This window comes from Amblyomma americanum, chromosome 4 (genome assembly GCF_052857255.1).
Source record: "Amblyomma americanum isolate KBUSLIRL-KWMA chromosome 4, ASM5285725v1, whole genome shotgun sequence".
In the NCBI taxonomy this organism is placed as follows: Eukaryota; Metazoa; Arthropoda; class Arachnida; order Ixodida; family Ixodidae; genus Amblyomma; species Amblyomma americanum.
The window spans coordinates 76,160,385-76,231,257 of NC_135500.1; the positions used below are offsets into that span (position 1 = coordinate 76,160,385).

Below are 70,873 nucleotides of genomic sequence, written 5' to 3' on the forward strand. Positions count from 1 at the left end.
CCACATAATTCCTTCTGGAACTGGTGCAGCGGCGCATCGCAAGTCTTTTGCACAGCTTCACGGCCCTACACCATAATGGCGCTCTTACAGGCGTCGTTCGCGGCAGCGGATTTCAAGGCAATGGGCGACTCCTAGCGCGCACTCTGCATCCCTCAGCGCTTCCGACGACTGTGGCGTGTTGTTGGTGGCAGCATGGCCGTCCACTGCGGTCATAGGCGGGAGAGATCTTCGGAAGCCCACCAGACTCTTGCTGCGAGTGCCCATGGATTAACCTACTCTACTTACATTGCCGTCCTGTCGCAGCGGTATAGTTTGTGTTGTGTTCGCGTCGCTGACCCCCCCCCCCCCCCCCCCCGGATTACTTGTGCCTTGATCACCTTGATCTCGCCTCCCACGCCGTATTGTGCCGCACGCGTGGTCTGCTGTACCATGGGTGCGGCGAGCCAGGGCTCCTACCTCAAGATGTCCCCCCTTTCCATCCGGCTCCAAGCAGTCTTATCTCCACACTTAGTCACAAGAAAATAAAGCGGAGGTGTAACGAGGATGTAACGCGTATGTTTGAGCTTTCGCTGTGCCGTGAGAAGGCGGAGGACAGAAGGCTGCGTTGAACTCATATATATAGTTGCAGCATTTTATTTCATCCCCGGGTTTTTGTTGGCAACGTCGTCAAGGTATGTGGTTTGTGCTCGTTTTTTTTTATTTTCGCCTCGTAGAATTAATTTTTTTTTTTCCTGTTTTGATAACACGCTCAAGATTACTCCGAGGCTCGTGCGAGAGGCAAAGCGAGAGGGAGGTTTTACCCTGCAGAATATCCGTAACCTGAAACCGCGTATCTGTATCGTACGCCCATATCGTCTTTTCTTTTGGCACCCAGCTTGCTCTTTACATGTGTTTGCTTTTGCGTGTGCATATATGCTTTTGTATCCTTTAGAATGTTTGCTTAAGGCGCATCAACTTTCAGCCTGTATTATGTTTTTATTGCTCCATTTTTTTTTTTCAGATTTCTCAGAGCTAGAGAATATTTTGGCCATTATTATTTGCTGGTGTCGTAGTGCTCCGTACATTGTGTGTCCAATGGTGCATAAATATGCTTCTCCTTTTTGTATTCATTTAAATGCAAAGAGCACATCTAATAAAATGAAATTACATCTGCATTGCGCTGCTATTTCCTGTTATATGGGCGGGATCGGGCGACGTTTTGAATTAATATTTCCTTTGTGTGTAAAATTCTAGCACACTTCATGTTCTTGTGTCGGGAGCAGCGCAGCACGAAACAAAGAAGAGAGAGGCGGGAATCAACGCTGATTAACAACCAGATTTTTAATCCACGTTCGATCGAATCTCGCTCGTACAATAAGGAAAGGACAGAAGCATGACAAACGCATAAGATGTTTACATGGTAAAAGATTAGGACAACGCACGCAGATAATTAATTTCGCTGTAACGAAACGCTATCGAAAGTATGCTGACGCATATACGTCGCTGTTTTGCCCGATGTTGAAGGATTCTTCAATCTCCCTGGTCCGTTGATTAAAATACGACGGGATGACCTTTGTGTTGATAAGCAACGGAGCGCATTCATGCTCTCTGCTATGTTTTGCTGATTCACTGCTCGTGGCGCGCTTTAGGGATATTTTGTGCTCTCGAAGCCGTTCATTCAAACAGTGCCCTGTTTGACCAATGTAGGTGCGTCCGCGTGACAGGGGTATTTCCTAAACCCGCTTTTCACACATTTGACATGTTTTTTCCGGTGTTTTTTCTTGCATTGATTTTTCTTTGCTCGCTTTTGACTTTGGCGCACAAGCTTCTTAATTTGTTGGGTGCTGACATGAGCAGTTTTACACCAGCTCTTGCGCCTACCTTTTTGAGACTGTGGGAAATGCCATAAATGTGAGGAATGACCGCGTACGGCTTCCTTTCTTCTGATGTGGCTGTGACATATTTTCTGCCTCTAAGTGCTTGCAGAATCCCTTCTGCGACACTGGATAGCAGTCTCGTCGGGTAAACTTCTGCTTTCAGCCACCAACTGTTCTGGGCGTCAAAACTTCCTCGAACTTCATGATGACAGGATCTCGTCAATACGGCTCTCATTGCTACTTTTGCTAAGGACAAGAAGGACGAGAAGAACTAGGACTAGAAATAACAAGCGAGCTCTCAGAAAACAACGTTATGCGATTTCTTGACTTGACGCTAGCCTTTCTAGGCGCTCACATATGCTGGCGGTATGGACCACGAAGCTTGAAGGGACTGCTCTCCTACACATCTGCGCACTCCAAGATCATCAAGCGGGGGTAGAAAAAACAGCAATGAGAGCCGCATTGACGAGATCCTGTCATCATGAGGTTCAAGGCAGTTTTGGCACCCAGAACCGTCGGCTGAAAGCAGCAGGTTGCCCGACGAGACTGCTATCCAGTGTTGCAGAAGGGATTCTGCAAGCACTTAGAGGCAGAAAATATGTCCCAACCACATCAGAATAAAGGAAGCCGTACGCGGTCATTCCTTGCACTAATGGCATTTCCCACAGTCTCAAAAGGGTAAGAGCAAGAGCTGGTGTAAAAATGTTCATGTCAGCACCCAACAAGTTAAGGAGCCTGTGCGCCAGAGTCAACAGTGAGCAAAGAAAAAAAAATCAATGCAAGAAAAACACCTGAAAAACGTGTTAAATGTGTGAAAAGCGAGTTTTATGAAATACCTCTGTCATGCGGACGCACATACATTGGTCAAACAGGGCGCTGTTTGAATAAACGGCTTCGAGAGCACAAAAGATCCCTAAAGGGCGCCATGAGCAATGAATTAGCAAAACATTGCAGAGAGCATGAATGCGCTCCGCAGCTTATCAACACAATGGTCATCCCGGCATATTTTGATCAACGGACCAGGGAGATTGAAGAAGCCTTCAACATCCGACCAATGAGCGACATATGCGTCTGCATACCTTCAATAGCGCTTCGTGACAGAGAAATTGATAATCTCCGTGCGATGTCTTAATATTTCACCTCGTGTACATCTTATGCGTTTTTCATGCTTCTTTCTTTTCCTTCTTATACGAGCGAGATGTATATATTCGACGAACGTGCATTAAAAATCTGGTTGTTATTCAGCGTCGTGTCCCGCCTCTCTCCTTGTCACGTGCTGCGCTGCTCCCGTCACAAGATCATGCACCAACCAGCGCAAATTTTCACCTTGTTTAAGCACATTTCATGTAAACAGGTAAGTCCGAATGGCCTAGCCTGCAAGAATTCAGGCGAGTTGACAGATGTATTACACCACCTGTAACGTAAGCATGTGCCTGAAATTTGGCACATATGTGCGCTTAAATGCCTGAAGTTTGCATGAAAAAGAAGAAATAATTTTATTGAGCCAGAGCCGAGAAATCTAGCATTAACCTCTGGGGCTGTCCCTGGGACGCACAACTTTTTGGACACGGCTAGTTGTGGGGACGTTTTTTGGACGTCTTCGGGAAAAATGAGAACCTCCTGGGGACATTCCAAATGTCCTGATGGGATATTTCTAAGAGATTTTGAGGAGTTTTTGTGTTTGTTGGGGAGTTCCCGGGTTAGAACCCGACCGCGGCGGCTCCGTTTTTATGGAGGAAAAACGCTAAGGCGCCCGTGTGCTGTGCGATGTCAGTGCACGTTAAAGATCCCCAGGTGGTCGAAATTATTCCGGAGCCCTCCACTACAGAACCTCTTCCTTTCTTCTTTCGCTCCCTCCTTTATCCCTTCCCTTACGGCGCGGTTCAGGTGTCCGCCGATATATGAGACAGATACTGCGCCATTTCGTTTCCCCAAAAACCAATTATTATTATTACGTTGCGTATTTTAACAGATATATATATATGCAAAAGCAGCTCACTGAATATTCGCACAAGTAGCGAATATTTGTCAATTTATTCGAGTCTGTTTTCAGCTAAACTATTCGTAATCGATTCGGTTGGGAAACATACTATTCGCAAACCCGTATAATGCTCATATCTTTAAGCGCACAACCAGGATCGGTAGGTTCCTAAGCGAATAGGTTGACAGACAAGCTGGCGTCTTTTCGCACCGTTAAATCCGGTTTCATCAACCTATAGAATGCTTAAACTGGCCCACCAGCCAATAGCGTCGACCGATTGGGCTTGAATTAAAGCAGTAAAAAAAGAAGTAAACGTCAATAACGTTGTTTTATATTGCAGGCTACAGTTCTAGTTTCACGTCTGCAACCGAAATTTTGGTTTGGCTTATGGGGTTTAACGTGCCAAAGTGGCTCAGGCTATGAGGGACGCCGCAATGGAGGGCTGCGGATAATTTCGACCACCTGGGTTTCTATAACGTGTTCTGACATCTCAGCATACGGGCCTGCAGCATTTCGCCGCCATCGAAATGCGACCGCCGTAGCCAGGATCGAACCCGCACCTTTCGGATTAGCGGCCGAGCAAAGGTCTCTCCCTTATCTCTCCAATTTTCCCTCTCCTGCGCCAGCTGCGACCGCACTAGCCTGCAAACTTCTTAATCTGATCCGCCCTAAAGATTTTCTGCCGCCCCTGCTACGCTTCCCTTCCCTTGCAATTCAGTGCATTACTCTTGATGACCATCAGTTACCTTGCCTTCGCATTACATATGCTCTGCCCAAGCCCATTTCTTCCTCTTGATTTCGACTAGATGGTCATTAACTCGTCTTTGATCCCTGACCCGCTCTGTTGTTATCCGTATCTTAACGTTACACCTATCATTTTCCTTTCCATAGCTCACTACTCTGCCCTTAACTTAAGCTGAACCTTTTTCCTTTGCCTCCACGTTTTTGCCCCATAGGTGAGTACCGGTAAGATACAGATGCTGTAAACTTTTCTCTTGAGGGACATTGGTAAACTGCCAGTAATGATCTGAGTCATGAGTTTGCACATACTAAACGTGTACAGTCGCCCCAGGGACTCATGTCGTCAGATAGCCACGCTATTTAAGAATTTTATCAAGAGGGCAGGTAAGGACCGCCTCGTCATAGTTGGCGATTTCAATGCGTCCCATCAAGCAAAGGTAGGAGGATCCTTGAGATCACTAACAGAGAAGGGCTCACAATCTTAACGGATCCCCTGCAACCCACCAAAGCGGGCAATAGCGTCAGCAGAGACACCTGTCCAGGTTTCACGCTTGTGAAAAACTGCCTGCAGGTCACCTGGTCTAACATTGGCGAGTCCCTGGGCAGCGATCACTTCACCGTCTCCTGCACTGTTCAGAGGGTTAAATGTTGGAAACCATTTGGCAAGGCTAAGATTGTGAAATGGGACAAGTGGAGAGAGGAAATCGCACGTCTCCCGGGTGAAGATATCAAAGATATTGAGGCATGGAGAGCGCTACAGATGTAAACCGTCGCCAGACACTCTGCGATAGCGAACACCACGGAGGAAACTCCGGCGGTTGACCCGCACCTGTTACATCTTTGGGAGCCAGGAGGTCTATGAGAAGAAGGTGGAAAAGCCAAAAGTTAAATCGCAAACTGAAAATCAAAATTGCAGAACTCACCAAAGAAGCGGATGACTACGCACATAACCTCGCTAACCAAAAGTGGCTCAAGCTGTGTGATGAGCTCAACGGTAGAATGGGAACGGCTAAAGCGTGGGGACTCCTCAGATCCCTTATCGAGCCGAACTTAAACCGGAAAGAGCAAACAGACACGCTCTGTAAGGCCTTGCACAGCTATAAAGGGGACAACGAAGCCTTCATTGCAGAGCTTGCACGGAAATTCCTCGATGTGGGATCCTCGTACTCTCTCCTTGCGTACCCAATGAATTGATGGACCAAGACGTAACGGTTGAGGAACTGAGGGTGGAGATTGAAGTCATGCGTCAGAACACCGCTCCTGGACCGGACCAGGTAAACAACAAGATGCTCTTTAACGTGGACGACACCTCCTTGAGAAAATTAGCGGAATACTTCAACGCGCAGTGCTGGAACAGGGGCCGGATCCCCGACTCCTGGAAAGTGGCTTTAGTACGGTTTATTTCCAAGCCCAAAAAGCCATGCGATATTGATCATTTACGACCGATCTCCCTGACGTCGTGTCTGGGTAAACTGTGCAAGAGGGTCGTGAACTCTCGACTGAAAAGACTGCTGAGGAATAATGATATTCTCCCGGACACGCTGTACGGGTTTACAGAAAAGCTGTCTACACAGGATATTCTCTTTTGTATCAGAGAGGATATTCTGGACAACCCCGGCATATGTTATGTCAAGGCCATCCTTGCGCCCGATTTAAAAGGGGCATGCATTTGACAATGTCAGCCACCAGGGAATACTGGAGGAGCTTAACAGAATTAACTGTGGCGACCGCGCATATCATTATATGAGAGACTTTCTCTCCAATAGGAACGGACCTCCTCTCCGTTCAATCTAGGTTCTAAGTGCACTCCGCAGGGAGCGGTGGTCTTGTCTCCGCGTCTCTTCAACCTGGCCATGCGTGGGCTACCAGAGAAGCTAGACCGCATCCAAGGCATTGAGCACGCTATATACGCCGACGAGATTACGATCTGGTGTTGCAGCGGTAATGAAGGGGAAATTCAAGACCGGCTTCAGGAAGCAGCGAATGTCGTGTTCCAGCATGCGGCGAGGCATGGTTTAACGTGCTCTCCCGAGAAATCGGTTACTCCTGATCGACCGTGGCTAGAAGCAGAATAACACACTTTTGCCGTCCACTCCCTCTGCTGCTATTACGCTCCAGGGTATGAGCATTCCGATCAAGAAAGAGATCAAGATCCTGGGAGCCATCATACCCAGCGGCAACACTAACACCACTACAATCAGACAGCTCCAAGCTTACTCCGAGCAAGTCTCTAGAATGCTACGCCAGGTAATCAAGAAAATAAATAGGCTAAGAGAGAAGGAGGCCCTAAGATTAATTCAGGCTTTCATTTTCTCTAAGATAACATACGCCATCCCGTATTTACGGGTTAGCAAAAAGGAGAAAGACCAACTAGATGTTATTATTCGAAAGGCAGTTAAGACGGCGCTGGGACTCCCTTTATGCACATCCACTTAGCGCTTACTACAGCTGGGGATCCGTAACACCATCGACGAACTAATAGAGGCCCACCGTGTAAATCAAATTGTCAGGCTCTCTACATCTAAGGCTGGCAAGAAAGTATTACAGAAGCTGAGAATCAGTCTACCCCGGGAAGTCGCCGACAAGATCTATATATTCATGCAGATGAGATCACACATCACGACTCACCCCGTACCAAAGCGCATGGATGAGGAATCCAACAGAGGACGGAGACTAGCCAGAGCTAGACACCTCTCTAAGCGCTGGGATGGAAGCAAGGACACGATTTACGTCGATGCGGCTGGGGCCGTTAACGGGGTCGCGGCAACTGCAGCAGTTCCACCCCGGGGGGATATAATTGCAAGCAGCCTTACCCAAGTGGTGGATACCATGAAGACGCAGCTCTCGCACTAGTGATATCAAAGAACAGTGAGGCAACGGTTATGTCCGACTCACAAGCAGTGGTACGCAATTACCTCTTTTTAAAACTTTAAAGCAATTACCTCAAAGGTCGCGTTGGCGCTCCATGTTGGGAAATTTGGGAAACGTCTAATCCTTCCAACGTCCAGATCTTCTGGACGCCAGGGCACCTCTCAACGACGGGCAATGAAGCGGCCAACACAGCTGCTCGAGCTCTCCTCCTCCGAGCATCTGGAACGCAGCCTCTCTCTGACACAGTTAACCCCTCACCCTTAATAAGCTACGCAGGAATTACAGATTACTATAAGATCATAAGAAGGAAATATCCTCTTCCTCACAAAACCCTTAGCAAATTTGAAGAGCACATAATCAGGCGACTGCTTACTAATACTCTGCCCAATCCCTACTTGATGAATAAATGGTATCCAGACACCTACGATTCGTCCTGCCCCTTTTGTGGAGCAGTTGACACACTCTCTCACACAGTTTGGGAATTTCAAGAAAACCCAGACTTGGACAGCAATCCCGATCCGACATATGAGCGCTGGGAGGCAACCCTTCATAGCCAGAGTCCCCTCGACCAGAAATCGCTGGTTGAGAGGGGCCGGACTATGACGGCGACCAATGGGTTCTCCTACTGATTCTACCCAGTATTTATGCTCTTAATAAATGTTTTCCTCCTCCTCTGAGAGAATCTGCCATACGCTCTCCACCCCATTCTTATCCTTCTAGTTATTTCCCTCTCGTGATCAGGATCAGCGGTGACTACCTACCCTAAGTAGACTTATTCCCTTACCACTTCCAACACTTCGCTACCAATTCTGAACTGCTGTTCTTTTCTGAGACTGTAATCTCTGCATATTAATTTCAGGACCCACCGTTATGCTCTGTCTGTCTAAATAACTGCTCATGTCATTAGCGAACCGCAAATTACTAAGGTATTCTCCATTAACTCTTCTCACCTACTTTTAACAATCCAGGTCTCATGAGTACCGACCGCCTCCTTCAATTAAACAGGCAGTAAACAGAACTGGCGAGATCGTGTCTCCCTGTCTGACACTCTTCCTTTTTGGAATTTTCTTGCCGAGTCTATGAAGGACCATAATAGCAGTGCAGCCGTTATGTTCCAGTATTTTCACATAAGGCTCTTCTCCACTCTGATTCCGCAGTGCCTGCGTGACTGCTGAGGTTTCCACTGAGTCAAATGCTTTCTCGAAATCTGTAAAGGTTATATATAGGGTTGGTTATAAAGGGGTTAAGCATTTTTCGTCTGGTCAAGCAATGGCATGATCTTCGTGAAGCAGGTCGATGATATACCGGCTGTGCAGATATCTACTGAGTTTGATATCCACAAATTTTTGCAGACCCAGGCAGAAATTGGAGGCTCCTCTAGCCAGGGACAGATTTATGAGGAGGGAGGGAGGGGACCACCCCTCTCCCAAGCGATAAATTTTACATACGAAAACCATGCTGACCACCATTCTCATTTTTTGGAGGAAATAAATCCAGTAATACATATGGCTCAAATCGGACTTCCCCCCTCTGACCGCCCCATCCAAGAGTGAACCATAAATCTGCCCCTGCCTCTAGCAACAATGAGTAAAGAGAGTGCACGCTCAGCAATTTGCACCGAAAAAAAAAACAATAAAATTGACCGTTGGAATTGGTCTTACCGTCCAAAGTCCGATTTCAGGACTAATTGTTTGAGAGAATCCTACACATTGGTGCTCATTCGGTTAGTAGTAAAGAGATTGGTATCGACCTGCTCTTGATAGTTTTCCTTTAAGTTTGATGCAATGATGATGTCTGAAACATGGCCTTCAAGCGGTTGGACAATATTGGATATAGATGGTTAGGAGAATTTCTTCGTTAATCGTTCAAAATAGACCAGAGGCAGTGTTCCAGTTGTTGCAACTCAGAAGAAATATGAATTTCTGCAAGAATTCAGCATTGTCGGGCAGGCTACGAAATTTTGAGACTGGAAAATAAAAACAAAGTAATTTTTGTTGTTTGTCGCCCCCCCCCCCACACACACACAGGAATGTTATGCGATTCATTGATTTCTATGAAACTTTTTTATAGTCCATTTAAACAATGATTTTTTAGAAGATAGTACTCCTGCACGTGAGTTTAATAGGCAACTGCTTTCGCTTGGGCTTTCAGATGTAATTGTGACGCCAGCCAGTACTACCTGTTGCACAGATCTTCATATAATAACCAACACTGATATAACTATTCACAATTCCGGCCCAAACTACTTCCAGCATCAGTGGTCATTGTCCGGTTTTTCTGACGCACTGCAGAACAGCAAACAAAGAGCAAAAGAAACATTCGTTACTAAGATGTTATTACAGATGTTGTTCAAACGAAAAATGTTATCCCAAAATTATTCTTCATGAACTCAAAAAGTAATATGTATAAGGTCTGTGCGCTTATTTGCGCTATGCATTTTTAATTAAAAACAGTTCAGCATTCTAAAAAGGGAATGAAGCCCTTGTTAATCAAATAGCGTCTAAAAATGATGAAAATAAAAAACTGGCTTGATCACTAATTTTCTTACGTACATGATCAGAAACAACAATGCGACAGCTTAAGAAGCTTCGTAGACTAAATGCCGGGTTCAGGCCCGCGAAATGGTTACATATTACGAACGAATATTTCCTAACGTTACTCATCAGAGCCCCGTCGTGCCAATAAATGTATTAAACAGTACCAAGTATTAACGGTAAACGGCCGTGAGCTGGGAGAAAAAGAACTTGCTCACTACTAAATCATTTCTTTGTAAATGTTGCTGTCCCAGTTTCTAGGAATGCCTCATCGAACAAAACATTACGCTTGTAATGGGACCGACCGGCAGGAGTTGAAGCAGCGCAGCGAAGAGGTAGACGAGGTCGACGAAGTGCAGCTGGGATTTCGAGTGACGCCTGTTCCTGTCTTCTGCCAACGCCAACCGATCTGCGCTTCCAATAAACACCTTTACACACTGAAGTAGCATTATCGATCGAGAGCATGCAAAATGTTTCTGCGCGCGCCTAGCAGCGCGAATATCGTCGTTAACAAAACGTTTTTCACGCTCGCCTTTGAAGTCGGCGGAGTATTGAGCGAAGCTTCCAATATTTGGCATCGGCAAAGGAGTGCGTTTTTGGAAAAACAGCAACTTGTGTTGTCGACGTTTTAGTACGAGTTAGTGGATGTATTAAGTTTTCATTAGAAAGATTTAGTGTATTTAGCACAGCGGAGACTTACTAGAAGAGACGCATAGCGGATTAACGGCGCCTCCTGCGCACGTGGCAGGGGCGTGCGCGTGCGCAGTGGGCATCCGGACAGAGCCTATAGATGGCGCCCGATTTAAAGGGTCCATCCATCCATCCATCCATCCATCCATCCATCCATCCATCCATCCATCCATCCATCCATCCATCCATCCATCCATCCATCCATCCAGCCAGCCAGCCAGCCAGCCAGCCAGCCAGCCAGCCAGCCAGCCAGCCAGCCAGCTAGGGAGCCGAAACACACCCTCTCTTTCTATATACTCAGCGGAATATATTCCAGGCATGCACCTACTAGTTTTCTCTTAAAACATGGTTTATTGTCAGTATTCGTTCATCATCATCAGCCTGACTTCTCCCACTGCATGGCAAGGGCCTCTCCCATATCTCCATATCTCTCAAATTAATCCTGTCCTGTGCCAGCTGCGGCCGTCCCATCCCCTTCATAATCCCATCCGCCCACCCAACTTTCTGCCTCCCCCTGCTACGCTTGCATTCTCTTGGAATCCAGTCCATTACCCTTAAGGACTAGCGGTTACTTGCCTTCGCATTATATATAGGCCCTGCCAAAGCCCATTTATTCCTTTTTATTTCGACGTTACATCTATCATTTTCCTTTCCATAGCCCACTGCGTTGTCTTTAACTTAAGCTGAACCTTCGGTTGGACCTGCTAATGTCTGCCCTACCTTGCAGACATTCCAACCCTCATCCCTTCCTTCCTTTGTCGAGGACACACCGCACTTTCTTCGAATGATCAAGTCGCTTAATGACGCAACCATTATCCTAGCGGATAGCATACTGGGTGCTTGACGTTGCCGCTTTGTACACAAGTATTCCCACAGATGAAGGTATGGACGCGTTCTCAAACACCCTAACTCAAAATCCACGCCTGCATGAAACTGAAGTGCATGTCTCGCTACCTCAGTTGGTACTCATCCTCAGCTGTTTTTGAGTTCACGTTCGCTATCTGTCCACACTCCACACCCCCGGATTCCTTTCTGCCGAGCTGGCCTAAATCTTTTCACAGTTTTGCAGGTCAACCGGTTAATCCCCTTTATCAGCCATCATCCCTGGACAAGATTCACGCTCCCCATCCTAACAGCCTTCCCATTTCACACCCTCCTCCCCCTCACCGGGCCTTCCTCCTCGGGGTGAAGGCCCTTGTTAAATCCCGCCAATGATGAACGCTTTGCCCAGATAAGTCTTCTTGTCCAAGCGTTGGCAAGCGCCCGATGCTTTGCCCTCCATTGTTCACTTTCTGTGTATAGGAAAACGTCTGCCTGCAACCTCTACCATAGACTGCAGTGGATACCGCTCTCCACCATTTCAGTCAATACTTGCCAGATCGTACGCGAACTAAACGCCGTTGCGAACAAGCCACAGCGCCACCGATTTCCACGTGTACATGCAGATAGGTGTTCGCTACCATGTCCGTGTCAGTGTCCAGGTAGACGAAGATTGTTGTTCCGGCTCCGCGAATCGTGGATACATCAAGGGTCCTGGACCTTGAATCCTGGTAAAGGATTGCCTGCCCGTTGTTCACAAAGGGTATTCGGAATGGAATGGTTAAGAGAAAAGGAGGAGGATCTCTGGCGCAATACTTCAAGGAAATATCGGCTTGAAAACTATAAAAAGGGAAAAAAAAGATAGTCTGGTATTGTTTGCCACGGCATTCTTTCTGCCCCCACATTTAATAGGACCGCCTCTTGATGCTCTTCCGTACGCGTAATCGTCTACCTTTTCTTTCTCTTTTTTTTGCCACGAGAATTTCCGGCTGATGAACCATTGTACGCCTCCCGATTCATGGCCGGTCCCCCAGTGCGTGTATGTGCTTTTTGTTGCTTCGACAACAACCGCAACAACATTTCCACTGGAGCTAGCACGCTTTCTCACACCAGCAAGAAGTGAAGACGAAGATTCTTGTTCCGGCTCCGCGAATCGTCCCCGCTAGCCTCTAGCCTGACGCAGCTCTCAAGTGTGCACCGTAAACGTCAACTTTGCGATGAACGGCGCGTGACGCCACGTATCGCACGGGGCGTATCTACGTCGTTCAGAAGAGTTCAGTGCCTCTCACCGTCATCATTAGCTGCCTCTTTGTCGCCTGCACTAGCCCGCTCACTGATCGCGTTGATTTCGCCCTCCTGCGGGAAACTGCGCCGGCACCGATGCGACCATGCCCGGGGGCTCGCCAACAAGAGCAGAGAGCACGCGGTCCACGATCAGCGGCCAAGGGGTCAGGGAGGCGCCGTCTACCACCACTGCCAGGCAGGAAGCACCACCTCGCGCCTCAGATGAAGTAGACTCGAGCACACTTCTCACACGGCCGAAGCACAAGACCTATCCGGTTCTGAACGCAAGAGGAAATGTAAGCAGTGATGCGCCCAAGAAAAGAAACCAAGCGGTGGAGCCGCCGGTGGTACATCTGCAGGTTGGACCTTCAGCCGCGATATCACCGATGGCCGCCACGGACCAGCCCACAGAGCGGCCGCACGCAAAGGGAATACTTCTGCGCCAGGAACATGCGATGTCCACTTCGAGCACACCAAGCAAGAATGATCTCTGCCCAGAGACCTCGGCGTCCCAAACATCGAGTCCTGATGTACTTCTAGGAGAGCGCGCGCTGCACGAAGTGTCCCTTACCTTGGCACCATTGCACATTTTCAACTTGTTCCCGGTGGTCGCAGACGACCAGCCGAGCGGCCGACGGAGCCGCGAAATTCCTCCCGGTGCCGCCAAAGACGAGCTGGAGGCGCCTTTATCGCAGCTCTCGAGGAGGCAAGGAGAACTGAAGGCAAGGTAAGCTTCAGAGGGCGCACTCCGGTAGGCGCAGCACAGTGCTCCAATTTGACAGCGGCTCACATTTGGGAAATTGTTCGTATTCAACCTTGGGATGCTGTTTCTTCCCGTTGCAAGAGGCCGCTATAAATTTCTATCAAAATCCTGTCTGCAAACACTTCGAATGGAAAAAAAATTCTTTCAGAATTCAAGCAACCCTATAGTTCTTGACTGAGCAACGTTGTTATACGGCCGTCATGATGGAGTACAGCCGCGCAGCAGGCAGTATACGATTGCGCGTTTCCATAGGTCAGATTTGCCAGGTTTCGAAGGTGACTTAAGTTGCGCCGTTTCCCGTACACCCTTCTTGCTCTTCAGGGCCCCTTGCGAGCTGTGCTGCTTCTCTGGTTCCGAATGCACGTCGCTCGTTGGTTATTCGACGGCGGTATCTGGCGACATGCTTAATAAGGAACAACGTGATGACATATACATGGCTGCGATAAGAGAGATTTGAGGCCAGGGAAGGCCTGCTCTTGAAACAAAGTTTTCACCATGCTGGATGTCACCGCGCTCCTGAGGATGCCGAGCATCCAATAATTCGACCGAAACAAAATTCAGATTTACCAACAGTTACCGTGCCAAGGTAAACGAACAGGACGAATCCCGTCTTGTTAGCAGGCTGCGTACATCGTACCTGTCCGTAGATATGGTGCTCGTTTCAAAACGACGAGTCAGTTTGGCCGGCATTCTGGAAAAACGCTGTACACAGGTTAGAACTGCAATTGCTTCCAGTTCAGCATATACATACAACCAACCATGCTGCCACAGGGACAACTCGAAGGATATGAATCCCCTACTATAGCTTCATGACATGTGCTCTCATATCTGTGCGTATATTTATTTATTTACTGCCTGCATCGCCTACATGGCATTAGAGCGCGGGAGGGGGGGGGGGGCAAACGCTAAAACACTTGAGTGAACAATGAATATGGCACACCCAAATAACATCCGTACAGACATTGCTAAATTGAGTGCAACGCTGACGAATTGTTCGAACAAAAAACGAATGACTGAAAGCATCACTCCTGAATGAACCCTCTTTGGCCATGAAGACGTGGTCCTTTCTCTGTGATACATATGTGGGCGGTTTGATTTACACATCTTGATCTATGCCAGTTTGGCAATGGAAAATACTGTGAGAAAACTTGAGGCGAAGATGCAATCGACGATCCTCTATATTAGGCCACCCGAGCGATCGTTTTGTACTAATCATACATAAGCACCTGCCATAATTGCCTGCTCCAAGCCGAACTGCCTTATTTTGAATTTTTTCTATGATACTAACATGTTATTTTGTGTATGGGCCCGTTCCCAGCAACCGCAGGCATCTTCAAGCACTGATGGTATGTATGTGAAGTACAACTTATTTTACAGGTCACATGGGAACTGTTTGAAATCGCGCCTTAGGAATCCGAGAGTAGATGCTGCTTTATTCGCAATGTATGTTTCCGGTCCATCATAGGTCTGCTGTCAGGAATTATGCACCCAAGTAATTAATCACTGTGGCTTTATGTAGGACAACGTTGGACAACATTGTTTACTGTGTATTCAGTAGGCTTATGGGTCTTCTCTGGAGCAAAAGCCGCATGCAAGATCTCTTAGCGTACAGCGCCATTCCCCGACGAGTGGACCAAGCTGCTACAGTGTTTAAATTGGTTTGCAAGAATATAAAATATCTATTATCATTGATAACCCTGTGCGCATTGCAATTATGCGCGAACATGCGAAACAGTGAATGATACCAGATGTGATGTCATTGATATACAACAAAAAAAGATGTGTACCCAACACGGACTCTGTGGCACGCCAGAAGTGAGTTGAACGTATCTCGATGAAGCACCGTTCAGCACAACGCACGAAACAAGCCGGAAAGCACAGCCCACCGGTGCGAGTCTCCAGTGTGCGGGAATGCGGCGTCTCTCCTCTGTGAATTTGGTGTGGTGGATGTGAAGTCGGACTTCAAGGCGGCGGCCCGAGTCTGTCTTTGTGAGACGAGTGCATCGGTTGTTGAGGTGGGCCTCCCGGAGCTCCCTGAAGGATTTCACTTTCACCCCCCCCCCCCCAATGCTGTGAGGTGGCTGGTAGAGGTAGAGACCGGGAGGTCCAGTGATCTTTTCATGATTTTACGTAGGATGACCTCAAGGGCATCCTCCTCCTGTTTCCGCAGGTGGAGTTAGGGAGTAGAATACAAGATTCGACTGGTCACGAATGCGTTCGCCAACCGCAAGACGTCCTTGCATCGTAACCCACTGCGCTTGTTGGAAACCCGGCGGACTATGCGGCCCACCTGGTCCCCCACCTATCGGAGCTTGGCGAGTGTTGTGTCGCAGCGTCGCTGGTTGTTTATGAAGAGTCCGAGGACTCTGATTTCCTTTGATTCGTGAAAGGGACCGCTTTGCAAGGAGAGATGGATTTAGGTCGAGCATGTGCGCGAGGGGCGCAGATGCACGAATTCAGATTTCTGCGGGGAGCATTGCAGACCACAGCCGCGGACTGTGAAATCCTGCACCATATCACATACCTCCGAAATGAAAAAATCGTCCTCTCGTTCGACCTCAAAGGGGCGTTCTACAACGTAACTAACGAAGTCATACTCACACACTTAAATCAAACCCACTGCGGCATCAATGCCTTCAATTACACCAAACATTTCCTCACGGACAGACTGTCCTACATCCGAATACAGGACCAAGAGCACGGACCTTTCCTGCCCGGCAAAGGGGGGGGGGGACTCAACAAGGGGCGGTGCTGTCCCTTGTGCTATTCAACATTGCCATGGTGCGCTTGCTTGCCCTCCTGGTGCGGTACGCCGACGACATCACCCCCTGGGGGACATCCCGCCTGCGGGACATGGAGACCAGCCTGCAAACGGCCGCCAGCATAGTGGACCACTATATATTCCCGCGGCAGCGGCCTCCGTTTCCCTCGCTACTTTCGCTGTTTGGCGCGCCATAGCGCTCATCCGCTGTCATGCACCAGCTAGTCTTATCGGCATGTTCGGCCGCCTTCTCACCATTGTGTGCGGTTACAGAAAGCTCACTGGCGACTCAGGCGAGCCTTTCTGTCTCTTGATTCATCTGGCCCCATTCCACAGCCACGATAGCAGTGCGCCGAGCATTTGTAAGCGCAGAACGAATGGATGATAGTGAACGGAGACAATTTAGAACATGTAGCGCGAGGGGCTGCGCCAACATCTGAGTTGTCAGAGGCATCGGGAGTGGAAGCTGCTACATTAGCACCGGCGCTGTTTCTAATCCATCCCGAGGTCCTGATATGGCTTATTTCTCCCAAACGCCATTCGGACGGAAAATTTCTAAATATTCCTGGAAGGTTCGTCTTTGTGTTCGGCCCCAAGTTCGCCGCGTCTTAAGAACGATGCCCGCTTGAGTTTGCTAAGCAGGGGAGCTGTAAAAGAATTTCATGCTTAAAAGAGGCTGTGCATCAAAATGTACTCGCAAGAGTGGAAACGGCCAGCATGAGTCGGCGGCTTCAACGAGTGTGCGGTTCTCCCGCGCTCACGAGTCAAATGCATGGCAAGTCCAGAACTGAACCGTTCTTGCCAAAGTACTCAGTTCCATTGTCCTCAAATAGCAACGCTTTGTGGTTGCGACCGAAGGATCAGAGAGTGTCGATATCTTACCCATGCTTTCGGCATATATTATCACGAGCAACCAAGTCGCTCATTGGTACGGACACCCAGGCTTACCGCTGTTTCAATACAGCAAGCGGTAAAGGAAACGAGGGACCTGCGACACATGGGCAGCACGCATTTGTTGCGCGTGCTACTTATCTGCCCTCTTGCGCCGTGCGAATGAAGTTGTGCTGAAAACCTCTTTCGTTTTCTTCCCAGCGCTGACAGTGAAATAAAATTTGTCGAGCTAAGCGAGCGGCTTAGTGAATTTATGCACAAGATCTCTTTAATGCGCTTAAGAATGCGATTGAGAAGAACCGCGGCAGCGAGTACAGGCTTCTTTCTTCTGCTGCGAATCGACCATAGTACTATAACAGAAATTCAGTTGCGTGCTGTGGCATCATGCAATGCGCGCAGCGCAATGTGCGGCCGACATTGGCTCCACTATTTGCTTTTCCTGGGCGATTGGCGATGACGTCATGCGAGCTGTGCCCCGGGGCCTCGGCTCGTCATGGGCTGCGCTTGGAACCACATTGGAGGGGCTGCGTAGAACAGCTCTAGCTGTAAAAAAAATAATAGAAAGTCCTAAAAATACTTCGTTATTATAACCTGAAGGTCCTTCGTAGAGGAAAAGTATTGGTTTATAGTTTAGTTTATGGAGTTCAACGTCCCAAAGCGACTACTCGGCTATGGGGGACGCCGTAGTGAAATGCTCCGGATAGTATCGACCACCTCAGGTTCCTAAACGTGCACTGATATCGCACAGCACACGGGCGTATAGCATTCGCCTCGATCGAAATGCGACAGCCGCGGCTGGGACCGAACCTGCGTACTTCGGGTCAGCAGCTAGCATGCATAAGCTCTAAGCCAACGCGGCGGCTCGAAAGGTGTAGAAGACGTCGAGAAATTCGCAGGGATACCTAATCACATTGCGTGCTGGCAATGCGACAGCAGTGAAAGCTGTCTATGCCTTTACCAGAAGTCATGTCACTTCCGGTCTCGTTACGTCACTTCCCTTATGCCAAGGGGCGAATTTTATGATCGATGACGTACTTTGGCTCTATGAGGCTTCTCATGCTATAGCATTAATAATTACGGACTATATTCGTGCATTTTAGTGCACCGCCCCCGCCACATTGTGAGCGAGCTGAAAAACTCCGTTTACCGGCGTACACGATGTTTCGTTTCGCATGGCCAACGAAAAACTCATCCCTGATAATTCTGCCAGTGAGCATTATTTGTCAATGAGACGAGACAGCTCGAGAAAGAACACACATTCGCATACAATGCGAACGATTCACTCAACATTTTGTCATCTCGAAGAAGAGCTGTCACGTGATGCTTCATATCTAGTATGACACCGGAAGCAGCCGCACCAGTATGGTGGAACTCGCACCGAGAACCATCGCGGTGGTTTAGTGGCATTCGCCTGCTAAGGCCAATTTAAGTCGTGAGGCGGAATCACGACCTCGAAAGTCTGATTTCGATGGGTGCGAAATCTGAAGTGGATCTGTGCTGTGGAATGCAAGCAGACGTGAGAACCGAAATTGTCGAAATTAATCAATAGTCATCTCATGCTGCCTTCTTCATCATACCCCATGTCGACCTCCGGTACACCGCAGTACAACCCCACCATGCAACAAGTCCAGGAAATCTGGACCAGCACTTCTAGTATGTGCGGCGGGCACTGGACATCAAAATTACCGCGGGCAATTATGAATGTTTGGTATCCCCCATTGATTTCCAATGTCTGTAAAAACTTGTCGCTGAGAGCGCTGGAAGCATTTTATAAGTTTGATTCTGCTTCGCGTGGGAAGAGTGTCAGTCATCAGTGCCAACATCTTCGAGCACCATTTCAAGGGAGGCTTTAGTTTTTCCTCAATTACATATGAAAATATTATCGTTCAGTTACGTGGTGTTCGCTACTGGTGGACTACAGATGGCGCCAGTTGGTCATGTTCAGGAAAGCTGGGCATGGATAGGTTTCAACTACAGCTGTTCTTGCAGGCCTTCGCTTGACGAAGCTGGGACGCGACAGGAGGGCTGCATTGCAGGCATTCCAGAGCCTGGCAGAAAGATCTCCACAATGGCTGATGAACAGGGCTCGATCTCGTTGCCTCCAAGCGTCGGTACGGACACGAAGACGCAGCATGGGTGGCAAATGCTGCTTAACCTGAAAGAACCTTTCCCGCTATGCCCGCTGGAGCCGGACGAGCAGTCGTCAGCTGCAGGAGCCCTGAACCGCACCCACACAGACAACGTACACAGCGCCAGTGCCACGGTGAGCTCGCGGCGAGCACTGCGGCCGGATATGCTCTGTTGGAGTATCAGCTTTGGTGTTTGAATTTTGACCGCAGTGATAGTGCGGAAGATGAATGCTATTAGTAGGTCGAGCTGCTGATAGCTCTGAATACAAGAAGCATATTTACTCCTGCCTTGTTTGTCGTTATTCAATGTTCGCATTAATACAATGGGTGCAGTTGGACATACCAATTGGATGCAATTGCTAAGATCATTTGGACTCACCAGTTAAAAAGAAACTCAGTTCGTCCAATTAGGAGACCATTCGGATTATACAGTTGGAAAACCATTCGAATTGGAACCAACTGGAAACTCAACTTGCCCAATTGAAACCAGATGGAAGTCCGATTGTTTCCAATTTTTTTTACTCGACAATATTCGCTATGACTGGTACAAATACACGACTTCACTTATATTGTTGTAGTGCAATGATGGAAAGCGACTTGGCACAGTTGCTTTTACATCGAAATCAGTCAAAGCGACGCTATTTTCAACAGCGAAATTTGTTTTAGCATTCAGCATGCAATTTTCTTTTCCGGTTCACGCAGCTTCTAATAGCAATAGTCTTTGTCCTGCGTGCAAGTACGTCTCCGTTTCAATCTACTTCTCTCTTCCGAAAGTGTGAAGTTGTACCAGTTCGCACAACTTTATATTTTAACTTAGCAATACGCGAGGTTGCTAACCCTATAACCACAAAAATACGAACCTGCCAGAAATGTCTCTACTGAGTCTAAACGTTACGTTCATGGACATAATTTTTAGTCGTCCAGCTTACAAACCTTTCTTGAGAAAAAAGCTACGAACTTACTCGTAACGTTGCATCTATCTCGGTCTTAGAATACGCATATATTATAATTCATTGACATCCAAGGAAAGTGAGGCTTCCCGCATCCTATTCATTTTTCCTTAATCATGTTTCCAGGACACCTATGTTAATCCTGGAGAATTACTTTCAAATTAAACCGATTCGACCCCGATGACCAATGCCTACACTTTTTTAATACGCTTGCAACGTTCGGGACAAAAACAATTGTTGGGAGCAGCATATTCAAACGACATTTGTTAATTACAGTTTGTTGATGAACAAAGCTGGGGTGTATTCAACTGGGCCCAGATTAAGCATATTTCGTAGCACTACCAGCTTGGTGTCTACGATTCATGCAGCATAAACGCACTAGTTAAGTTAGAGCCTAGCTCGTGGCAGGAGTTCGAACCGGCGGCCTATGTACATACCGCCACCATTTGTCGCAGAGTGTTCGGGGGGGGTGGGGGGGGGGTGGCATACGATTTCGCGTTTCGTGCAGCACAGACTTCCTAGTTAAGTTAGAGTCTAGCTCGCGACAGAGATTCGAACCGGCGACCTACGTTAGGTGTGTTAAAGCTCGATATTCGATCGCTGCCTTAGCGTCGGCTCATTTTTTTTTTGGGGGGGGGGGGGGGGCGGGGATCACGCAGATTCAATCACATTTATTTCACGCCATACGTGTCTATAGGCCGCTGCGGCTGCTCGTATCTCCTCTTCGCTGGAAATTCATAAAACACTTCGCATATATCTAGCGCGAATATCTACAGTACAGTATTGTGCATTTTTACCGACTTCTCAAATGTTCCCCGCCTCAACCAGTTACTAGTTTGCTGTGAAACTGCGCACAGAGCTTTTGTGTTGTGATAACTTTTGTCCCAAGTCTGACAACGGTACTTGGTGCAGCCGCACATGATGCAAACTTGTGATCGTCTGTGCCGAGATCGAGAAACCGATAGCCGCCAATGCCGGATTTCCGTTGAATGGCAGCTGTGACGCCATCTTTTGTCTACAGGGGAAAGTGCCGCAAAGCGAAAGGTGCCGAGGCGAGCGTTGCTTGATGCGCAGATCCTTTGGTGGCGCCATTGCCGCCCTTTGCGGAAACCCGGCATTGGCGGCTTTTGATTCCAGACTTGCTACGAGACAAAAGTTACTGCTATACCCAAGCTCTGTGCGCAGTTTCACCGCAAGTAAGCCGGCGGGAAAACCTTTATGTCTTCACTATAAAGAAGCACAATACTGCATGTAATTTACCTCGGAATGGACGCTAATTTTAGTGTAGTAGCTACTCAGATTCTTCGTAAACGAGACTTTAGATATCTGCTGGAGATGTCTAATATCAAGTGCAAATATCTCATGGACGTCCATATTTTTAATGGTCCATATGCGTAGTGCTGATAAGTGTGTATAGCCCCTTCGAAATAAGCTTCCACCACATCAATCCTCACGAATGCAAGCTAGTTCACTCCTATTTATGACATATGAACCTCTGACCTAGGATAATGGAATGCGGTTCCTTCCAGGCCCCGACCCACGGGAACCGACGAAGGCGGCGAGCCATGCTTACAGCCGGAATCATGATCATCGTCGCCTTGCTCTCCGTTGCCATGCTTGCTGTTCTGGTCCTTCGCGCCCGAAGGTCATTGCTCATCGGAGAGCTTTGCTACTCCAACGACTGCCGGCGTCATGCTAGCCTACTCATGCAAGCAATCAACTCGAGCATTGACCCGTGCGAAGATTTTCATGGCTACGTGTGCTCGGGATGGTCACTGGACTTCAGTTCCCGGCGTTACGCAGAGTCCACCATGGACCAGCTCAGGTTGTCGTGGTATCAGAAGTTCAACACGAGCCTCTACGAAGGAACGCATCTGCTGCCTGTAGGAAAGAAAGCCCGCGCAATGTACGACTCCTGCATGGGAAGCGAATCGCAGTTCGGAAACACCGTGGAAGGTTTTCTCGACTTCCTCCAAGAGCACGGGTTGAGCTGGCCCGGGTCGCCACTCCAGAACGTCACATCTCTCGGGGCGCTCATCGGACTCGCCGTCAACTGGCAGGCCCCGGTCTGGTTCGCCCTCAGAGTGCGCAGGCTGCGGACTAAATGGCGAATTATTATTTCGCCCGGTCCCTTTCTCACTGCGCTCGTAAGGCAGCACCTCGCCATTAGGGAGGCAGGCAAGTACGAACATTATTGGCGGGCATTTTATACTGCTTTATTTGGCGACACGCAACCCACCACCGGCCAATCTGAAATTGATAAATTTGCCACTTTGGAGGCTGCCATACTGACGGAGCTCTATAGCGCCCTTAAGATGGAGCCGAAGTCTGCTGCCACGTTTCCCCTGGGGACCATAGAGAACTACACCGTACCGTTGTCCTCGAAGGAGTGGATTGACGAGCTGAACGCGAAGATCGAGCTTGATTTGGCGTTCACGAGCAAAGATGAAGTAATCGCAAGTGACGTCAACTACTTGACAGCTATTGGCGGCATCTTTGCTAAGTACAGCGACCAGGAGCTGCTCAAGCATCTGGCTTGACATGTCGTCCAGCAGCACTCCACGGTTGCCGGCTATAACATGCTCCGAGCGTGGTTTGGCAGCAATGCGCGGCTGGAGAGACGCCGACCCGAGTACTGCGCCAACAGCGTCGCTGTTTCCTACAAAGCGCTAGTGCTAGCACTGCATATCACGTCCCAGCTGCAGCCCGCCGGACGCGATCTCGTCAACAGCATTTTCAGTAACCTAAAAGAGACCCTCTTCGAGAATCTGAATAGCTCCGCTTGGCTCGACGAAAGCAGCAAGATACTGTTCGGCACCAAGCTAGCGCTCATGGGGATCCGATTGTGGCCTCCGCCGGATTATCTGAGAAACGACACGCTCCGAACCATCTACGCCGACTTTCCAGAGAACGAGACAGCGTTCGGCTACTACTGGATGAAATCGCGGCGACTTCTGCGCTGGATGAATGCACTGCCCGACTACGACTACATACTCGCACTGCCCGATAACAGCTCACCGGCTTATCTGAGCTACGACTACGCTTTGAACAGCGTGGGCATCGCAATAGGTGCACTGTCAGATCCCCTCTTTTACGCGGGCGGTACCAAGGCTATGTTGTACGGCGGGCTCGGATTTTCCATGGCGCTTCAGATTGTCAAGGCTGTAGACAAAGAAGGCCTCAAGTGGCTGCCGCACTTCAGCCAGACAACACCTTCCATTCCGCAGTCGGTGGTGGACGCTTTCGAAGCAAAGGACGGCTGCGTGAAAGACCGCGGCTTCGTGAGCGCGTTCCCCGAGATACCGGCTCTGGAGGTGGCCTACTCAGCCTACTTAAAATCTCTCCGAGCCGACTCTCCGATCATGATAGCCAGTAACCTGCCCGAAGACAAGGTTTTCTTCCTCACACTGTGCTACATGTCCTGTTCTCTGCCCAGTTCCGAACACCAAGCCTCCTCGGCCGACTGCAACAAAGCCGTCCGTGGTTTTCACGCCTTCGCCGCGGCCTTCTCGTGTGCGGAGGGGTCGGGCATGTACCCGAAGGATACCTGCAGTGTCCTATTGTGATTGCAAATTCTGTGAGCCCGAGGGATGAGCTCCCATTGTTCATATGCATACATCAGTTTGATCCTTCTTATGTCATCCTTTTTTTTAATACGGGTGCATGTATTACGTGCTACGTTGTTTTTCTGACCCAATCGACGGACAAAGTTTCTCGCGGTAGTTGTCGTTTTTTTTCGTTAATTATTTGGCGTTCTTTTTACGCCGTGGTAACGCCCACTTCTCATGATCGGTCATTAAAAATAACGATAGTTTTAGGTTTCTTCTTTGTTATAAGACTTACTTGGAGATATGTATTTCCTTGGCAAGAAGGATTGGACTGCCTTGCACACTCCGGCTGCGTATGAACCAACCAAATGTATGCGTTCGTACCATGAAGCTATGTGTCAATAAACTAAAATGAACCTCGCATTAGTAGTGTGCAGCGGCTCAGCCAGAAAATTGATTCAGAAAGGGAAGAGGAGGGCGGAGGAGTCTGGACCAATGACTGAAGAAGGTATCACTGCGCGGAAGACGAAAACCCAGACAAATAATGTAATGTCTGCGCAGCCGTCGAAGCTGCCACAGGTGTAAATGGGCTATGATAGACACCCTACTGCAGGGCTCCGGGTTAATTTTGACCGCTTCGGTTTCTTAACATGTGCGATAACAACGCACAAACGAGTTCTGGATTCCGCCCCCATCAGAACGCGGCTACCGCGGCCGAGATTTGATCCCGCGTTACCTTGGACTTGGCAGCCGAATACCATATATATAACCACTGTCATCACGGCGTGTTCAGCCGGCAAGACGAGTCAGTACGGCATTCCAATGAACGACAGTCGGAAGCGAGCTGCAGCATTCAGGGCAAAGCGCTCACACTGAACAATAACTCGATTCCGGCATTATGTGTTTGTTTAAGCGCACATAACAATCCTTCGGCGCCCAGGCAAAACTTCCATACCGGTTCGCCTCATAACTCAGGAGCCTTGGGAAGGCGCAGTTTATTGTTGCCCGAGCATCGGGCAGACAGGGTATCGCGGTGACGAGCTTTGCAAAGGGACTCGCGTCCTGGCCGTGGTCCTGGTTCACCGGAATATCCGGTGAGCAAGATGGAGTTAACGCCAAATGGTATAGATCGCTTACACAGAGCAGTGTGCACAACAGGCGGAGCCTTTAGGATAGCCGTCATGGCCGTCATAAAACCCCTGAATGTATCAAAAGTATAACGACTCCATTCGAACTTCGCCGCTTTTCCGCTCCCTTGCCGTGTCCCGGGAAAGCTGATCCTCCCATTGGTCGAAGAGCCGCGGTCACGTGTTAACGTTTTTGCTCCACCATTCCCGGGTATGCTCCGTTTTGTTTTTATGCGAGGGAGTTCTGGCGGGAAGCGTTTCTACCGCGTGGACAGCGATTACGAACTGCGGTAATGCCGATCTTGTGTGCTTTTCGTTATTCCATGCGGGAAAAACAACGGGGCTGATGGACAAAAGGTTTAGCTGCACAGTATCGGCCGAGCAAGCTTCGATAATGCGCTGGATCCTAGCTTTTCTCAACTAAGTCTCTAAGTTGCCGTTCTTCACTACTCACTCGTGTTTCTTTTTTTCTTTTTGAAGATTTGGAGTGAAGCGCGAACGACTGCAGTCTTTCTTCACAGTAAATGAAGTTTGGCGTCATTGTAACTGGACCCTTTCGCTCACGGGCTATGGAAGACGCGGGTCGTGTAGTATAGCACCGCCGTTCACGCTGCTATATTTGCTGGTCAAGCGTTGACGTTGCGGGCATTGCCTGGCGCATTCGTTTGGTTGTAGCTGGACTCGTTCGAGGGCTCGACTCGAAAGTTGCGCTATACGTGTTGTTTAAGCTCCGCCTTTCACGCTGCTCACTGTACAGGCCTAGTTTTGATGTGCGCCAGTTGTCCAGCCAGCTCGGCGGGGGCCTTTTGCACTGAACGAACCTTTGAGGGAAGAGCTGGAGCGCATGGAGCAAAGTGGAATCATTGAGAGGGTCCAGAAACCGACAGACTGGGCAAGCGCTTTGGTTATCGTGCGAAAAAAAAAAAAACGGGAAAATACGCGTTTGCGTGGACGCTAGAAGTATCAACGAGTGCATACAGCGAGAGCGTTATCAGATGCCAGGACGCGAGGACATAGAAGCTGAGCTGGCCGGAGCTAAGTACTTCACGCTCCTCGACGCAAGGGAGGGTTTTCATCAGGTACCTTTGGATGACGCCACAGAAACTATATGCACGTTCGGTACTCCGTTCGGGCGTTACCGGTTTTTGAAGCTCCCGTTCGGAATCGCATAAGCCCCGGAAGTATTCCAGAAAATCCTGCGCGAAATATTTGACCGCTGCCAAGGCGTGAGAGTGTAAATTGATGACATTCTAATATGGGGCTCGTCTAAGGAAGAGCACGATGCGCGCCTGCGGAAAGTGCTGCAAGTGGCAGAAAAAGCAGTTTTAATTTTCAGTGCCGAAAAGTGCAAGGTTGGAGTCACTGAAATTAAATTCCTGGGTGATGTCATTAGCCAGGATGGAATCAAGCCTAACCCAGCGTTGACGCAGTCGTTGAGGGAGACTTCATGCCCAGCGGATAAAGCCGCGATCCACCGAATGCTAGGAGTAGCAAATTATTTCAGCAAGTACTTGCCCAATCTCGCAGAACGTATAACGCTTCTTCGCAGCCTCATCAAAAAAGACTGTCTTCGAGTGGACCGAAAATCACGCTAGTGAGTGGAGGATGATCTGCGACATGCTTAGCAGTGCTCCTCTCCTAGCTATTTTTAACCCAGCCAGGGAAACTAAAATTGTGGCAGGTGCATCAAAGAACGGTTTGGGGGCTGCACTCTTACAGCGCCACGGTGAAAACTGGCGGCCAGTTGCTTACGACTCGCGTGTAATGACCAGCTCAGAAAAGAGGTACTCGCAGATTGAAAAGGAAGCGATGGGAATAACGTTCGGCTGTGAAAAATTCCACCACTTCGTATACGACCTTAGTAAGACTGTTATCGGGACTGACCACCGTCCACTAATTGGTGTTGCAGCAAAAGGAATCAGTGACATGCCACCCAGGCTTCAACGTTTTTTTCTTGAGGCTACTGGCTTATGATTTTGAACTTCAGTATGTACCACGAAAGAAATTCTTTCTCGCAGACCTGCTATCAAGGGCTCCAAGGGCAGAGACTAAGGACTACACGAACGGCACAGACGATGTTGAAGTCCACGCGGTTGCAGCCATGTCAACCTTGGTAAGCGCAAAAATACTGCTCCGTATGGCCTATGCAACAGCGTATGATCCGGACTTGCAGTCGGTGAAGCGCTACATGAATGGACAAGGTGACATTGTGGGCATAATGAAGCCATTCGCGTATGAGCTGTCATTGATTAAAGGAATTGTACTTAAAGGCAGCAAAGTTGTAGTCCCGAAGTCATTGAGAAAGGAAGTTCTTAAACGCATTCATGAGGGACACATGGGCTTGAACAAGTGCCAAGCAAGAGCCAGGGGCCTAGTGTTCTGGCCGGGGCTGAACTCTGGTGTGAAAGAACTGCTGCAGAGCTGTGCAGTTTTCCGCAAATATTCGTACAAACAACAAAGCAAGCCATTTATGATCAGGCCTACACCGGACCATTCATGGTACCGCGTAGGCGTCGACATTTTTCAACACGGAGGGAGCTCGTACCTATCAGTTTTCGATGCCCATTCAAACTTCTCGCAAGTGGAGAAGCTGACTCGTACAACATCCAGTGCCGTAATTGAGAAGTTGAACGCCATTTTTTCAAGATACGACATTCAAATGGAAGTAAACACGCACAATGGGCCTCAGTTTTCGTCTTATGAATTTGCTCTCTTTGCATCCAGGTATGACTTCAACCTAGTTACGTCGAGCCCAGAGTTCCCGCGATCGAATGAACTCGCCGAGAAGGGGGTTCATATTGTGAAGAGAATCCTAAAGAAAACGGAAGAAACAAAGGAAGACTTCTGGCTCGGGTTGCTCAGCTACAGATCCACTCCGCTCGAAGATGGCCGCTCCCCTTGTGAACTCTTGCAGGGCAGGAGGCTTCGCACTCTGCTCCCAGACTTCAGGCAGCAGCCAAGCATGCTGGTATTCAAGCGAGCCCAGGCAACCTCCCGGGGAAGAATGCTACCACCTCTCAAAACCATCGTGACAGTAAAGGAAAAGACGTGGAATCGCCGAGCTCAAGTTGCCGGAGCAGTTGCACCAAAGTCTTATCGAGTAGTTACCGAGGACAACAGTGCTACGTCGCAACAGACAGCATCTGCTTCCAAATGGTGAGCTGTTCCAGCAAGAAGCCGCCGAATCTGACGACCCCGAGAGCGAACGAGCGAGTGAAGCACTGCAACCCACGGCACCCGCTGCAACTTCGCCCGAGAGCTCCGAGAACATTCTGCAGGTGCCGCCACCCGTGACTACGACTGGACCGCCTGTGAGCTCAATGGCTCCGCAGGCTCTTCCATTGCGCCGATCTACCGGAGACAGGCCACCACCGCAGCGCCTGCGGTACGACCGCAATTTCAACCAAGTTCTTCGCATCTATTCGCCACAGGAGGGAAGATGTATCGGGAATGACGCACGTGCCATACCTAGTGCGGCCGTTCATCGTGCTTGTCTAGATTAGATAAGCGCCTTGTTTGCCACACCCCCTGCTGCTATAAAAGCACTGTACGTTCAGCAATAAATGGCTTTTGTTCGCTGGCCACCTCTACTGATACATACACCTTATTAAATAGTACCATTGTCATTTTGGGTTTCCTGTCTCAGAGGATTCTCAGAATTTTTAACTGAAAACTTCTTAATCGCTTCTTGCTTTGTTTTTCGTTTTTTTTCTGAGGTCGAGCAGCCGAACTCAACCTCACAATTGGAGGTTGAGTTAGGTCACCAATAGCCCCAGAAAAAGTGAGGTGAAGGCGTCTAAGGAGGCCTCAACCTCAACTGATGAGGTTGAGTGAGGTCGGCAAATTCTTTTTGATATTGAGGTGAGGTCCAGATTTTTTAGGTCAAATGCCCACCTCTGCTCACAGCTCGTCGATGGAAAGGGCAAAAGACATTCCCCGAACACTGTCACCTTGATGTCAACACAGTTGTCAGGTGGCTGCCCAAGTGGGTCAGAATTGTCAAGCTATTTCCCAGCAGGGGGGTGAACGATCTTTCACTTCCTCGCCTGTTGTCCGCAACGCGTGGACCCTGTCGAAGACGCAGCCGTCCTTCAGTTGTCATCCCCAGCTTGTCTGATGAAAGCTACCCTCCATCCGGCGACCCGATGGCATACTCGGCCACGTGGCGCCGCCATTGTCGCCACTGCTTCCGTGAACGCCAGCTCAGGCAACAGCTTTTCTTCAGAAGACTGATTCGCCTTGACGTTGGTTTTCTAGAAATTCCGGTGAAGGGAGTCCAAGTCTTTATCCATTTAGGCAGGAGGGCATGCCGGGCATAACAGCACCCCTGCCACCGGACAATGCGTCGGGAAGATGAGTTGCTCCTGCGCAGCTCAGCTGAATGGTCGTACAAGAATGGTGTCTCGTTCTGTAGTCTTCCAGGAGTCTCCTCCTCTATGTCCAGCTCTGGGATCTCTGCCAGGCGAACAAAACAGGACAACGCCAAACCGCACAACGAAAGCAAGTGCCGTCTGAAACCAACTCGTCCCGCCAGACCATCACCAAAACAAAACACCACCCATAGACATCAAAGGAAAACCTGAAATGAAGCCAAATTTTTCTCAACGAACACGAAATGCGTACCCGAGGCAAGGTTCAGGTGTTCGGACCTCTTCTAACCGTTGCCATCATGACACTCAAGATAGAAGGAGGTTTAGAATTTGTCTACAATCGATATGAAGGTTGAAACGACCTCGGATGTCACTGGGCAGGGAGGAATCAACCGAGAGGTCAGACAAAGGCTTTTAATTTTGCCCCAAGTTATTGTTCATTCTCAACTATACCACAGTTGTCCATGTGGTCTTCCTTTCGTTCGGCATGGCAGCAGCCACGACATATATGTGCAAAACTTGCACAACAAACAGTGCAGAAACAACAATATGCTGCGCAACATACTGCTAAAACAGTAGCATCTCTAGGAGCTGTCGCCGGCTACCAAAGCTCAGGGCCGGATTGAGAAAAATGGGGGCCCTGGGCTAATGCGCATGCAGGCCCCTTTCCCTTTACTGACCCCCCCTCTGTCGCCTGCTATGCTACTGGAAATATGCCATGTTTCATTTTAATTCCATCGAATTAAAAAGAACGAAGTGCGATCAACGGGATTTTTATTATTATTATAATTATAAGTAAAACAACAAAACTTGCTTGAAACGCGTGCTGTTAACACCCGCACATATGTTCACTTTGTGATCAATCTGCATCCAGTTTTCAGCAGAAGCTAGGCTGTAAAGAAAAGTTTAGTGCACTCAAGACGAACAAAGACGCAGAAAAGACAACACAGATAAGGTGTCGATCCTACTGAAGCTAGGCTTTGTTTGCATCACTAAGTTTAATCCCGTGAGAAGACGCATAGTTTTATCCAAAGCATTCTTTATTAAAATTCAAACATCAGACTGCAGTAATCGTTATACACGTTACTCTATAAATATGCACTAGATACATACAATACTTAATAATAATAATATTAATTGGTTTTTTGGGCGGGAAAGGAAATGGCGCAGTATCTGTCTCATATATCGTTGGACACATGAACCGCGCCGTAGGGGAAGGGATAAAGGAGGGAGTGAAAGAATAAAGGAAGAGAGAGGTGCCATAGTGGAGGGCTCCGGAAGAATTTCGACCACCTGGGGATCTTTAACGTGCACTGACATCGCACAGCACACGGGCGCCTTAGCGCTTTTCCTCCATAAAAACGCAGCCGCCGCGGTCGGGTTCGAACCCGGGAACTCCGGATCAGTAGTCGAGCGCCCTAACCACCGAGCCACCGCCGCGGGGATACAATACTTAAGGCAATACAAACACCATAAAAATGCACTAGAATACAAATGAATATTACCAACTGTAATTACAAAACGTTATTGCAAAATATTTTCGTTAAATATAAGACAATCAAGGACGACACCAAATAAACGTGGCACTATCAAAAACAACAAAAAATAAAGTTCTCTGTAAGCGCGCTAAATATCACAAGCAGAGCAAACAAGAGACGAACAACGAAGATTTCCATATATTGAATTACACTGCTCATCGTTTCATTGGCAACGTGGAGGCTGGGAGGCGACACAACGAACTTATTGGAACTATTCATGTATAGCGCAAACAGTCCTCTTTTAAAATGGCATCTTTCGCGCCTTCGCTTTGGCGAAATGAGATATAATCTGTTCGAAGGATAGATCGCGGAGGAGGTCACTTTCAATGGACATGATAGCAAGCGAGTTCATCTTGTCGTCAAGGAAGCTCGAACAAAGGCGATTATTTATCAGCGACAACTTGGAAAACGATCGTTCGGTCTCACAGTTTGCCACGAGTATGCTTAAGTACATTCGCAAACCAATAGAAAGGTTCGGAAACACATCAATAGGCTTTCCATAGTGCAGCAACTTCTTTATTCTCAGGGGACCCGTATCCTGGCACACAGAGTTGTGCAGAAAGTTCGCAAACTGAACGATTTCTGCGGGAAATGCTGTCTCTAAATCATTTTTGTAGGTTTTCAACAACTTCTCAGCCTGCTGTGCCAGAGAGGCCTCACTCCCAACTTCTGTCAGCAAATTTAAGAATCCGAACCTTTCACGGAGTTCAGTGTAGGCAGCCTTTCGCACTCGCAAAGCAGAGCCTAGACTGTTAAGTACAACATTGTAGGTCTCTACGATAAACTTTTTTCTACCTTGTAGCGCACTATCGCTTTTTTCGTCCGGGTGCTTACTCAAAACGATGCGTTTGCCCTCATCCTGGTAACATTGATCGGTACTTAGCGTGCGTGCTATCTCTTCGAAGGTATCAAAGAAAGGTCGTAAAGAATTAACAAAGCCTTCTAGAGAGCTCAGCAGGTCTACAGCAGTTGAAATGTCTAGGCCTGGTTTCTGTGCTACGCTCATTTTGTCAAAGCGCTCCAACATTTCACTCCACAAAATCGCCATGAATGCAGTCTCTAGTTTTGTCTTTCTTGAAGAGAGAGTGCGCTTCGTTTCTAGTGTCACCGTTTTCTTCCTCGTTCTTTGATATAGCTTCAAGCGCTCCAAGATTTCACTCCAGAAAAGCGCCATGAATGCAGTATCTAGTTTTGTCAATTTCTTGAAGAGAGAGTGCGCTTCGTTTCTAGTGTCACTGTTTTCTTCCTTGTTCTTTGATATAGCTTCAAGCGCTCCAAGATTTCACTCCAGAAAACCGCCATGAATGCAGTCTAGTTTTGTCATTTTCTTGAAGAGAGAGTGCGCTTCGTTCCTAGTGTCACCGTTTTCTTCCTCGTTCTTTGGTATAGCTTCAAGCGCTCCAAGATTTCACTCCAGAAAAACGCCATGAATGCGGTCTCTAGTTTTGTCATTTTCGTGAAGAGAGAGTGCGCTTCGTTCCTAGTGTCCTCGTTCTTTGATATATCTTCAAGCGCTCCAATATTTCACTCCAGAAAATCGTCAGGAATGCAGTCTCTAGTTTTGTCATTTTCTTGAAGAGAGAGTGTGCTTCGTTTCTAGTGTTACCGTTTTCTTCCTCGTTCTTTGATATAGCTTCAAGCGCTCCAAGATTTCACACCAGAAAAGCGCCATGAATGCAGTCTCTAGTTTTTTCATTATCTTGAAGAGAGAGTGCGCTTCGTTCCTAGTGTCACTGTTTTCTTCCTCCTTCTTTGATATAGCTTCAAGCGCTCCAAGATTTCACTCCAGAAAATCGACATGAATGCGGTCTGTAGTTTTGTCATTTTCGTGAAGAGAGAGTGCGCTTCGTTTCTATTGTCACCGTTTTCTTCCTCGTTCTTTGATACAGCATCAAGCGCTCCAAGATTTCACTCCAGAAAAGCGCCATGAATGCGGTCTCTAGTTTTGTCATTTTCGTGAACAGAGAGTGCGCTTCGTTTCTATTGTCAACGTTTTCTTCCTCGTTCTTTGATATAGCTTCAAGCGCTCCAAGATTTCACTCCAGAAAATCGCCATGAATGTAGTCTCTAGTTTTGTCATTTTCTTGAAGAGAGAGTGCGCTTCGTTTCTAGTGTCACCGTTTTCTTCCTCGTTCTTTGATATATCTTCAAGCGCTCCAATATTTCACTCCAGAAAATCGTCAGGAATGCAGTCTCTAGTTTTGTCATTTTCTTGAAGAGAGAGTGCGCTTCGTTTCTAGTGTCACCGTTTTCTTCCTCGTTCTTTGATATAGCTTCAAGCGCTCCAAGATTTCACTCCAGAAAATCGCCATGAATGTAGTCTCTAGTTTTGTCATTTTCTTGAAGAGAGAGTGCGCTTCGTTTCTAGTGTCACCGTTTTCTTCCTCGTTCTTTGATATATCTTCAAGCGCTCCAATATTTCACTCCAGAAAATCGTCAGGAATGCAGTCTCTAGTTTTGTCATTTTCTTGAAGAGAGAGTGCGCTTCGTTTCTAGTGTCACCGTTTTCTCCCTCGTTCTTTGATATAGCTTCAAGCGCTCCAAGATTTCACCCCAGAAAATCGCCATGAATGTAGTCTCTAGTTTTGTCATTTTCTTGAAGAGAGAGTGCGCTTCGTTTCTAGTGTCACCGTTTTCTCCCTCGTTCTTTGATATAGCTTCAAGCGCTCCAAGATTTCACCCCAGAAAATCGCCATGAATGCAGTCTCTAGTTTTGTCATTTTCTTGAAGAGAGAGTGCGCTTCGTTTCTAGTGTCACCGTTTTCTCCCTCGTTCTTTGATATAGCTTCAAGCGCTCCAAGATTTCACACCAGAAAATCGCCATGAATGTAGTCTCTAGTTTTGTCATTTTCTTGAAGAGAGAGTGCGCTTCGTTTCTAGTGTCACCGTTTTCTTCCGCGTTCTTTGATAGAACTTCAAGTGCTCCAAGATTTCACCCCAGAAAATCGCCATGAATGTAGTCTCTAGTTTTGTCATTTTCTTGAAGAGAGAGTGCGCTTCGTTTCTAGTGTCACCGTTTTCTTCCTCGTTCTTTGATATATCTTCAAGCGCTCCAATATTTCACTCCAGAAAATCGTCAGGAATGCAGTCTCTAGTTTTGTAATTATCTTGAAGAGAGAGTGCGCTTCGTTCCTAGTGTCACTGTTTTCTTCCTCGTTCTTTGATATAGCTTCAAGCGCTCCAAGATTTCACCCCAAAACATCGTCATGAATGTAGTCTCTAGTTTGGTCATTTTCTTGAAGAGAGAGTGTGTTTCGTTTCTAGTGTCACTGTTTTCTTCCTCGTTCTTTGATATAGCTTCAAGCGCTCCAAGATTTCACACCAGAAAAGCGCCATGAATGCAGTCTCTAGTTTTGTCATTATCTTGAAGAGAGAGTGCGCTTCGTTCCTAGTGTCCTCGTTCTTTGATATATCTTCAAGCGCTCCAATATTTCACTCCAGAAAATCGTCAGGAATGCAGTCTCTAGTTTTGTCATTTTCTTGAAGAGAGAGTGCGCTTCGTTTCTAGTGCCACCGTTTTCTTCCTCGTTCTTTTATATAGCTTCAAGCGCTCCAAGATTTCACTCCAGAAAATCGTCAGGAATGCAGTCTCTACTTTTGTCATTTTCTTGAAGAGAGAGTGCGCTTCGTTCCTAGTGTCCTCGTTCTTTGATATATCTTCAAGCGCTCCAATATTTCACTCCAGAAAATCGTCAGGAATGCAGTCTCTAGTTTTGTCATTTTCTTGAAGAGAGAGTGCGCTTCGTTTCTAGTGTCACCGTTTTCTTCCTCGTTCTTTTATATAGCTTCAAGCGCTCCAAGATTTCACTCCAGAAAATCGTCAGGAATGCAGTCTCTAGTTTAGTCATTATCTTGAAGAGAGAGTGCGCTTCGTTCCTAGTGTCCTCGTTCTTTGATATATCTTCAAGCGCTCCAATATTTCACTCCAGAAAATCGTCAGGAATGCAGTCTCTAGTTTTGTCATTTTCTTGAAGAGAGAGTGCGCTTCGTTTCTAGTGTCACCGTTTTCTTCCTCGTTCTTTTATATAGCTTCAAGCGCTCCAAGATTTCCCTCCAGAAAATCGTCAGGAATGCAGTCTCTAGTTTTGTCATTTTCTTGAAGAGAGAGTGCGCTTCGTTTCTAGTGCCACCGTTTTCTTCCTCGTTCTTTGATATAGCTTCAAGCGCTCCAAGATTTCACTCCAGAAAATCGCCATGAATGCAGTCTCTAGTTTTGTCATTTTCTTGGAGAAACTGCGCTTCGTTTCTAGTGTCACCGTTTTCTTCCTCGTTCTTTGATATAGCTTCAAGCGCTCCAATATTTCACTCCAGAAAATCGTCAGGAATGCAGTCTCTAGTTTTGGCATTTTCTTGAAGAGAGAGTGCGCTTCGTTTCTAGTGTCACCGTTTTCTTCCTCGTTCTTTGATATAGCTTCAAGCGCTCCAAGATTTCACTCCAGTAAAGCGCCATGAATACGGTCTATGGTTTTGTCATTTTCTTAAAGAAAGAGTGCGCTTCGTTCCTAGTGTCCTCGTTCTTTGATATATCTTCAAGCGCTCCAATATTTCACTCCAGAAAATCGTCAGGAATGCAGTCTATAGTTTTGTCATTTTCTTGAAGAGAGAGTGCGCTTCGTTTCTAGTGTTACCGTTTTCTTCCTCGTTCTTTGATATAGCTTCAAGCGCTCCAAGATTTCACACCAGAAAAGCGCCATGAATGCAGTCTCTAGTTTTTTCATTATCTTGAAGAGAGAGTGCGCATCGTTCCTAGTGTCACTGTTTTCTTCCTCCTTCTTTGATATAGCTTCAAGCGCTCCAAGATTTCACTCCAGAAAATCGACATGAATGCGGTCTCTAGTTTTGTCATTTTCGTGAAGAGAAAGTGCGCTTCGTTTCTATTGTCACCGTTTTCTTCCTCGTTCTTTGATACAGCATCAAGCGCTCCAAGATTTCACTCCAGAAAATCGCCATTAATGCAGTCTCTAGTTTTGTCATTTTCTTGAAGAGAGAGTGCGTTTCGTTTCTAGTGTCACCGTTTGCTTCCTCGTTCGTTGATATAGCTTCAAGCGCTCCAAGATTTCACTCCAGAAAAGCGCCATGAATGCGGTCTCTAGTTTTGTCATTTTCGCGAAGAGAGAGTGCGCTTCGTTTCTATTGTCAACGTTTTCTTCCTCGTTCTTTGATATAGCTTCAAGCGCTCCAAGATTTCACTCCAGAAAATCGCCATGAATGCAGTCTCTAGTTTTGTCATTTTCTTGAAGAGAGAGTGCGCTTCGTTTCTAGTGTCACCGTTTTCTTTCGCGTTCTTAGATATAACTTCAAGTGCTCCAAGATTTCACCCCAGAAAATCGCCATGAATGTAGTCTCTAGTTTTGTCATTTTCTTGAAGAGAGAGTGCGCTTCGTTTCTAGTGTCACCGTTTTCTTCCTCGTTCTTTGATATAGCTTCAAGCGCTCCAATTTTTCACTCCAGAAAATCGTCAGGAATGCAGTCTCTAGTTTTGTCATTTTCTTGAAGAGAGAGTGCGCTTCGTTTCTAGTGTCACCGTTTTCTTCCTCGTTCTTTGATATAGCTTCAAGCGCTCCAAGATTTCACTCCAGTAAAGCGCCATGAATACGGTCTATGGTTTTGTCATTTTCTTAAAGAAAGAGTGCGCTTCGTTCCTAGTGTCCTCGTTCTTTGATATATCTTCAAGCGCTCCAATATTTCACTCCAGAAAATCGTCAGGAATGCAGTCTCTAGTTTTGTCATTTTCTTGAAGAGAGAGTGCGCTTCGTTTCTAGTGTTACCGTTTTCTTCCTCGTTCTTTGATATAGCTTCAAGCGCTCCAAGATGTCACACCAGAAAAGCGCCATGAATGCAGTCTCTAGTTTTTTCATTATCTTGAAGAGAGAGTGCGCTTCGTTCCAAGTGTCACTGTTTTCTTCCTCCTTCTTTGATATAGCTTCAAGCGCTCCAAGATTTCACTCCAGAAAATCGACATGAATGCGGTCTCTAGTTTTGTCATTTTCGTGAAGAGAGAGTGCGCTTCGTTTCTATTGTCACAGTTTTCTTCCTCGTTCTTTGATACAGCATCAAGCGCTCCAAGATTTCACTCCAGAAAATCGCCATTAATGCAGTCTCTAGTTTTGTCATTTTCTTGAAGAGAGAGTGCGCTTCGTTTCTAGTGTCACCGTTTACTTCCTCGTTCTTTGATATAGCTTCAGGCGCTCCAAGATTTCACTCCAGAAAAGCGCCATGAATGCGGTCTCTAGTTTTGTCATTTTCGCGAAGAGAGAGTGCGCTTCGTTTCTATTGTCAACGTTTTCTTCCTCGTTCTTTGATATAGCTTCAAGCGCTCCAAGATTTCACTCCAGAAAATCGCCATGAATGCAGTCTCTAGTTTTGTCATTTTCTTGAAGAGAGAGTGCGCTTCGTTTCTAGTGTCACCGTTTTCTTCCTCGTTCTTTGATATAGCTTCAAGCGCTCCAAGATTTCACACCAGAAAAGCGCCATGAATGCAGTCTCTAGTTTTGTCATTTTCTTGAAGAGAGAGTGCGCTTCGTTTCTAGTGTCACTGTTTTCTTCCTCGTTCTTTGATACAGCTTCAAGCGCTCCAAGATTTCACACCAGAAAAGCGCCATGAATCCAGTCTCTAGTTTTGTCATTATCTTGAAGAGAGAGTGCGCTTCGTTCCTAGTGTCACTGTTTTCTTCCTCGTTCTTTGATATAGCTTCGAGCGCTCCAAGATTTCACCCCAGAAAATCGCCATGAAAGAAGTCTCTAGTTTTGTCATTTTCTTGAAGAGAGAGTGCGCTTCGTTTCTATTGTCACCGTTTTCTTCATCGTTCTTTGATATAGCTTCAAGCGCTCCAAGATTTCACTCCAGAAAATCGCCATGAATGCAGTCTCTAGTTTTGTCATTTTTTTGAAGAGAAAGTGCGCTTCGTTTCTAGTGTCACCGTTTTCTTCCTCGTTCTATGATATAGCTTCAAGCGCTCCAAGATTTCACTCCAGAAAATCGTCAGGAATGCAGTCTCTAGTTTTGTCATTTTCTTGAAGAAAGAGTGCGCTTCGTTTCTAATGTCACCGTTTTCTTCCTCGTTCATTGATATATCTTCAAGCGCTCTAATATTTCACTCCAGAAAATCGTCAGGAATGCAGTCTCTAGTTTTGTCATTTTCTTGAAGAGAGAGTGCGCTTCGTTTCTAGTGTCACCGTTTTCTTCCTCGTTCTTTGATATATCTTCAAGCGCTCCAATATATAACTCCAGAAAAGCGCCATGAATGCAGTCTCTAGTTTTGTCATTTTCTTGAAAAAAGAGTGCGCTTCGTTTCTAGTGTCACCGTTTTCTTCCTCGTGCTTTGATATAGCTTCAAGTGCTCCAAGATTTCACAGCAGAAAAGCGCCATGAATGCAGTCTCTAGTTTTGTCATTATCTTGGAGAGAGTGCGCTTCGTTCCTAGTGTCACTGTTTTCTTCCTCGTTCTTTGATATAGCTTCAAGCGCTCCAAGATTTCACACGAGAAAATCGCCATGAATGCTGTCTGTAGTTTTGTCATTTTCGTGAAGAGAGAGTGTGCTTCGTTTCAATTGTCACCGTTTTCTTCCTCGTTCTTTGATATAGCTTCAAGCGCTCCAAGATTTCACTCCAGAAAATCGCTATGAATGCAGTCTCTAGTTTTGACATTTTCTTGGAGAGAGAGTGCGCTTCGTTCCTAGTGTCACCGTTTTCTTCCTCGTTCTTTGATATAGCTTCTAGCGCTCCAAGATTTCACTCCAGGAAATCGCCATGAATGCAGTCTCTAGTTTTGTTATTTTCTTGAAGTGAGAGTGCGCTTCGTTCCTAGTGTCACCGTTTTCTTCCTCGTTCTTTGATATAGCTTCAAGCGCTCCAAGATTTCACTCCAGAAAATCGCCATGAATGCAGTATCTAGTTTTGTCAATTTCTTGAAGAGAGAGTGCGCTTCGTTTCTAGTGTCACTGTTTTCTTCCTTGTTCTTTGATATAGCTTCAAGCGCTCCAAGATTTCACTCCAGAAAACCGCCATGAATGCAGTCTAGTTTTGTCATTTTCTTGAAGAGAGAGTGCGCTTCGTTCCTAGTGTCACCGTTTTCTTCCTCGTTCTTTGGTATAGCTTCAAGCGCTCCAAGATTTCACTCCAGAAAAACGCCATGAATGCGGTCTCTAGTTTTGTCATTTTCGTGAAGAGAGAGTGCGCTTCGTTCCTAGTGTCCTCGTTCTTTGATATATCTTCAAGCGCTCCAATATTTCACTCCAGAAAATCGTCAGGAATGCAGTCTCTAGTTTTGTCATTTTCTTGAAGAGAGAGTGTGCTTCGTTTCTAGTGTTACCGTTTTCTTCCTCGTTCTTTGATATAGCTTCAAGCGCTCCAAGATTTCACACCAGAAAAGCGCCATGAATGCAGTCTCTAGTTTTTTCATTATCTTGAAGAGAGAGTGCGCTTCGTTCCTAGTGTCACTGTTTTCTTCCTCCTTCTTTGATATAGCTTCAAGCGCTCCAAGATTTCACTCCAGAAAATCGACATGAATGCGGTCTGTAGTTTTGTCATTTTCGTGAAGAGAGAGTGCGCTTCGTTTCTATTGTCACCGTTTTCTTCCTCGTTCTTTGATACAGCATCAAGCGCTCCAAGATTTCACTCCAGAAAAGCGCCATGAATGCGGTCTCTAGTTTTGTCATTTTCGTGAACAGAGAGTGCGCTTCGTTTCTATTGTCAACGTTTTCTTCCTCGTTCTTTGATATAGCTTCAAGCGCTCCAAGATTTCACTCCAGAAAATCGCCATGAATGCCGTCTCTAGTTTTGTCATTTTCTTGAAGAGAGAGTGCGCTTCGTTTCTAGTGTCACCGTTTTCTTCCGCGTTCTTTGATAGAACTTCAAGTGCTCCAAGATTTCACCCCAGAAAATCGCCATGAATGTAGTCTCTAGTTTTGTCATTTTCTTGAAGAGAGAGTGCGCTTCGTTTCTAGTGTCACCGTTTTCTTCCTCGTTCTTTGATATATCTTCAAGCGCTCCAATATTTCACTCCAGAAAATCGTCAGGAATGCAGTCTCTAGTTTTGTCATTTTCTTGAAGAGAGAGTGCGCTTCGTTTCTAGTGTCACCGTTTTCTCCCTCGTTCTTTGATATAGCTTCAAGCGCTCCAAGATTTCACACCAGAAAATCGCCATGAATGTAGTCTCTAGTTTTGTCATTTTCTTGAAGAGAGAGTGCGCTTCGTTTCTAGTGTCACCGTTTTCTTCCGCGTTCTTTGATAGAACTTCAAGTGCTCCAAGATTTCACCCCAGAAAATCGCCATGAATGTAGTCTCTAGTTTTGTCATTTTCTTGAAGAGAGAGTGCGCTTCGTTTCTAGTGTCACCGTTTTCTTCCTCGTTCTTTGATATATCTTCAAGCGCTCCAATATTTCACTCCAGAAAATCGTCAGGAATGCAGTCTCTAGTTTTGTAATTATCTTGAAGAGAGAGTGCGCTTCGTTCCTAGTGTCACTGTTTTCTTCCTCGTTCTTTGATATAGCTTCAAGCGCTCCAAGATTTCACCCCAAAACATCGTCATGAATGTAGTCTCTAGTTTGGTCATTTTCTTGAAGAGAGAGTGCGTTTCGTTTCTAGTGTCACTGTTTTCTTCCTCGTTCTTTGATATAGCTTCAAGCGCTCCAAGATTTCACACCAGAAAAGCGCCATGAATGCAGTCTCTAGTTTTGTCATTATCTTGAAGAGAGAGTGCGCTTCGTTCCTAGTGTCCTCGTTCTTTGATATATCTTCAAGCGCTCCAATATTTCACTCCAGAAAATCGCCATGAATGCAGTCTCTAGTTTTGTCATTTTCTTGAAGTGAGAGTGCGCTTCGTTCCTAGTGTCACCGTTTTCTTCCTCGTTCTTTGATATAGCTTCAAGCGCTCCAAGATTTCACTCCAGAAAATCGCCATGAATGCAGTATCTAGTTTTGTCAATTTCTTGAAGAGAGAGTGCGCTTCGTTTCTAGTGTCACTGTTTTCTTCCTTGTTCTTTGATATAGCTTCAAGCGCTCCAAGATTTCACTCCAGAAAACCGCCATGAATGCAGTCTAGTTTTGTCATTTTCTTGAAGAGAGAGTGCGCTTCGTTCCTAGTGTCACCGTTTTCTTCCTCGTTCTTTGGTATAGCTTCAAGCGCTCCAAGATTTCACTCCAGAAAAACGCCATGAATGCGGTCTCTAGTTTTGTCATTTTCGTGAAGAGAGAGTGCGCTTCGTTCCTAGTGTCCTCGTTCTTTGATATATCTTCAAGCGCTCCAATATTTCACTCCAGAAAATCTTCAGGAATGCAGTCTCTAGTTTTGTCATTTTCTTGAAGAGAGAGTGTGCTTCGTTTCTAGTGTTACCGTTTTCTTCCTCGTTCTTTGATATAGCTTCAAGCGCTCCAAGATTTCACACCAGAAAAGCGCCATGAATGCAGTCTCTAGTTTTTTCATTATCTTGAAGAGAGAGTGCGCTTCGTTCCTAGTGTCACTGTTTTCTTCCTCCTTCTTTGATATAGCTTCAAGCGCTCCAAGATTTCACTCCAGAAAATCGACATGAATGCGGTCTGTAGTTTTGTCATTTTCGTGAAGAGAGAGTGCGCTTCGTTTCTATTGTCACCGTTTTCTTCCTCGTTCTTTGATACAGCATCAAGCGCTCCAAGATTTCACTCCAGAAAAGCGCCATGAATGCGGTCTCTAGTTTTGTCATTTTCGTGAACAGAGAGTGCGCTTCGTTTCTATTGTCAACGTTTTCTTCCTCGTTCTTTGATATAGCTTCAAGCGCTCCAAGATTTCACTCCAGAAAATCGCCATGAATGCCGTCTCTAGTTTTGTCATTTTCTTGAAGAGAGAGTGCGCTTCGTTTCTAGTGTCACCGTTTTCTTCCGCGTTCTTTGATAGAACTTCAAGTGCTCCAAGATTTCACCCCAGAAAATCGCCATGAATGTAGTCTCTAGTTTTGTCATTTTCTTGAAGAGAGAGTGCGCTTCGTTTCTAGTGTCACCGTTTTCTTCCTCGTTCTTTGATATATCTTCAAGCGCTCCAATATTTCACTCCAGAAAATCGTCAGGAATGCAGTCTCTAGTTTTGTCATTTTCTTGAAGAGAGAGTGCGCTTCGTTTCTAGTGTCACCGTTTTCTCCCTCGTTCTTTGATATAGCTTCAAGCGCTCCAAGATTTCACACCAGAAAATCGCCATGAATGTAGTCTCTAGTTTTGTCATTTTCTTGAAGAGAGAGTGCGCTTCGTTTCTAGTGTCACCGTTTTCTTCCGCGTTCTTTGATAGAACTTCAAGTGCTCCAAGATTTCACCCCAGAAAATCGCCATGAATGTAGTCTCTAGTTTTGTCATTTTCTTGAAGAGAGAGTGCGCTTCGTTTCTAGTGTCACCGTTTTCTTCCTCGTTCTTTGATATATCTTCAAGCGCTCCAATATTTCACTCCAGAAAATCGTCAGGAATGCAGTCTCTAGTTTTGTAATTATCTTGAAGAGAGAGTGCGCTTCGTTCCTAGTGTCACTGTTTTCTTCCTCGTTCTTTGATATAGCTTCAAGCGCTCCAAGATTTCACCCCAAAACATCGTCATGAATGTAGTCTCTAGTTTGGTCATTTTCTTGAAGAGAGAGTGCGTTTCGTTTCTAGTGTCACTGTTTTCTTCCTCGTTCTTTGATATAGCTTCAAGCGCTCCAAGATTTCACACCAGAAAAGCGCCATGAATGCAGTCTCTAGTTTTGTCATTATCTTGAAGAGAGAGTGCGCTTCGTTCCTAGTGTCCTCGTTCTTTGATATATCTTCAAGCGCTCCAATATTTCACTCCAGAAAATCGTCAGGAATGCAGTCTCTAGTTTTGTCATTTTCTTGAAGAGAGAGTGCGCTTCGTTTCTAGTGCCACCGTTTTCTTCCTCGTTCTTTTATATAGCTTCAAGCGCTCCAAGATTTCACTCCAGAAAATCGTCAGGAATGCAGTCTCTACTTTTGTCATTTTCTTGAAGAGAGAGTGCGCTTCGTTCCTAGTGTCCTCGTTCTTTGATATATCTTCAAGCGCTCCAATATTTCACTCCAGAAAATCGTCAGGAATGCAGTCTCTAGTTTTGTCATTTTCTTGAAGAGAGAGTGCGCTTCGTTTCTAGTGTCACCGTTTTCTTCCTCGTTCTTTTATATAGCTTCAAGCGCTCCAAGATTTCACTCCAGAAAATCCTCAGGAATGCAGTCTCTAGTTTAGTCATTATCTTGAAGAGAGAGTGCGCTTCGTTCCTAGTGTCCTCGTTCTTTGATATATCTTCAAGCGCTCCAATATTTCACTCCAGAAAATCGTCAGGAATGCAGTCTCTAGTTTTGTCATTTTCTTGAAGAGAGAGTGCGCTTCGTTTCTAGTGTCACCGTTTTCTTCCTCGTTCTTTTATATAGCTTCAAGCGCTCCAAGATTTCCCTCCAGAAAATCGTCAGGAATGCAGTCTCTAGTTTTGTCATTTTCTTGAAGAGAGAGTGCGCTTCGTTTCTAGTGCCACCGTTTTCTTCCTCGTTCTTTGATATAGCTTCAAGCGCTCCAAGATTTCACTCCAGAAAATCGCCATGAATGCAGTCTCTAGTTTTGTCATTTTCTTGGAGAAACTGCGCTTCGTTTCTAGTGTCACCGTTTTCTTCCTCGTTCTTTGATATAGCTTCAAGCGCTCCAATATTTCACTCCAGAAAATCGTCAGGAATGCAGTCTCTAGTTTTGGCATTTTCTTGAAGAGAGAGTGCGCTTCGTTTCTAGTGTCACCGTTTTCTTCCTCGTTCTTTGATATAGCTTCAAGCGCTCCAAGATTTCACTCCAGTAAAGCGCCATGAATACGGTCTATGGTTTTGTCATTTTCTTAAAGAAAGAGTGCGCTTCGTTCCTAGTGTCCTCGTTCTTTGATATATCTTCAAGCGCTCCAATATTTCACTCCAGAAAATCGTCAGGAATGCAGTCTATAGTTTTGTCATTTTCTTGAAGAGAGAGTGCGCTTCGTTTCTAGTGTCACCGTTTTCTTCCTCGTTCTTTGATATATCTTCAAGCGCTCCAATATTTCACTCCAGAAAATCGTCAGGAATGCAGTCTCTAGTTTTGTCATTTTCTTGAAGAGAGAGTGCGCTTCGTTTCTAGTGTCACCGTTTTCTCCCTCGTTCTTTGATATAGCTTCAAGCGCTCCAAGATTTCACACCAGAAAATCGCCATGAATGTAGTCTCTAGTTTTGTCATTTTCTTGAAGAGAGAGTGCGCTTCGTTTCTAGTGTCACCGTTTTCTTCCGCGTTCTTTGATAGAACTTCAAGTGCTCCAAGATTTCACCCCAGAAAATCGCCATGAATGTAGTCTCTAGTTTTGTCATTTTCTTGAAGAGAGAGTGCGCTTCGTTTCTAGTGTCACCGTTTTCTTCCTCGTTCTTTGATATATCTTCAAGCGCTCCAATATTTCACTCCAGAAAATCGTCAGGAATGCAGTCTCTAGTTTTGTAATTATCTTGAAGAGAGAGTGCGCTTCGTTCCTAGTGTCACTGTTTTCTTCCTCGTTCTTTGATATAGCTTCAAGCGCTCCAAGATTTCACCCCAAAACATCGTCATGAATGTAGTCTCTAGTTTGGTCATTTTCTTGAAGAGAGAGTGCGTTTCGTTTCTAGTGTCACTGTTTTCTTCCTCGTTCTTTGATATAGCTTCAAGCGCTCCAAGATTTCACACCAGAAAAGCGCCATGAATGCAGTCTCTAGTTTTGTCATTATCTTGAAGAGAGAGTGCGCTTCGTTCCTAGTGTCCTCGTTCTTTGATATATCTTCAAGCGCTCCAATATTTCACTCCAGAAAATCGTCAGGAATGCAGTCTCTAGTTTTGTCATTTTCTTGAAGAGAGAGTGCGCTTCGTTTCTAGTGCCACCGTTTTCTTCCTCGTTCTTTTATATAGCTTCAAGCGCTCCAAGATTTCACTCCAGAAAATCGTCAGGAATGCAGTCTCTACTTTTGTCATTTTCTTGAAGAGAGAGTGCGCTTCGTTCCTAGTGTCCTCGTTCTTTGATATATCTTCAAGCGCTCCAATATTTCACTCCAGAAAATCGTCAGGAATGCAGTCTCTAGTTTTGTCATTTTCTTGAAGAGAGAGTGCGCTTCGTTTCTAGTGTCACCGTTTTCTTCCTCGTTCTTTTATATAGCTTCAAGCGCTCCAAGATTTCACTCCAGAAAATCGTCAGGAATGCAGTCTCTAGTTTAGTCATTATCTTGAAGAGAGAGTGCGCTTCGTTCCTAGTGTCCTCGTTCTTTGATATATCTTCAAGCGCTCCAATATTTCACTCCAGAAAATCGTCAGGAATGCAGTCTCTAGTTTTGTCATTTTCTTGAAGAGAGAGTGCGCTTCGTTTCTAGTGTCACCGTTTTCTTCCTCGTTCTTTTATATAGCTTCAAGCGCTCCAAGATTTCCCTCCAGAAAATCGTCAGGAATGCAGTCTCTAGTTTTGTCATTTTCTTGAAGAGAGAGTGCGCTTCGTTTCTAGTGCCACCGTTTTCTTCCTCGTTCTTTGATATAGCTTCAAGCGCTCCAAGATTTCACTCCAGAAAATCGCCATGAATGCAGTCTCTAGTTTTGTCATTTTCTTGGAGAAACTGCGCTTCGTTTCTAGTGTCACCGTTTTCTTCCTCGTTCTTTGATATAGCTTCAAGCGCTCCAATATTTCACTCCAGAAAATCGTCAGGAATGCAGTCTCTAGTTTTGGCATTTTCTTGAAGAGAGAGTGCGCTTCGTTTCTAGTGTCACCGTTTTCTTCCTCGTTCTTTGATATAGCTTCAAGCGCTCCAAGATTTCACTCCAGTAAAGCGCCATGAATACGGTCTATGGTTTTGTCATTTTCTTAAAGAAAGAGTGCGCTTCGTTCCTAGTGTCCTCGTTCTTTGATATATCTTCAAGCGCTCCAATATTTCACTCCAGAAAATCGTCAGGAATGCAGTCTATAGTTTTGTCATTTTCTTGAAGAGAGAGTGCGCTTCGTTTCTAGTGTTACCGTTTTCTTCCTCGTTCTTTGATATAGCTTCAAGCGCTCCAAGATTTCACACCAGAAAAGCGCCATGAATGCAGTCTCTAGTTTTTTCATTATCTTGAAGAGAGAGTGCGCATCGTTCCTAGTGTCACTGTTTTCTTCCTCCTTCTTTGATATAGCTTCAAGCGCTCCAAGATTTCACTCCAGAAAATCGACATGAATGCGGTCTCTAGTTTTGTCATTTTCGTGAAGAGAAAGTGCGCTTCGTTTCTATTGTCACCGTTTTCTTCCTCGTTCTTTGATACAGCATCAAGCGCTCCAAGATTTCACTCCAGAAAATCGCCATTAATGCAGTCTCTAGTTTTGTCATTTTCTTGAAGAGAGAGTGCGTTTCGTTTCTAGTGTCACCGTTTGCTTCCTCGTTCGTTGATATAGCTTCAAGCGCTCCAAGATTTCACTCCAGAAAAGCGCCATGAATGCGGTCTCTAGTTTTGTCATTTTCGCGAAGAGAGAGTGCGCTTCGTTTCTATTGTCAACGTTTTCTTCCTCGTTCTTTGATATAGCTTCAAGCGCTCCAAGATTTCACTCCAGAAAATCGCCATGAATGCAGTCTCTAGTTTTGTCATTTTCTTGAAGAGAGAGTGCGCTTCGTTTCTAGTGTCACCGTTTTCTTTCGCGTTCTTAGATATAACTTCAAGTGCTCCAAGATTTCACCCCAGAAAATCGCCATGAATGTAGTCTCTAGTTTTGTCATTTTCTTGAAGAGAGAGTGCGCTTCGTTTCTAGTGTCACCGTTTTCTTCCTCGTTCTTTGATATAGCTTCAAGCGCTCCAATTTTTCACTCCAGAAAATCGTCAGGAATGCAGTCTCTAGTTTTGTCATTTTCTTGAAGAGAGAGTGCGCTTCGTTTCTAGTGTCACCGTTTTCTTCCTCGTTCTTTGATATAGCTTCAAGCGCTCCAAGATTTCACTCCAGTAAAGCGCCATGAATACGGTCTATGGTTTTGTCATTTTCTTAAAGAAAGAGTGCGCTTCGTTCCTAGTGTCCTCGTTCTTTGATATATCTTCAAGCGCTCCAATATTTCACTCCAGAAAATCGTCAGGAATGCAGTCTCTAGTTTTGTCATTTTCTTGAAGAGAGAGTGCGCTTCGTTTCTAGTGTTACCGTTTTCTTCCTCGTTCTTTGATATAGCTTCAAGCGCTCCAAGATGTCACACCAGAAAAGCGCCATGAATGCAGTCTCTAGTTTTTTCATTATCTTGAAGAGAGAGTGCGCTTCGTTCCAAGTGTCACTGTTTTCTTCCTCCTTCTTTGATATAGCTTCAAGCGCTCCAAGATTTCACTCCAGAAAATCGACATGAATGCGGTCTCTAGTTTTGTCATTTTCGTGAAGAGAGAGTGCGCTTCGTTTCTATTGTCACAGTTTTCTTCCTCGTTCTTTGATACAGCATCAAGCGCTCCAAGATTTCACTCCAGAAAATCGCCATTAATGCAGTCTCTAGTTTTGTCATTTTCTTGAAGAGAGAGTGCGCTTCGTTTCTAGTGTCACCGTTTACTTCCTCGTTCTTTGATATAGCTTCAGGCGCTCCAAGATTTCACTCCAGAAAAGCGCCATGAATGCGGTCTCTAGTTTTGTCATTTTCGCGAAGAGAGAGTGCGCTTCGTTTCTATTGTCAACGTTTTCTTCCTCGTTCTTTGATATAGCTTCAAGCGCTCCAAGATTTCACTCCAGAAAATCGCCATGAATGCAGTCTCTATTTTTGTCATTTTCTTGAAGAGAGAGTGCGCTTCGTTTCTAGTGTCACCGTTTTCTTCCTCGTTCTTTGATATAGCTTCAAGCGCTCCAAGATTTCACACCAGAAAAGCGCCATGAATGCAGTCTCTAGTTTTGTCATTTTCTTGAAGAGAGAGTGCGCTTCGTTTCTAGTGTCACTGTTTTCTTCCTCGTTCTTTGATACAGCTTCAAGCGCTCCAAGATTTCACACCAGAAAAGCGCCATGAATGCAGTCTCTAGTTTTGTCATTATCTTGAAGAGAGAGTGCGCTTCGTTCCTAGTGTCACTGTTTTCTTCCTCGTTCTTTGATATAGCTTCGAGCGCTCCAAGATTTCACCCCAGAAAATCGCCATGAAAGAAGTCTCTAGTTTTGTCATTTTCTTGAAGAGAGAGTGCGCTTCGTTTCTATTGTCACCGTTTTCTTCATCGTTCTTTGATATAGCTTCAAGCGCTCCAAGATTTCACTCCAGAAAATCGCCATGAATGCAGTCTCTAGTTTTGTCATTTTTTTGAAGAGAAAGTGCGCTTCGTTTCTAGTGTCACCGTTTTCTTCCTCGTTCTATGATATAGCTTCAAGCGCTCCAAGATTTCACTCCAGAAAATCGTCAGGAATGCAGTCTCTTGTTTTGTCATTTTCTTGAAGAAAGAGTGCGCTTCGTTTCTAATGTCACCGTTTTCTTCCTCGTTCATTGATATATCTTCAAGCGCTCTAATATTTCACTCCAGAAAATCGTCAGGAATGCAGTCTCTAGTTTTGTCATTTTCTTGAAGAGAGAGTGCGCTTCGTTTCTAGTGTCACCGTTTTCTTCCTCGTTCTTTGATATATCTTCAAGCGCTCCAATATATAACTCCAGAAAAGCGCCATGAATGCAGTCTCTAGTTTTGTCATTTTCTTGAAAAAAGAGTGCGCTTCGTTTCTAGTGTCACCGTTTTCTTCCTCGTGCTTTGATATAGCTTCAAGTGCTCCAAGATTTCACAGCAGAAAAGCGCCATGAATGCAGTCTCTAGTTTTGTCATTATCTTGGAGAGAGTGCGCTTCGTTCCTAGTGTCACTGTTTTCTTCCTCGTTCTTTGATATAGCTTCAAGCGCTCCAAGATTTCACACGAGAAAATCGCCATGAATGCTGTCTGTAGTTTTGTCATTTTCGTGAAGAGAGAGTGTGCTTCGTTTCAATTGTCACCGTTTTCTTCCTCGTTCTTTGATATAGCTTCAAGCGCTCCAAGATTTCACTCCAGAAAATCGCTATGAATGCAGTCTCTAGTTATGACATTTTCTTGGAGAGAGAGTGCGCTTCGTTCCTAGTGTCACCGTTTTCTTCCTCGTTCTTTGATATAGCTTCTAGCGCTCCAAGATTTCACTCCAGGAAATCGCCATGAATGCAGTCTCTAGTTTTGTCATTTTCTTGAAGTGAGAGTGCGCTTCGTTCCTAGTGTCACCGTTTTCTTCCTCGTTCTTTGATATAGCTTCAAGCGCTCCAAGATTTCACTCCAGAAAATCGCCATGAATGCAGTCTCTAGTTTTGTCATTTTCTTGAAGAGAGAGTGCGCTTTGTTCCTAGTGTCACCGTTTTCTTCCTCGTTCTTTGGTATAGCCCCAAGCGCTCCGAGATTTCACTCCAGAAAATCGCCATGAATGCAGTGTTTAGTTTTGTCATTTTCTTGAAGAGAGAGTGCGCTTCGTTCCTAGTGTCACCGTTTTCTTCCTCGTTCTTTGGTATAGCTTTAAGCGCTCCAAGATTTCACTCCAGAAAATCGCCATGAATGCAGTCTCTAGTTTTGTCATTTTCTTGAAGAGTGAGTGCGCTTCGTTCCTAGTGTCACCGTTTTCTTCCTCGTTCTTTGGTATTGCTCCAAGCGCTCCGAGATTTCACTCCAGAAAATCGCCATGAATGCAGTCTCTAGTTTTGTCATTTTCTTGAAGAGAGAGTGCGCTTCGTTACTAGTGTCACCGTTTTCTTCCTCGTTCTTTGGTATAGCTCCAAGCGCTCCGTGATTTCACTCCAGAAAATCGCCATGAATGCATTCTCTAGTTTTGTCATTTTCTTGAAGAGAGAGTGCACTTCGTTTCTAGTGTCACCGTTTTCTTCCTCGTTCTTTGATATAGCTTCAAGCGCTCCAAGATTTCACTCCAGTAAAGCGCCATGAATACGGTCTATGGTTTTGTCATTTTCTTAAAGAAAGAGTGCGCTTCGTTCCTAGTGTCCTCGTTCTTTGATATATCTTCAAGCGCTCCAATATTTCACTCCAGAAAATCGTCAGGAATGCAGTCTATAGTTTTGTCATTTTCTTGAAGAGAGAGTGCGCTTCGTTTCTAGTGTTACCGTTTTCTTCCTCGTTCTTTGATATAGCTTCAAGCGCTCCAAGATTTCACACCAGAAAAGCGCCATGAATGCAGTCTCTAGTTTTTTCATTATCTTGAAGAGAGAGTGCGCATCGTTCCTAGTGTCACTGTTTTCTTCCTCCTTCTTTGATATAGCTTCAAGCGCTCCAAGATTTCACTCCAGAAAATCGACATGAATGCGGTCTCTAGTTTTGTCATTTTCGTGAAGAGAAAGTGCGCTTCGTTTCTATTGTCACCGTTTTCTTCCTCGTTCTTTGATACAGCATCAAGCGCTCCAAGATTTCACTCCAGAAAATCGCCATTAATGCAGTCTCTAGTTTTGTCATTTTCTTGAAGAGAGAGTGCGTTTCGTTTCTAGTGTCACCGTTTGCTTCCTCGTTCGTTGATATAGCTTCAAGCGCTCCAAGATTTCACTCCAGAAAAGCGCCATGAATGCGGTCTCTAGTTTTGTCATTTTCGCGAAGAGAGAGTGCGCTTCGTTTCTATTGTCAACGTTTTCTTCCTCGTTCTTTGATATAGCTTCAAGCGCTCCAAGATTTCACTCCAGAAAATCGCCATGAATGCAGTCTCTAGTTTTGTCATTTTCTTGAAGAGAGAGTGCGCTTCGTTTCTAGTGTCACCGTTTTCTTTCGCGTTCTTAGATATAACTTCAAGTGCTCCAAGATTTCACCCCAGAAAATCGCCATGAATGTAGTCTCTAGTTTTGTCATTTTCTTGAAGAGAGAGTGCGCTTCGTTTCTAGTGTCACCGTTTTCTTCCTCGTTCTTTGATATAGCTTCAAGCGCTCCAATTTTTCACTCCAGAAAATCGTCAGGAATGCAGTCTCTAGTTTTGTCATTTTCTTGAAGAGAGAGTGCGCTTCGTTTCTAGTGTCACCGTTTTCTTCCTCGTTCTTTGATATAGCTTCAAGCGCTCCAAGATTTCACTCCAGTAAAGCGCCATGAATACGGTCTATGGTTTTGTCATTTTCTTAAAGAAAGAGTGCGCTTCGTTCCTAGTGTCCTCGTTCTTTGATATATCTTCAAGCGCTCCAATATTTCACTCCAGAAAATCGTCAGGAATGCAGTCTCTAGTTTTGTCATTTTCTTGAAGAGAGAGTGCGCTTCGTTTCTAGTGTTACCGTTTTCTTCCTCGTTCTTTGATATAGCTTCAAGCGCTCCAAGATGTCACACCAGAAAAGCGCCATGAATGCAGTCTCTAGTTTTTTCATTATCTTGAAGAGAGAGTGCGCTTCGTTCCAAGTGTCACTGTTTTCTTCCTCCTTCTTTGATATAGCTTCAAGCGCTCCAAGATTTCACTCCAGAAAATCGACATGAATGCGGTCTCTAGTTTTGTCATTTTCGTGAAGAGAGAGTGCGCTTCGTTTCTATTGTCACAGTTTTCTTCCTCGTTCTTTGATACAGCATCAAGCGCTCCAAGATTTCACTCCAGAAAATCGCCATTAATGCAGTCTCTAGTTTTGTCATTTTCTTGAAGAGAGAGTGCGCTTCGTTTCTAGTGTCACCGTTTACTTCCTCGTTCTTTGATATAGCTTCAGGCGCTCCAAGATTTCACTCCAGAAAAGCGCCATGAATGCGGTCTCTAGTTTTGTCATTTTCGCGAAGAGAGAGTGCGCTTCGTTTCTATTGTCAACGTTTTCTTCCTCGTTCTTTGATATAGCTTCAAGCGCTCCAAGATTTCACTCCAGAAAATCGCCATGAATGCAGTCTCTATTTTTGTCATTTTCTTGAAGAGAGAGTGCGCTTCGTTTCTAGTGTCACCGTTTTCTTCCTCGTTCTTTGATATAGCTTCAAGCGCTCCAAGATTTCACACCAGAAAAGCGCCATGAATGCAGTCTCTAGTTTTGTCATTTTCTTGAAGAGAGAGTGCGCTTCGTTTCTAGTGTCACTGTTTTCTTCCTCGTTCTTTGATACAGCTTCAAGCGCTCCAAGATTTCACACCAGAAAAGCGCCATGAATGCAGTCTCTAGTTTTGTCATTATCTTGAAGAGAGAGTGCGCTTCGTTCCTAGTGTCACTGTTTTCTTCCTCGTTCTTTGATATAGCTTCGAGCGCTCCAAGATTTCACCCCAGAAAATCGCCATGAAAGAAGTCTCTAGTTTTGTCATTTTCTTGAAGAGAGAGTGCGCTTCGTTTCTATTGTCACCGTTTTCTTCATCGTTCTTTGATATAGCTTCAAGCGCTCCAAGATTTCACTCCAGAAAATCGCCATGAATGCAGTCTCTAGTTTTGTCATTTTTTTGAAGAGAAAGTGCGCTTCGTTTCTAGTGTCACCGTTTTCTTCCTCGTTCTATGATATAGCTTCAAGCGCTCCAAGATTTCACTCCAGAAAATCGTCAGGAATGCAGTCTCTTGTTTTGTCATTTTCTTGAAGAAAGAGTGCGCTTCGTTTCTAATGTCACCGTTTTCTTCCTCGTTCATTGATATATCTTCAAGCGCTCTAATATTTCACTCCAGAAAATCGTCAGGAATGCAGTCTCTAGTTTTGTCATTTTCTTGAAGAGAGAGTGCGCTTCGTTTCTAGTGTCACCGTTTTCTTCCTCGTTCTTTGATATATCTTCAAGCGCTCCAATATATAACTCCAGAAAAGCGCCATGAATGCAGTCTCTAGTTTTGTCATTTTCTTGAAAAAAGAGTGCGCTTCGTTTCTAGTGTCACCGTTTTCTTCCTCGTGCTTTGATATAGCTTCAAGTGCTCCAAGATTTCACAGCAGAAAAGCGCCATGAATGCAGTCTCTAGTTTTGTCATTATCTTGGAGAGAGTGCGCTTCGTTCCTAGTGTCACTGTTTTCTTCCTCGTTCTTTGATATAGCTTCAAGCGCTCCAAGATTTCACACGAGAAAATCGCCATGAATGCTGTCTGTAGTTTTGTCATTTTCGTGAAGAGAGAGTGTGCTTCGTTTCAATTGTCACCGTTTTCTTCCTCGTTCTTTGATATAGCTTCAAGCGCTCCAAGATTTCACTCCAGAAAATCGCTATGAATGCAGTCTCTAGTTATGACATTTTCTTGGAGAGAGAGTGCGCTTCGTTCCTAGTGTCACCGTTTTCTTCCTCGTTCTTTGATATAGCTTCTAGCGCTCCAAGATTTCACTCCAGGAAATCGCCATGAATGCAGTCTCTAGTTTTGTCATTTTCTTGAAGTGAGAGTGCGCTTCGTTCCTAGTGTCACCGTTTTCTTCCTCGTTCTTTGATATAGCTTCAAGCGCTCCAAGATTTCACTCCAGAAAATCGCCATGAATGCAGTCTCTAGTTTTGTCATTTTCTTGAAGAGAGAGTGCGCTTTGTTCCTAGTGTCACCGTTTTCTTCCTCGTTCTTTGGTATAGCCCCAAGCGCTCCGAGATTTCACTCCAGAAAATCGCCATGAATGCAGTGTTTAGTTTTGTCATTTTCTTGAAGAGAGAGTGCGCTTCGTTCCTAGTGTCACCGTTTTCTTCCTCGTTCTTTGGTATAGCTTTAAGCGCTCCAAGATTTCACTCCAGAAAATCGCCATGAATGCAGTCTCTAGTTTTGTCATTTTCTTGAAGAGTGAGTGCGCTTCGTTCCTAGTGTCACCGTTTTCTTCCTCGTTCTTTGGTATTGCTCCAAGCGCTCCGAGATTTCACTCCAGAAAATCGCCATGAATGCAGTCTCTAGTTTTGTCATTTTCTTGAAGAGAGAGTGCGCTTCGTTACTAGTGTCACCGTTTTCTTCCTCGTTCTTTGGTATAGCTCCAAGCGCTCCGTGATTTCACTCCAGAAAATCGCCATGAATGCATTCTCTAGTTTTGTCATTTTCTTGAAGAGAGAGTGCACTTCGTTTCTAGTGTCACCGTTTTCTTCCTCGTTCTTTGATATAGCTTCAAGCGCTCCAAGATTTCACTCCAGAAAAGCGCCATGAATACGGTCTCTAGTTTTGTCATTTTCTTAAAGAAAGAGTGGGCTTCGTTCCTAGTGTCCTCGTTCTTTGATATATCTTCAAGCGCTCCAATATTTCACTCCAGAAAATCGTCAGGAATGCAGTCTCTAGTTTTGTCATTTTCTTGGAGAGAGTGCGCTTCGTTTCTAGTGTTACCGTTTTCTTCCTCGTTCTTTGATATAGCTTCAAGCGCTCCAAGATTTCACACCAGAAAAGCGCCATGAATGCAGTCTCTAGTTTTTTCATTATCTTGAAGAGAGATTGCGCTTCGTTCCTAGTGTCACTGTTTTCTTCCACCTTCTTTGATATAGCTTCAAGCGCTCCAAGATTTCACTCCAGAAAATCACCATTAATGCAGTATCTAGTCTTGTCATTTTCTTGAAGACAGAGTGCGCTTCGTTTCTAGTGTCACCGTTTGCTTCCTCGTTCTTTGATATAGCTTCAAGCGCTCCAAGATTTCACTCCAGAAAAGCGCCATGAATGCGGTCTCCAGTTTTGTCATTTTCGTGAAGAGAGAGTGCGCTTCGTTTCTATTGTCAACGTTTTCTTCCTCGTTCTTTGATATAGCTTCAAGCGCTCCAAGATTTCACTCCAGAAAATCGCCATGAATGCAGCCTCTAGTTTTGTCATTTTCTTGAAGAGAGAGTGCGCTTCGTTTCTAGTGTCACCGTTTTCTTCCTCGTTCCTTGATATAACTTCAAGTGCTCCAAGATTTCACCCCAGAAAATCGCCATGAATGTAGTCTCTAGTTTTGTCATTTTCTTGAAGAGAGAGTGCGCTTCGTTTCTAGTGTCACCGTTTTCTTCCTCGTTCTTTGATATAGCTTCAAGCGCTCCAAGATTTCACTCCTGAAAAGCGCCATGAATGCAGTCTCTAGTTTTGTCATTTTCTTGAATAGAGTGCGCGCTTCGTTTCTAGTGTCACCGTTTTCTTCCTTGTTCTTTGATATAGCTTCAAGCGCTCCAAGATTTCACTCCAGAAAATCGACATGAATGCGGTCTCTAGTTTTGTCATTTTCGTGAAGAGAGAGTGCGCTTCGTTTCTATTGTCACCGTTTTCTTCCTCGTTCTTTGATATAGCTTCAAGCGCTCCAAGATTTCACTCCAGAAAATCGCAATGAATGCAGCCTCTAGTTTTGTCATTTTCTTGAAGAGAGAGTGCGCTTCGTTTCTAGTGTCACCGTTTTCTTCCTCTTTCCTTGATATAACTTCAAGCGCTCCAAGATTTCACTCCAGAAAATCGCCGTGAATGCAGTCTCTAGTTTTGTCATTTTCTTGAAGAGTGAGTGCGCTTCGTTCCTAGTGTCACCGTTTTCTTCCTCGTTCTTTGGTATTGCTCCAAGCGCTCCGAGATTTCACTCCAGAAAATCGCCATGAATGCAGTCTCTAGTTTTGTCATTTTCTTGAAGAGAGAGTGCGCTTCGTTCCTAGTGTCACCGTTTTCTTCCTCGTTCCTTGATATAGCTTCAAGCGCTCCAAGATTTCACTCCAGAAAATCGCCATGAATGCAGTCTCTAGTTTTGTCATTTTCTTGAAGAGAGAGTGCGCTTCGTTCCTAGTGTCACCGTTTTCTTCCTCGTTCTTTGGTATAGCTCCAAGCGCTCCGTGATTTCACTCCAGAAAATCGCCATGAATGCAGTCTCTAGTTTTGTCATTTTCTTGAAGAGAGAGTGCACTTCGTTTCTAATGTCACCGTTTTCTTCCTCGTTCTTTGATATAGCTTCAAGCGCTCCAAGATTTCACTCCAGAAAAGCGCCATGAATACGGTGTCTAGTTTTGTCATTTTCTTAAAGAAAGAGTGCGCTTCGTTCCTAGTGTCCTCGTTCTTTGATATATCTTCAAGCGCTCCAATATTTCACTCCAGAAAATCGTCAGGAATGCAGTCTCTAGTTTTGTCATTTTCTTGGAGAGAGTGCGCTTCGTTTCTAGTGTTACCGTTTTCTTCCTCGTTCTTTGATATAGCTTCAAGCGCTCCAAGATTTCACACCAGAAAAGCGCCATGAATGCAGTCTATAGTTTTTTCATTATCTTGAAGAGAGATTGCGCTTCGTTCCTAGTGTCACTGTTTTCTTCCTCCTTCTTTGATATAGCTTCAAGCGCTCCAAGATTTCACTCCAGAAAATCACCATTAATGCAGTCTCTAGCTTTGTCATTTTCTTGAAGACTGAGTGCGCTTCGTTTCTAGTGTCACCGTTTGCTTCCTCGTTCTTTGATATAGCTTCAAGCGCTCCAAGATTTCACTCCAGAAAAGCGCCATGAATGCGGTCTCCAGTTTTGTCATTTTCGTGAAGAGAGAGTGCGCTTCGTTTCTATTGTCAACGTTTTCTTCCTCGTTCTTTGATATAGCTTCAAGCGCTCCAAGATTTCACTCCAGAAAATCGCCATGAATGCAGCCTCTAGTTTTGTCATTTTCTTGAAGACAGAGTGCGCTTCGTTTCTAGTGTCACCGTTTTCTTCCTCGTTCCTTGATATAACTTCAAGTGCTCCAAGATTTCACCCCAGAAAATCGCCATGAATGTAGTGTCTAGTTTTGTCATTTTCTTGGAGAGAGTGCGCTTCGTTTCTATTGTCACCGTTTTCTTCCTCGTTCTTTGATATAGCTTCAAGCGCTCCAAGATTTCACTCCAGAAAATCGCCATGAACGCAGTCTCTAGTTTTGTCATTTTCTTGAAGAGAGAGTGCGCTTCGTTTCTAGTGTCACCGTTTTCTTCCTCGTTCTTTGATATAGCTTCAAGCGCTCCAAGATTTCACTCCAGAAAAGCGCCATGAATGCAGTCTCTAGTTTTTTCATTATCTTGAAGAGAGAGTGCGCTTCGTTCCTAGTGTCACTGTTTTCTTCCTCCTTCTTTGATATAGCTTCAAGCGCTCCAAGATTTCACTCCAGAAAAGCGCCATGAATACGGTCTCTAGTTTTGTCATTTTCTTAAAGAAAGAGTGCGCTTCGTTCCTAGTGTCCTCGTTCTTTGATATATCTTCAAGCGCTCCAATATTTCACTCCAGAAAATCGTCAGGAATGCAGTCTCTAGTTTTGTCATTTTCTTGGAGAGAGTGCGCTTCGTTTCTAGTGTTACCGTTTTCTTCCTCGTTCTTTGATATAGCTTCAAGCGCTCCAAGATTTCACACCAGAAAAGCGCCATGAATGCAGTCTCTAGTTTTTTCATTATCTTGAAGAGAGATAGCGCTTCGTTCCCAGTGTCACTGTTTTCTTCCTCCTTCTTTGATATAGCTTCAAGCGCTCCAAGATTTCACTCCAGAAAATCACCATTAATGTAGTCTCTAGTTTTGTCATTTTCTGGAAGACAGAGTGCCCTTCGTTTCTAGTGTCACCGTTTGCTTCCTCGTTCTGTGATATAGCTTCAAGCGCTCCAAGATTTCACTCCAGAAAAGCGCCATGAATGCGGTCTCCAGTTTTGTCATTTTCGTGAAGAGAGAGTGCGCTTCGTTTCTATTGTCAACGTTTTCTTCCTCGTTCTTTGATATAGCTTCAAGCGCTCCAAGATTTCACTCCAGAAAATCGCCATGAATGCAGCCTCTAGTTTTGTCATTTTCTTGAAGAGAGAGTGCGCTTCGTTTCTAGTGTCACCGTTTTCTTCCTCGTTCCTTGATATAACTTCAAGTGCTCCAAGATTTCACCCCAGAAAATCGCCATGAATGTAGTCTCTAGTTTTGTCATTTTCTTGGAGAGAGTGCGCTTCGTTTCTAGTGTCAAAGTTTTCTTCGTCGTTCTTTGATATAGCTTCAAGCGCTCCAAGATTTCACTCCAGAAAATCGCCATGAATGCAGTCTCTAGTTTTGTCATTTTCTTGAAGAGAGAGTGCGCTTCGTTTCTAGTGTCACCGTTTTCTTCCTCGTTCCTTGATATAACTTCAAGTGCTCCAAGATTTCACCCCAGAAAATCGCCATGAATGTAGTCAGTAGTTTTGTCATTTTCTTGAAGAGAGAGTGCGCTTCGTTTCAAGTGTCGCCGTTTTCTTCGTCGTTCTTTGATATAGCTTCAAGCGCTCCAAGATTTCACTCCAGAAAAGCGCCAAGAATGCAGTCTCTAGTTTTGTCATTATCTTGAAGAGAGAGTGCGCTTCGTTCCTAGTGTCACTGTTTTCTTCCTCGCCCTTTGATATAGCTTCAAGCGCTCCAAGATTTCACCCCAGAAAATCGCATTGAATATAGTCTCTAGTTTTGTCATTTTCTTGAAGAGAGAGTGCGCTTCGTTTCTATTGTCACCATTTTCTTCGTCGTTCTTTGATAGAGCTTCAAGCGCTCCAAGATTTCACTCCAGAAAATCGCCATGAATGCAGTCTCTAGTTTTGTTATTTTCGTGAAGAGAGAGTGCGCTTCGTTTCTATTGTCACCGTTTTCTTCCTCGTTCTTTGATATATTTTCAAGCGCTCCAAGATTTCACTCCAGAAAATCGCCATGAACGCAGTCTCTAGTTTTGTCATTTTCTTGAAGAGAGAGTGCGCTTCGTTTCTAGTGTCACCGTTTTCTTCCTCGTTCTTTGATATAGCTTCAAGCGCTCCAAGATTTCACTCCAGAAAAGCGCCATGAATGCCCTCTCTAGTTTTTTCATTATCTTGAAGAGAGAGTGCGCTTCGTTCCTAGTGTCACTGTTTTCTTCCTCCTTCTTTGATATAGCTTCAAGCGCTCCAAGAATTCACTCCAGAAAATCGACATGAATGGGGTCTCTAGTTTTGTCATTTTCGTAAAGAGAGAGTGCGCTTCGTTTCTATTGTCACCGTTTTCTTCCTCGTTCTTTGATATAGCTTCAATCGCTCCAAGATTTCACTCCAGAAAATCGCCATTAATGCAGTCTCTAGTTTTGTCATTTTCTTGAAGAGAGAGTGCGCTTCGTTTCTAGTGTCACCGTTTGCTTCCTCGTTCTTTGATATAGCTTCAAGCACTCCAAGATTTCACTCCAGAAAAGCGCCATGAATGCGGTCTCCAGTTTTGTCATTTTCGTGAAGAGAGAGTGCGCTTCGTTTCTATTGTCAACGTTTTCTTACTCGTTCTTTGATATAGCTTCAAGTGCTCCAAGATTTCACCCCAGAAAATCGCCATGAATGTAGTCTCTAGTTTTGTCATTTTCTTGAAGAGAGTGTGCGCTTCGTTTCTAGTGTCACCGTTTTCTTCCTCGTTCTTTGATATATCTTCAAGCGTTCCAATATTTCACTCCAGAATATCGTCAGGAATGCAGTCTCTAGTTCTGTCATTTTCTTGAAGAGAGAGTGCGCTTCGTTTCAAGTGTCACCGTTTTCTTCCTCGTTCTTTGATATAGCTTCAAGTGCTCCAAGATTTCACTCCAGAAAAGCGCCATGAATACGGTCTCTAGTTTTTTCATTATCTTGAAGAGAGATTGCGCTTCGTTCCTAGTGTCACTGTTTTCTTCCTCCTTCTTTGATATAGCTTCATGCGCTCCAAGATTTCACTCCAGAAAATCACCATTAATGCAGTCTCTAGTTTTGTCATTTTCTTGAAGACAGAGTGCGCTTCGTTTCTAGTGTCACCGTTTTCTTCCTCGTTCTTTGATATAGCTTCAAGCGCTCCAAGATTTCACTCCAGAAAAGCGCCATGAATGCGGTCTCCAGTTTTGTCATTTTCGTGAAGAGAGAGTGCGCTTCTTTTCTAGTGTCACCGTTTTCTTCCTCGTTCCTTGATATAACTTCAAGTGCTCCAAGATTTCACCCCAGAAAATCGCCATGAATCTAGTCTCTAGTTTTGTCATTTTCTTGAAGAGAGAGTGCGCTTCTTTTCTAGTGTCACCGTTTTCTTCCTCGTTCTTTGATATAGCTTCAAGCGCTCCAAGATTTCACTCCAGAAAAGCGCCATGAATGCAGTCTCTAGTTTTGTCATTTTCTTGAAGACAGAGTGCGCTTCGTTTCTATTGTCAACGTTTTCTTCGTCGTTCTTTGATATAGCTTCAAGCGCTCCAAGATTTCACTCCAGAAAATCGCCATGAATGTAGTCTCTAGTTTGGTCATTTTCTTGAAGAGAGAGTGCGCTTCTTTTCTAGTGTCACCGTTTTCTTCCTCGTTCCTTGATATAACTTCAAGTGCTCCAAGATTTCACCCCAGAAAATCGCCATGAATCTAGTCTCTAGTTTTGTCATTTTCTTGAAGAGAGAGTGCGCTTCTTTTCTAGGGTCACCGTTTTCTTCCTCGTTCTTTGATATAGCTTCAAGCGCTCCAAGATTTCACTCCAGAAAAGCGCCATGAATGCAGTCTCTAGTTTTGTAATTTTCTTGAAGAGAGTGTGTGCTTCGTTTCTAGTGTCACCATTTTCTTCCTCGTTCTTTGATATATCTTCAAACGCTCCAATATTTCACTCTAGAAAATCGTCAGGAATGCAGTCTCTAGTTCTGTCATTTTCTTGAAGAGAGAGTGCGCTTCGTTTCAAGTGTCACCGTTTTCTTCCTCGGTCTTTGATATAGCTTCAAGCGCTCCAAGATTTCACTCCAGAAAAGCGCCAAGAATGCAGTCTCTAGTTTTGTCATTATCTTGAAGAGAGAGTGCGCTTCGTTCCTAGTGTCACTGTTTTCTTCCTCGTCCTTTGATATAGCTTCAAGCGCTCCAAGATTTCACCCCAGAAAATCGCATTGAATGTAGTCTCTAGTTTTGTCATTTTCTTGAAGACAGAGTGCGCTTCGTTTCTATTGTCACCGTTTTCTTCGTCGTTCTTTGATAGAGCTTCAAGCGCTCCAAGATTTCACTCCAGAAAATCGCCATGAATGCAGTCTCTAGTTTTTTTATTTTCGTGATGAGAGAGTGCGCTTCGTTTCTATTGTCACCGTTTTCTTCCTCGTTCTTTGATATAGCTTCAAGCGCTCCAAGATTTCACTCCAGAAAATCGCCATGAATGCAGTCTCTAGTTTTTTTATTTTCGTGAAGAGAGAGTGCGCTTCGTTTCTATTGTCACCGTTTTCTTCCTCGTTCTTTGATATAGCTTCAAGCGCTCCAAGATTTCACTCCAGAAAATCGCCATGAACGCAGTCTCTAGTTTTGTCATTTTCTTGAAGAGAGAGTGCGCTTCGTTTCTAGTGTCACCGTTTTCTTCCTCGTTCTTTGATATAGCTTCAAGCGCTCCAAGATTTCACTCCAGAAAAGCGCCATGAATGCAGTCTCTAGTTTTTTCATTATCTTGAAGAAAGAGTGCGCTTCGTTCCTAGTGTCACTGTTTTCTTCCTCCTTCTTTGATATAGCTTCAAGCGCTCCAAGAATTCACTCCAGAAAATCGACATGAATGCGGTCTCTAGTTTTGACATTTTCGTAAAGAGAGAGTGCGCTTCGTTTCTATTGTCACCGCTTTCTTCCTCGTTCTTTGATATAGCTTCAAGCGCTCCAAGATTTCACTCCAGAAAATCGCCATTATTGCAGTCTCTAGTTTTGTCATTTTCTTGAAGAGAGAGTGCGCTTCGTTTCTAGTGTCACCGTTTTCTTCCTTGTTCTTTGATATAGCTTCAAGCGCTCCAAGATTTCACTCCAGAAAAGCGCCATGAATGCAGTCTCTAGTTTTGTCATTTTCTTGAAGAGAGTGTGCGCTTCGTTTCTAGTGTCACCGTTTTCTTCCTCGTTCTTTGATATATCTTCAAGCGCTCCAATATTTCACTCCAGAAAATCGTCAGGAATGCAGTCTCTAGTTCTGTCATTTTCTTGAAGAGAGAGTGCGCTTCGTTTCAAGTGTCACCGTTTTCTTCCTCGTTCTTTGATATAGCTTCAAGCGCTCCAAGATTTCACTCCAGAAAAGCGCCATGAATACGGTCTCTAGTTTTGTCATTTTCTTAAAGAAAGAGTGCGCTTCGTTCCTATTGTCCTCGTTCTTTGATATATCTTCAAGCGCTCCAATATTTCACTCCAGAAAATCGTCAGGAATGCAGTCTCTAGTTTTGTCATTTTCTTGGAGTGAGTGCGCTTCGTTTCTAGTGTTACCGTTTTCTTCCTCGTTCTTTGATATAGCTTCAAGCGCTCCAAGATTTCACACCAGAAAAGCGCCATGAATGCAGTCTCTAGTTTTTTCATTATCTTGATGAGAGATTGCGCTTCGTTCCTAGTGTCACTGTTTTCTTCCTCCTTCTTTGATATAGCTTCAAGCGCTCCAAGATTTCACCCCAGAAAATCACCATTAATGCAGTCTCTAGTTTTGTCATTTTCTTGAAGACAGAGTGCGCTTCGTTTCTAGTGTCACCGTTTGCTTCCTCGTTCTTTGATATAGCTTCAAGCGCTCCAAGATTTCACTCCAGAAAAGCGCCATGAATGCGGTCTCCAGTTTTGTCATTTTCGTGAAGAGAGAGAGCGCTTCGTTTCTATTGTCAACGTTTTCTTCCTCGTTCTTTGATATAGCTTCAAGCGCTCCAAGATTTCAATTCAAGAAAAGCGCCATGAATGCAGTCTCTAGTTTTTTCATTATCTTGAAGAGAGATTGCGCTTCGTTCCTAGTGTCACTGTTTTCTTCCTCCTTCTTTGATATAGCTTCAAGCGCTCCAAGATTTCACCCCAGAAAATCACCATTAATGCAGTCTCTAGTTTTGTCATTTTCTTGTAGACAGAGTGCGCTTCGTTTCTAGTGTCACCGTTTGCTTCCTCGTTCTTTGATATAGCTTCAAGCGCTCCAAGATTTCACTCCAGTAAAGCGCCATGAATGCGGTCTCCAGTTTTGTCATTTTCGTGAAGAGAGAGAGCGCTTCGTTTCTATTGTCAACGTTTTCTTCCTCGTTCTTTGATATAGCTTCAAGCGCTCCAAGATTTCACTCCAGAAAATCGCCATGAATGCAGTCTCTAGTTTTTTCATTATCTTGAAGAGAGATTGCGCTTCGTTCCTAGTGTCACTGTTTTCTTCCTCCTTCTTTGATATAGCTTCAAGCGCTCCAAGATTTCACCCCAGAAAATCACCATTAATGCAGTCTCTAGTTTTGTCATTTTCTTGAAGACAGAGTGCGCTTCGTTTCTAGTGTCACCGTTTTCTTCCTCGTTCTTTGATATAGCTTCAAGCGCTCCAAGATTTCACTCCAGAAAAGCGCCATGAATGCGGTCTCCAGTTTTGTCATTTTCGTGAAGAGAGAGAGCGCTTCGTTTCTATTGTCAACGTTTTCTTCCTCGTTCTTTGATATAGCTTCAAGCGCTCCAAGATTTCACTCCAGAAAAGCGCCATGAATGCAGTCTCTAGTTTTTTCATTATCTTGAAGAGAGATTGCGCTTCGTTCCTAGTGTCACTGTTTTCTTCCTCCTTCTTTGATATAGCTTCAAGCGCTCCAAGATTTCACCCCAGAAAATCACCATTAATGCAGTCTCTAGTTTTGTCATTTTCTTGTAGACAGAGTGCGCTTCGTTTCTAGTGTCACCGTTTGCTTCCTCGTTCTTTGATATAGCTTCAAGCGCTCCAAGATTTCACTCCAGTAAAGCGCCATGAATGCGGTCTCCAGTTTTGTCATTTTCGTGAAGAGAGAGAGCGCTTCGTTTCTATTGTCAACGTTTTCTTCCTCGTTCTTTGATATAGCTTCAAGCGCTCCAAGATTTCACTCCAGAAAATCGCCATGAATGCAGTCTCTAGTTTTTTCATTATCTTGAAGAGAGATTGCGCTTCGTTCCTAGTGTCACTGTTTTCTTCCTCCTTCTTTGATATAGCTTCAAGCGCTCCAAGATTTCACCCCAGAAAATCACCATTAATGCAGTCTCTAGTTTTGTCATTTTCTTGAAGACAGAGTGCGCTTCGTTTCTAGTGTCACCGTTTTCTTCCTCGTTCTTTGATATAGCTTCAAGCGCTCCAAGATTTCACTCCAGAAAAGCGCCATGAATGCGGTCTCCAGTTTTGTCATTTTCGTGAAGAGAGAGAGCGCTTCGTTTCTATTGTCAACGTTTTCTTCCTCGTTCTTTGATATAGCTTCAAGCGCTCCAAGATTTCACTCCAGAAAATCGCCATGAATGCAGTCTCTAGTTTTGTCATTTTCTTGAAGAGAGAGTGCGCTTCGTTTCTAGTGTCACCGTTTTCTTCCTCGTTCCTTGATATAACTTCAAGTGCTTCAAGATTTCACCCCAGAAAATCGCCATGCATGTAGTCTCTAGTTTGGTCATTTTCTTGAAGAGAGAGTGCGCTTCGTTTCTAGTGTCACCGTTTTCTTCCTCGTTTAATTATATAGCTTCAAGCGCTCCAAGATTTCACTCCAGAAAAGCGCCATGAATGCAGTCTCTAGTTTTGTCATTTTCTTGAAGGGAGTGTGCGCTTCGTTTCTAGTGTCATTGTTTTCTTCCTCGTTCTTTGATATATCTTCAAACACTCCAATATTTCACTCTAGACAATCGTCAGGAATGCAGTCTCTAGTTCTGTCATTTTCTTGAAGAGAGAGTGCGCTTCGTTTCAAGTGTCACCGTTTTCTTCCTCGTTCTTTGATATAGCTTCAAGCGCTCCAAGATTTCACTCCAGAAAAGCGCCAAGAATGCAGTCTCTAGTTTTGTCATTATCTTGAAGAGAGAGTGCGCTTCGTTCCTAGTGTCACTGTTTTTTCCGCGTCCTTTGATATAGCTTCAACCGCTCCAAGATTTCACTCCAGAAAATCGCCATGAACGCAGTCTCTAGTTTTGTCATTTTCTTGAAGAGAGAGTGCGCTTCGTTTCTAGTGTCACCGTTTTCTTCCTCGTTCTTTGATATAGCTTCAAGCGCTCCAAGATTTCACTCCAGAAAATCACATTGAATGTAGTCTCTAGTTTTGTCATTTTCTTGAAGAGAGAGTGCGCTTTGTTTCTATTGTCACCATTTTCTTCGTCGTTCTTTGATAGAGATTCAAGCGCTCCAAGATTTCACTCCAGAAAATCGCCATGAATGCAGTCTCTAGTTTTGTTATTTTCGTGAAGAGAGAGTGCGCTTCGTTTCTATTGTCACCGTTTTCTTCCTCGTTCTTTGATATAGCTTCAACCGCTCCAAGATTTCACTCCAGAAAATCGCCATGAACGCAGTCTCTAGTTTTGTCATTTTCTTGAAGAGAGAGTGCGCTTCGTTTCTAGTGTCACCGTTTTCTTCCTCGTTCTTTGATATAGCTTCAAGCGCTCCAAGATTTCACTCCAGAAAAGCGCCATGAATGCAGTCTCTAGTTTTTTCATTATCTTGAAGAGAGAGTGCGCTTCGTTCCTAGTGTCACTGTTTTCTTCCTCCTTCTTTGATATAGCTTCAACGCTCCAAGAATTCACTCCAGAAAATCGACATGAATGCGGTCTCTAATTTTGTCATTTTCGTAAAGAGAGAGTGCGCTTCGTTTCTATTGTCACCGTTTTCTTCCTCGTTCTTTGATATAGCTTCAAGCGCTCCAAGATTTCACTCCAGAAAATCGCCAATAATGCAGTCTCTAGTTTTGTCATTTTCTTGAAGAGAGAGTGCGCTTCGTTTCTAGTGTCACCGTTTGCTTCCTCGTTCTTTGATATAGCTTCAAGCACTCCAAGATTTCACTCCAGAAAATCGCCATGAATGCAGTCTCTAGCTTTGTCATTTTCTTGAAGAGAGAGTGCGCTTCGTTTCTAGTGTCACCGTTTTCTTCCTCGTTCCTTGATATAACTTCAAGTGCTCCAAGATTTCACCCCAGAAAATCGCCATGAATGTAGTCTCTAGTTTTGTCATTTTCTTGAAGAGAGTGTGCGCTTCGTTTCTAGTGTCACCGTTTTCTTCCGCGTTCTTTGATATATCTTCAAGCGCTCCAATATTTCACTCCAGAAAATCGTTAGGAATGCAGTCTCTAGTTCTGTCATTTTCTTGAAGAGAGAGTGCGCTTCGTTTCAAGTGTCACCGTTTTCTTCCTCGTTCTTTGATATAGCTTCAAGCGCTCCAAGATTTCACTCCAGAAAAGCGCCATGAATACGGTCTCTAGTTTTGTCATTTTCTTAAAGAAAGAGGTCGCTTTGTTCCTAGTGTCCTCGTTCTTTGATATATCTTCAAGCGCTCCAATATTTCACTCCAGAAAATCGTCAGGAATGCAGTCTCTAGTTTTGTCATTTTCTTAAAGAGAGAGTGCGCTTCGTTTTTAGTGTCACCGTTTTCTTCCTCGTTCTTTGATATAGCTTCAAGCGCTCCAAGATTTCACTCCAGAAAAGCGCCATGAATGCGGTCTCCAGTTTTGTCATTTTCGTGAAGAGAGAGTGCGCTTCGTTTCTCTTGTCAACGTTTTCTTCCTCGTTCTTTGATATAGCTTCAAGCGCTCCAAGATTTTACTCCAGAAAATCGCAATGAATGCAGTCTCTAGTTTTGTCATTTTCTTGAAGAGAGAGTGCGCTTCGTTTCTAGTGTCACCGTTTTCTTCCTCGTTACTTGATATAACTTCAAGTGCTCCAAGATTTCACCCCAGAAAATCGCCATGAATGTAGTCTCTAGTTTTGTCATTTTCTTGAAGAGAGAGTGCGCTTCGTTTCTAGTGTCACCGTTTTCTTCCTCGTCCTTTGATATAGCTTCAAGCGCTCCAAGATTTCACCCCAGAAAATCGCATTGAATGTAGTCTCTAGTTTTGTCATTTTCTTGAAGAGAGAGTGCGCTTCGTTTCTAGTGTCACCGTTTTCTTCCTCGTTCCTTGATATAACTTCAAGCGCTCCAAGATTTCACTCCAGAAAAGCGCCATGAATGCAGTCTCTAGTTTTGTCATTTTCTTGAAGAGAGTGTGCGCTTCGTTTCTAGTGTCACCGTTTTCTTCCTCGTTCTTTGATATATCTTCAAGCGCTCCAATATTTCACTCTAGAAAATCGTCAGGAATGCAGTCTCTAGTTCTGTCATTTTCTTGAAGAGAGAGTGCGCTTCGTTTCAAGTGTCACCGTTTTCTTCCTCGTTCTTTGATATAGCTTCAAGCGCTCCAAGATTTCACTCCAGAAAAGCGCCAAGAATGCAGTCTCAAGTTTTGTCATTATCTTGAAGAGAGAGTGCGCTTCGTTCCTAGTGTCACTGTTTTTTTCCTCGTCCTTTGATATAGCTTCAAGCGCTCCAAGATTTCACCCCAGAAAATCGCATTGAATGTAGTCTCTAGTTTTGTCATTTTCTTGAAGAGAGAGTGCGCTTCGTTTCTATTGTCACCATTTTCTTCGTCGTTCTTTGATAGAGCTTCAAGCGCTCCAAGATTTCACTCCAGAAAATCGCCATGAATGCAGTCTCTAGTTTTGTTATTTTCGTGAAGAGAGAGTGCGCTTCGTTTCTATTGTCACCGTTTTCTTCCTCGTTCTTTGATATATCTTCAAGCGCTCCAAGATTTCACTCCAGAAAATCGTCAGGAATGCAGTCTCTAGTTTTGTCATTTTCTTAAAGAGAGAGTGCGCTTCGTTTTTAGTGTCACCGTTTTCTTCCTCGTTCTTTGATATAGCTTCAAGCGCTCCAAGATTTCACTCCAGAAAAGCGCCATGAATGCGGTCTCCAGTTTTGTCATTTTCGTGAAGAGAGAGTGCGCTTCGTTTCTCTTGTCAACGTTTTCTTCCTCGTTCTTTGATATAGCTTCAAGCGCTCCAAGATTTTACTCCAGAAAATCGCAATGAATGCAGTCTCTAGTTTTGTCATTTTCTTGAAGAGAGAGTGCGCTTCGTTTCTAGTGTCACCGTTTTCTTCCTCGTTACTTGATATAACTTCAAGTGCTCCAAGATTTCACCCCAGAAAATCGCCATGAATGTAGTCTCTAGTTTTGTCATTTTCTTGAAGAGAGAGTGCGCTTCGTTTCTAGTGTCACCGTTTTCTTCCTCGTCCTTTGATATAGCTTCAAGCGCTCCAAGATTTCACCCCAGAAAATCGCATTGAATGTAGTCTCTAGTTTTGTCATTTTCTTGAAGAGAGAGTGCGCTTCGTTTCTAGTGTCACCGTTTTCTTCCTCGTTCCTTGATATAACTTCAAGCGCTCCAAGATTTCACTCCAGAAAAGCGCCATGAATGCAGTCTCTAGTTTTGTCATTTTCTTGAAGAGAGTGTGCGCTTCGTTTCTAGTGTCACCGTTTTCTTCCTCGTTCTTTGATATATCTTCAAGCGCTCCAATATTTCACTCTAGAAAATCGTCAGGAATGCAGTCTCTAGTTCTGTCATTTTCTTGAAGAGAGAGTGCGCTTCGTTTCAAGTGTCACCGTTTTCTTCCTCGTTCTTTGATATAGCTTCAAGCGCTCCAAGATTTCACTCCAGAAAAGCGCCAAGAATGCAGTCTCAAGTTTTGTCATTATCTTGAAGAGAGAGTGCGCTTCGTTCCTAGTGTCACTGTTTTTTTCCTCGTCCTTTGATATAGCTTCAAGCGCTCCAAGATTTCACCCCAGAAAATCGCATTGAATGTAGTCTCTAGTTTTGTCATTTTCTTGAAGAGAGAGTGCGCTTCGTTTCTATTGTCACCATTTTCTTCGTCGTTCTTTGATAGAGCTTCAAGCGCTCCAAGATTTCACTCCAGAAAATCGCCATGAATGCAGTCTCTAGTTTTGTTATTTTCGTGAAGAGAGAGTGCGCTTCGTTTCTATTGTCACCGTTTTCTTCCTCGTTCTTTGATATAGCTTCAAGCGCTCCAAGATTTCACTCCAGAAAATCGCCATGAACGCAGTCTCTAGTTTTGTCATTTTCTTGAAGAGAGAGTGCGCTTCGTTTCTAGTGTCACCGTTTTCTTCCTCGTTCTTTGATATAGCTTCAAGCGCTCCAAGATTTCACCCCAGAAAATCGCATTGAATGTAGTCTCTAGTTTTGTCATTTTCTTGAAGAGAGAGTGCGCTTCGTTTCTATTGTCACCATTTTCTTCGTCGTTCTTTGATAGAGATTCAAGCGCTCCAAGATTTCACTCCAGAAAATCGCCTTGAATGCAGTCTCTAGTTTTGTTATTTTCGTGAAGAGAGAGTGCGCATCGTTTCTATTGTCACCGTTTTCTTCCTCGTTCTTTGATATAGCTTCAACCGCTCCAAGATTTCACTCCAGAAAATCGCCATGAACGCAGTCTCTAGTTTTGTTATTTTCGTGAAGAGAGAGTGCGCTTCGTTTCTATTGTCACCGTTTTCTTCCTCGTTCTTTGATATAGCTTCAAGCGCTCCAAGATTTCACTCCAGAAAATCGCCATGAATGCAGTCTCTAGTTTTGTTATTTTCGTGAAGAGAGAGTGCGCTTCGTTTCTATTGTCACCGTTTTCTTCCTCGTTCTTTGATATAGCTTCAAGCGCTCCAAGATTTCACTCCAGAAAATCGCCATGAACGCAGTCTCTAGTTTTGTCATTTTCTTGAAGAGAGAGTGCGCTTCGTTTCTAGTGTCACCGTTTTCTTCCTCGTTCTTTGATATAGCTTCAAGCGCTCCAAGATTTCACCCCAGAAAATCGCATTGAATGTAGTCTCTAGTTTTGTCATTTTCTTGAAGAGAGAGTGCGCTTCGTTTCTATTGTCACCATTTTCTTCGTCGTTCTTTGATAGAGATTCAAGCGCTCCAAGATTTCACTCCAGAAAATCGCCATGAATGCAGTCTCTAGTTTTGTTATTTTCGCGAAGAGAGAGTGCGCTTCGTTTCTATTGTCACCGTTTTCTTCCTCGTTCTTTGATATAGCTTCAACCGCTCCAAGATTTCACCCCAGAAAATCGCATTGAATGTAGTCTCTAGTTTTGTCATTTTCTTGAAGAGAGAGTGCGCTTCGTTTCTATTGTCACCATTTTCTTCGTCGTTCTTTAATAGAGCTTCAAGCGCTCCAAGATTTCACTCCAGAAAATCGCCATGAATGCAGTCTCTAGTTTTGTTATTTTCGTGAAGAGAGAGTGCGCTTCGTTTCTATTGTCACCGTTTTCTTCCTCGTTCTTTGATATAGCTTCAACCGCTCCAAGATTTCACTCCAGAAAATCGCCATGAACGCAGTCTCTAGTTTTGTCATTTTCTTGAAGAGAGAGTGCGCTTCGTTTCTAGTGTCACCGTTTTCTTCCTCGTTCTTTGATATAGCTTCAAGCGCTCCAAGATTTCACTCCAGAAAAGCGCCATGAATGCAGTCTCTAGTTTTTTCATTATCTTGAAGAGAGAGTGCGCTTCGTTCCTAGTGTCACTGTTTTCTTCCTCCTTCTTTGATATAGCTTCAAGCGCTCCAAGAATTCACTCCAGAAAATCGACATGAATGCGGTCTCTAATTTTGTCATTTTCGTAAAGAGAGAGTGCGCTTCGTTTCTATTGTCACCGTTTTCTTCCTCGTTCTTTGATATAGCTTCAAGCGCTCCAAGATTTCACTCCAGAAAATCGCCATTAATGCAGTCTCTAGTTTTGTCATTTTCTTGAAGAGAGAGTGCGCTTCGTTTCTAGTGTCACCGTTTGCTTCCTCGTTCTTTGATATAGCTTCAAGCACTCCAAGATTTCACTCCAGAAAATCGCCATGAATGCAGTCTCTAGCTTTGTCATTTTCTTGAAGAGAGAGTGCGCTTCGTTTCTAGTGTCGCCGTTTTCTTCCTCGTTCCTTGATATAACTTCAAGTGCTCCAAGATTTCACCCCAGAAAATCGCCATGAATGTAGTCTCTAGTTTTGTCATTTTCTTGAAGAGAGTGTGCGCTTCGTTTCTAGTGTCACCGTTTTCTTCCTCGTTCTTTGATATATCTTCAAGCGCTCCAATATTTCACTCCAGAAAATCGTCAGGAATGCAGTCTTTAGTTCTGTCATTTTCTTGAAGAGAGAGTGCGCTTCGTTTCAAGTGTCACCGTTTTCTTCCTCGTTCTTTGATATAGCTTCAAGCGCTCCAAGATTTCACTCCAGAAAAGCGCCATGAATACGGTCTCTAGTTTTGTCATTTTCTTAAAGAAAGAGTGCGCTTTGTTCCTAGTGTCCTCGTTCTTTGATATATCTTCAAGCGCTCCAATATTTCACTCCAGAAAATCGTCAGGAATGCAGTCTCTAGTTTTGTCATTTTCTTGGAGAGAGTGCGCTTCGTTTCTAGTGTTACCGTTTTCTTCCTCGTTCTTTGATATAGCTTCAAGCGCTCCAAGATTTCACACCAGAAAAGCGCCATGAATGCAGTCTCTAGTTTTTTCATTATCTTGAAGAGAGATTGCGCTTCCTTCCTAGTGTCACCGTTTTCTTCCTCGTTCCTTGATATAACTTCAAGTGCTCCAAGATTTCACCCCAGAAAATCGCCATGAATGTAGTCTCTAGTTTTGTCA

General features: G+C 44.9%; 1 protein-coding gene across 1 annotated transcript; it reads left to right on the forward strand.

The window, feature by feature from the left end:
• Positions 1-22,849: 22,849 nt before the first annotated feature.
• Positions 22,850-23,836, forward strand: LOC144129582 (endothelin-converting enzyme 2-like). Its single transcript, XM_077663716.1, has one exon. It carries the CDS (start codon positions 22,850-22,852, stop codon positions 23,834-23,836), a length of 987 nt encoding a protein of 328 aa, XP_077519842.1.
• Positions 23,837-70,873: the final 47,037 nt, after the last annotated feature.

Coding starts and splice junctions, on each gene's coding strand:
- LOC144129582 (XM_077663716.1), top strand. CDS start 22,850: ATGCTCCGAGCGTGGTTTGGCAGCAATGCGCGGCTGGAGAGACGCCGA.